The 65,650-nt window shown below is 33.6% G+C and overlaps 1 protein-coding gene and 1 long non-coding RNA gene across 2 annotated transcripts; both read right to left on the bottom strand.

The window, feature by feature from the left end:
• Positions 1-5,894: 5,894 nt before the first annotated feature.
• On the bottom strand, positions 5,895-10,658 carry LOC126885307 (uncharacterized). The gene is made up of 3 exons (XR_007698382.1): positions 10,517-10,658; positions 6,035-10,363; positions 5,895-5,990 (listed from the first exon to the last, which is right to left on the bottom strand). It is a non-coding gene; the product is annotated as an uncharacterized LOC126885307 (long non-coding RNA).
• A 6,017-nt stretch (positions 10,659-16,675) lies between these two features.
• LOC114332375 (keratin-associated protein 19-2) lies at positions 16,676-47,364 on the bottom strand. The gene is made up of 4 exons (XM_028282160.2): positions 47,305-47,364; positions 43,277-43,414; positions 34,808-35,156; positions 16,676-16,848 (listed from the first exon to the last, which is right to left on the bottom strand). Exons 2-4 carry the CDS (start codon positions 43,286-43,288, stop codon positions 16,838-16,840), a joined length of 372 nt encoding a protein of 123 aa, XP_028137961.1. The 5' UTR covers positions 43,289-43,414; positions 47,305-47,364; the 3' UTR covers positions 16,676-16,837.
• Between the last annotated feature and the right edge of the window lie 18,286 nt (positions 47,365-65,650).

Below are 65,650 nucleotides of genomic sequence, written 5' to 3'. Positions count from 1 at the left end.
TATTCAAAATTACAGCTGCAATCTTGGAACACATTTTCGCTACCTGTTGATCGATACTGTTTCCTCTTAAGATAGTTTTAATAGTTATTTATGATATAAGTATTAAAAGTACAATTTTAAGACGCGCATGTGAAAGTTAACTTGAAAAAATAATTTTATTAATGTTTTGACTTCCACATCAGATGTCATTGTCAAAATACAAAATATTCATTATTATTAGGTTTGTTCTAGCAAACAGTCAAAAACCATCAGCAAACAGTTGGTCAGTAAAAGAACATAATACAGTCACCAGTGCGATCCCCTCTACTTGCGCTGGTCCACTATTCGCTGATGGTTTCAAACTGTTGGAAACTGATGCTAGAACAAACCTATTATTATTATGCATATCATTATCTGTAAATAATATTTCTTCTGATTGTTAATTGTAAAGGATAGAAAAATTACCATTTATTTTATTTTTTTTAGAATCAGCTGAGAGAAGTGGTCTACAAAAAACCAGGAAGGAAACAGAATATGTGGCTACGAAAGGCAAAAGAAAGGTTTACAAAGCAAATGTGACACATTTTTTTGAAATATTTAGGAATATCAGTAAATTGCATTAAAAAAATGTATGAAAAGATTTTGTTCAATAAAAATGTTTATATTTATCAAGGATGTATTATTTGGTATGGCCACATATCGTCAGTGATGTAATAATACATCCTATCTGTTTTTTCATGAGTTTTGTAAGAGAGAATAAAAACTTGTCTTAGGGTCACCTCCTGTTTTCATATGATATTTTTTGACTTGTTTTGTAGTAAATGAAACTATCTATGAACTACAAAACAAGTCAAAACTTACATATGAACACAGGAGGTGACCTTAAAACATGTTTTTCCATCTCTCATACAAAACCCATGAAAAAACAGATAGGAGGTATTGACACATCAGCAAGGATGTACAGTGATGAGTGCCCTAATAACCGGCAAAATATGGGCAACATATTTAGTTGTGAGATAAAAAGAAATGAAACTAGTCGAGCTGGGAAATTTAGCGAAATTAACCTTTAAATTTACGTTATATTGATCCCACCTTTACACATATCGGAGGAGTATGTCAACTAAAACTGTCACTGTGACAGTGGTAGTTTCCAAACTCGTCTGATACGTCTGAAGGTGGTACACAATCAATACAATCTAAATGTATAAGTTAATATCGCTAAATTTCCCAGCTCGACTAGTTTCATGTCTTTTTATCTCACTACTTAATACATCTTTTGTGCTATTTTGCCGGTTATTAGAGCGCTCATCACTGTATTTCTGGTATATCCAGGGAATGTCTACAAAATATATTTTGAATGTCCAGAGAAAATTCGTGGACATTCATGGAATGTTCCAATAAGACATTCAGGTAATGTTTAAAATGCTGACACAGGATTTTCCTGAGATGTTCAGGGAACATGTTTTCGGGGATATTCCAGGAATTTTTCAATGTCTGTGTACCTTCTATGGACCTATATGGAATATTTTGGTGTTATTACCGCCGCACTCCACTTGCGATTTGTAATCAGGAAGATTGAACACATTGTTTCAAATACAAGTCAATCCATTTGTGACTAAATAATCATGGATTGACTTCTATTTGAAAGAATGTGTTCAATCTTCGCAAGTGGAGTCCGGCGCTTAGGGCTACTTCCTCTTCGGTATTATGTATTATACTACAGAAATCAGGAACTTTCCTTCTAAATATATGTATGCATCTTGGCCATCAAACATATTCTTCCAAACATTTTTTTAAGGGGTTAAAAAAGTGACTTTTTAAAAAAATTATATCTCGAAAACTAAAATTTTTTTTTATTTATAATTGGAACATGTAAAAGTATAGTACTTAAGGTAGTCTCAAAAAAAGTTTCAGCCAAAAATATTCATTTTTGTAGAGTTTAAGTTTTTTTGCGTTGGCAGCATAACTAAGTCCAGTCTCATCTGAAATCAAAAAGTTTCTTGTAGTTTATACCTCTGGCTAGAATATGAACGAAGGAATTAAAAAAAAATGAAATTTGAAGATTTTACATAAGTTTAAACACATTTTTGACCCCAATTTTTCTCATTTTTAAAGTAGTTTTTTTTATAAAACAAAAATGACCTCATCTAATAAAAAATCCTTTGTTCATTCACTAGCCAGAGGTATAAACTACAAGAAACTTTGATTTCAGATGAGACTGGACTTATTATGCTGCTCACCGCAAAAAAGGGCTCTTGTCGAAAAATTGCAGTCAACTCTACAAAAATGAATATTTTTGGCTGAAATTTTTTTGAGAGTACTATACTTTTACATGTTTCAATTATAAATAAAAATAATTTTTAGTTTCCAAGATATAATTTTTTTAAAAAGTCACTTTTTTTACCTGCAAGACAACAACTTAACAAATTGTTGATTTCAAATTGTAACAGTTGTTTTGCAAAGTATGCTGCCCTCTTGTATTTTCTGTGTTATCTTCATCATACAATTACTTCATCTAAAAACTTTCTGCGATATATTCGCAACAACAAAAACAAACAAAAAAAAAATAAAACAAAAGTTTAACCACCTTCACACCACAGAATCAAGCAATCAAGTTACACAAATTTTCAAACACCTCACCTGACACAGCGTCTCAAGTACGATTGCGCGAATTGGTAAATATATCTCCGCACGACCACGCAACTCGTAACACAAGTACGCAAACACGGTTGCGTGAAGCGTGGCTCGCAATCGTGAAATTTACGAGACTTGCTCGACCTGTAGATTCTTGTGTTGAGAAATGGTTTGCTAAGTTTAAACGAGGCGAAGTGAGCACCGAGGGCGATGCATGCAGTGGACGCCCCAAAGAGGCTGTTACCGATGAAATATCAAATAAGTCCACAAAATAATTTTGGATACTACCAAACTACCATACTTGGACGCCACCATAAAGTGAAGTTGTTTGAGAAAGCTAAGACTGTAAAGATATGAAAGGAATGTGTTGGATATATTGTGCATGAATATTTGGGTATGCGGAAGCTCTGTGCAAAGTGGATGCCGGTAGAGATGTCACATTCGATAAAAAACAACAACGAATTGGTGTTTCTGGGAAGTATTTGAAGCTATTCAATTGTAATAAAACCGAATTTTTGTGTCGATATATTACAATACATGAAATAATATTACTCCATCATTTCACACCTGAGTCCAATCGACAGTCTGCCGGGTCGCATATTTACAGATGCTAGCGTGTGTAGACACCAGGGTGTTGAAATCAGTTAGGGTTTGGAAAAACAGTACATTTACAGATGCTAGCGCATGTTGACACCACGGCACACCACGGTGTTGAAATCAGTTAGGGTTTGGAAAAACAGTACGTTTACAGATGCTAGCGTGTGTTGACACTATTAGGGTGTTGAAATCAATTAGGGTTTGGAAGAACAGTACATTTACAAATACTAACAAATTTTGACACCAGAGTGTTGAAAGCAGCTAGCTTTTTTAGTGGTTATACATGCATAAATGCTAACGGCTATTGACAATGATTTTATAAAATATACCTACTGCTGTGGAAAAATATTTAGGTGATTTAGGTATTAATAAATAATTAAACGTTGTTGGGATATAAACAATAATATATTAACACAAAAGAACAACATAAAAAATAATGTTGTTCTGAGGCTATTTCTTTGTGGCATTTTTATAATTAACTATTTAGATGGGAAACAAGCCACAATTAAATTGAAAAAAATAATTTTATTAACGTTTCGATGCCCAAATCGGGTGTCGTTGTCAAAATAGAAAATACTACTAAATTAAATAAAAATGTTGTTGCTTAGTAAAAAATTCTTGTAATAATTTATTTAATCTGACTCATTTATCTTGGCAATTCAGACATAATATATTATACATTTTAAAGTATTTTTTACTAAGCAACAACATTTTTTTTAATTTGGTAGGATTTTGTATTTTGACAACGACACCCGATTTAGGTGTCGAAACGTTAAAAAAATTATTTTTTTCAATTTAATTGTGGCTTATTTCCCATCTAAATAGTTAATTATAAAAATGCCACAAGGAAATAGCTTCAGAACAACATTATTTTTTATGATGTTCTTTTTTGTTAATATATTATTGTTTATATCCCAACAACGTTAAATTATTTATTAATACCTAAATCACTTAAATATTTTTCCACGCCAGTAGGTATATATATATATAAATTCAATGTCAATAGCCGTTAGCATCTATGCATGTATAACGACTAAAAAGCTAGCTGGTTTCAACACTCTGGTGTCCAAATCTGTTAGTATTTGCAAATGTACTGTTTTTCCAAACCCTAACTGATTTCAACACCATAGTGTCAACACACGCTAGCATCTGTAAACGCAGTTTTTCCAAACCCTAACTGGTTTCAACACCGTGGTGTCAACACGCGTTAGCATCTGTAAATGTACTGTTTTTCCAAACCCTAACTGATTTCAACACCCTGGTGTCTACACACGCTAGCATCTGTAAATATGCTGCCGGGTCGCATATTTACAGATGCTAGCGTGTGTAGACACCAGGGTGTTGAAATCAGTTAGGGTTTGGAAAAACAGTACATTTACAGATGCTAGCGTGGGCTGACACCAGGGTGTTGAAATCAGTTAGGGTTTGGAAAAACAGTACATTTACAAATACTAACAGATTAGGACACCAGAGTGTTGAAACCAGCTAGCTTTTGTGGGGCTATTGACACTGCTTTTAAATGCTACTGGCATGACGGCTGTCGCGTTGCTGGTTTGCGAAAAAATATTGGGAGAATATATTATATACAGTTTACATAAATGAGTATAAAGAATTAGTTAATAAACAAAATTAATTATATTCATCAATAAGCGCTATAAAATATTTAGACTTTTATCATTATTAATTAATTTTGTTATTATTAATAGTACCTATAATATTCAACGAGCATGTAATGATGGCTACTACTCACGATGATGAAGTTTGCGATAGGAGCCGAAGGCGAGTGTTGTAATTGATCAGAGTGAGTAATAGCCATTACATGAGAGTAAAATGCTATACTTTTTCTACGATCTGTTTTATTTTAATTAGTAAAAAAATAATATTATCAACTACTCGAGATTAAAATTATAATATACAAAAATAAATTAATGTTGCCCGATAAAATTAAAATAAACAGCAAATGCTACCTTACGTATTGTAAAAATACAGCTAGAAATAGTCAATTCAAGTTCTATTCGTTTCCGAAAATTTTAAGCACAAATTTGTACCTATTGTCGATGTAATAAATAGGAAATGGCTATTATTGGTGGACGTAGTTTATAAAGTTATATTGTACAAATTCAAATTTAACAGTATAATAATAATACACTAAGCATCAAAATTAACGCACCACCTTAAAAATGGGACATTTTTTATGTCTCTTATTTCCTAAACCTGTTGTCCGATTTTAGTGATTTTTTTACTATTTTATAGCTTCATTCTTCAATAATACCAATGCAATAATGTTATTGCTAAACAGGTAAGTGCCATTGCATACCGGGTGTAACAATGATAGTGCCTTTTCTCTTCAAGGTTTGGAACACCCTGTGGAATTTTCTAGCGCATATAAAATATTGAAATTAAAACTCAACCGTAGCCTTAGGCTTTCTTAACATTTTACTTTTTGATTCATTCGTTTATGTGGTATATTAAAAAAGTTAGGTACTTTAACAACTACCCTAATAGCACAAGGACGTCCAATGGACGTCCATTGGACGTCCTTGACGGACTTTAGGGACGTCCATTGGACGTCCGTTTTCGTCCGAGGAACGTCCTTTATACGTCCTATTTTGGTCCAAATGTCGCGCTACCGAACGTCCATTGGACGTCCATCTAAGGTCCGAGGGGACGTATATTGGACCTTAATCGGACGTCCTAGGGGACGTAAATTGGACCTTAATCGGACGTAAATTGGACCTTAATCGGACATAAATTGGACCTTAATCGGACGTAAATTGGACCTTAATCGGAAATAAATTGGATCTTAATCGGACGTAAATTGGACCTTAATCGGACGTAAATTGGACCTTAATAGGACGTAAATTGGACCTTAATGGGACGTAAATGGGACCTTAATCGGACGTAAATTGGACCTTAACCGGACGTAAATTGGACTTTAATAGGACGTAAATTGGACCTTAATCGGACGTAAATGGGACCTTAATCGGACGTAAATTGGACCTTAATCGGACGTAAATTGGACCTTAATCGGACGTAAATTGGACCTTAATAGGACGTAAATTGGACCTTAATCGGACGTAAATGGGACCTTAATCGGACGTAAATTGGACCTTAATCGGAAGTAAATTGGACCTTAACCGGACGTTCTAGGGGACGTGAATTGGACCTTAACAGGACGTCCAATTTTGGTCCAAATGCCACGTTGCCAAACGCCCAATGGAGGTCCACTTAACATCCGAAGGGACGTTCGGTGGACGTCAATTGGGCCTTCATAGGACGTCCCAGTTTGGTCCAATGTCTTGCTGCCGAACATCCATCTAATGTCGTGGGAAATAAAAAATATATTTTTTAAGGAACTTATATTACATCTTATATTAAATTACAATTATTGGATATTACATTATTTACATTAAATTACAATACACTTCTCCAAGAAATTAACGCACCACCTTAAATATGGGGTATTTTTGATGTCTCGTATTTCCTAAACCTGTTGTTTCATCTAAGTGATTTTTTTATAATATTATAGCCTAGGCTATAGGTTACCTCCTTAAGCTTGTCATGCACAGGGAGCTATGCTGTAATATATGTACATTATATCATATCGCTCTCTATAGTAATGAGTGAGCCTGCAGACAGAAAACAAATGGTTCCATATGTGCAGGCTCACTCATTACTATAGAGTGCGATGTGATATAATATATATTACAGTATAGCTCCCCGTGCATGACAAGCATAAGGAGGTACTTAACCTATAGCCTAGGGCCTAGGCTAGAATATTATAAAAAAATCACTTAGATGCAACAACAGGTTTAGGAAATTCGAGACATCAAAAATGCCCAATTTTTAAGGTGGTGCGTAATCGGCTGTATATACAGGGTGTAACAAAAATACACGTCATAAATTAAATCACATATTCTGGGACCAAAAATAGTTTGAATGAACCTAACTTACCTTAGTACAAATATGCACATAAAAAAGTTACAGCCCTTTGAAATTACAAAATGAAAATCGATTTTTTCGATTATATCGAAAACTATTAGCGATTTTTTATTGAAAATGGACATGTGGCAGTATTATGGCAGGAATATCTTAAAGAAAAATTATGGTGAAATTTGTGCACCCCATAAAAATTTTATGGGGGTTTTGATCCCTTAGATCCTCCCAAACTTTTGTGTATGTTCCAATTCAATTTTATTATTGTGGTACCATTAGTTAAATTCAATATTTTTGTTTCTTAGTATTTTTCAGATAAGGCAGTTTTTATCGAGTTGCGACTTCTTTTTTAACATGTCTACATAAAAATTTTATGGGGGTTTTGTTCCTTTAAACCCCCCAAATGTTTGTGTACGTTCCAATTAAACTATTACTGAGGTACCATTAGTTAAACAGAATGTTTTTAAAACTTTTTTGCCTCTTTGTATTTTTTCGATAAGGCACATTTTATCGAGATCTGGCTTCTTTTTTAATATGGTTCAAAATATCCCTAAAAATGTAAAGCATAAATAAGTCTGCATATTATTACCAAGTCTCCATAATCGTACTTAACCATATACAAATATGTGGTGGATTTGACAAATATTCAAAATATTTCGATAAAAATTGACTTTTCGAAAAAGCAATAAGAGGCAAAAAAGTTTTTAAAACGTTGTGTTTAAATGGTACTACAATAATAATTAAATTGAAACGTGCACAAAAGTTTGGGGGGGTTTAAAGGAACAAAACCCCCATAAAATTTTTATGGGGTGTCCAAATTTTACTATAGTTTTTTCGTAAGATACTGCTGCCATAATAATGCCACATGTCCATTTTCAATAAAAAATCTCTAATAGTTTTCGATATATTGGAAAAAATCACTTCATCTTGTAACTTCAAATGAATGATAAAGGCACAGAGACTTAGATGACGAGGTCACATTGAAAGGATGCCAAACACGAGGACTCCAAAAATGGTACTAAACTACACTACAGCTTCAAGAAAGAGAAGAGGAAGGCCGAAAAATAGATGGAAGCAAGAGGTCGAAAAAGATTTGGAAAGAATGGTGCTACAGGGTCAGAAAAGAAAAATGAATAACAGGAAGGAATGGAGAAAAATCACATATCAAGCCTGAGAAGATCTCAGTACATAAAGAAACGTGAAAATGAAGAAAAAAAACAAACTTTTCAAGCCATGGGCCTCTAAGACCCTTGGTGCTATTATATATATATAACTTCAAAGGGCTGTAACTTTTCTTGTGTGCACATTTGTACTAAGGTAAGTTAGGTCCAATCAAACTATTTTTGGTCCCAGAATATGTGATTAAATTTATGACCTGTATTTTTGTTACACCCTGTATATATCTACATACTTCGTCTAATTTACTAACTGTTGCGCGTCATCTGCGTCGTAGCCTGTGAGGTCGCATGATACCAACACGAAATATTTAGGCGGTAGGTGTGTTCTTTTTTAGAATCACTTTGCCGAGTACACTGGAATTACAGCCACTAGACATATTTTATTATATACGCGTAGAAATAATATTTGAAGATTTCTATTAATGTTAACCTAAAGAAATACACAATAATATGTTTCATTTAATTTGTATAAATGGATTATAAAGCGTTTTTATGAAGCAGATTTGTTCGGATCACACTGTAACTGTAATCGAACGAAGGTGACATTTTAGAATAAATTGGTAACATTTATTTGACAGTTACGGTGATGACACTTCATATTTGTTTATATTCTTTACTATAAGTATCTGTTTTATTTATTATATTTACTGTTTTTATTATTTACTTTACTATAAAAAGATCCTCTACTATAAAAATATAAATTTCACCTAATTTTATAACGACTTGGAATAATCGAGGTATCTGACAACTTTTTTAGTTGTTATTGTAGACATACTTATACAAAGAAACCTACCGGCTTTTTGCCAAGAGTTCGGAGCCGTTTTTTAATTATTAACAATGCAGTGCAAAAACTCTTGCACTGCAAATCTTAAAAGATTATAACTTAATTCTTGTTCTCTATTTCTTAAGTTTTTACTTATTTACATTGAATATTAATTTGTTTTGTTGTATAATCCACGTTTACAATAATTATGTGACCTATTTGATTTAAAATGGATTCAGGATCTTTTTATACTTTGGCAACTATGTCAACTTAGATCTCTGGCGTAGATAATGATGTGCAACAGTAAGTAAATTAGATGGACTGTAGGTTATATTTGGTTCTTGGGACATCAAAGTATATTTTTTAGACATTCTTAGTCACTGATGTGACATACCTCCGATTTGTTTTTTCATGAGTTTTGTAAGAGAGACTAAAAACTTTTTTTATAGTCACCTCCTGTTTTCATATATTTTTTGACATGTTTTGTAGTAAATTCAACTATCTATTTACTACAAAACATGTCAAAATTTACATGTGAAAGCAGATGATCCTAAAAATGGTTTTTCGTCTCCTACAAAATTCATGAAAAAGCAGATAGGAGAATTATTGTACATTACAATTCTCTGATGTTTGGGAAAAAGGGCTTAAGTCAGAATTGCACATCGATAATGTTTTGATGATTTCTACAGTACTGTAGTAGATTCTACTGTACATACAGTTTACATCTACAACAGTTTTTTTCTGGTCCAGAAATCATCAAAACATTATCAATGTGCAATTCTGACTTAAGTCCTTTTTGCCAAACATAAAAAAACAATCTGGGCATAACTGACCAATGAGCAATTTTAATTTAACCTAAATTACTACTGTTTCTTAAAATGAAGAGCTTACCCCATAGCGTCTCTTATCTAATCTAACAAGATCGTGCACTATTCTAACATACACAGGCACAGCACACAAGCACTATGCTCCGTTTTTCACTATCACCTATCACTCAAACTAGTTCAAAAGGATTTGTCCTCTTCAATCTTCTAGTTTGCCCAGTAGTATCGAGGAGCTGGATTTCCTCGATATTCTTGAACTTATGAAGTTGATGCTCGTGACCCTGCTATCTTCTTGATATTTGTTGATAAAGTAATAACTTATTATGCATGGACAATGTGGACTTTCTTCCAACTAGCCAATACACTTTTTATATCTCTGTTTTGCCTTTCATAGCCACAAGGCTATACATTTCCTTCTTGGTTTTTTTTTTGTAGGCCACTTTCAGCTGATTCTAAAAAAAATTAAAATGAACGGTAACTTTTCTATCCTTTACAATTAAAAATCAAAAGAAATAGGTACCTATTTACAGGTAATAATATGCATGTATAAATGATTCGTTTCATAAAGAATAAAGAAAATTGAAAACGGATTTTATAATACTTACAAAATTGTTTAAACAAGAGATCTAGCCAGAGCCCAGAGCAAAAACTAGCAGACAGTACAGCAAAAAAAGCCACTAATTTCCATTTCCCACACCCCCTTATCGATGCATTTTTTTCCAATCAAAATTTTCTTTACTAAATTTTTAGGTTATCGGTTATGTTATGAAAATGAAATGTGATGACCAATGACCACGAGACGCTACATAGATACTCGCGCGGCAAATTTGAAAATGAACGCAAATTGAACAGTACAATAAATGGCCTCTCTTAAAATCTTGTAATGGAAAATTTTACCCCTCCAGGAAGACATTGTACTATGTTCATAGAATATCTTGTGGTAACTTTCCACCCATAATTTAATCAGATAGATGCTCACGGAATAGAACGGTAGTACCTACATTCCTGGAATGTTTTGTGTTGTTAGGATTAAACTTTTATTTTATTTATTCTTGAATATTTCCTATTGTTAAACATTGTAACCAATAATTTACAAATAAGATTTTCATTACATTACATAAAATCAAAAACATTTTTTGGATATTAAACTATATAGTTTGTTTATCATTGTAATAATTGTATATACAATTTTGAATTAAGATTTAATCTTTTCGATTTAAACTACAGTAAAACCTGTGTTACCGGCCCCCTGCAAACACCGGCCACCTGTACTAACGGTCAGTTTAAAAATTCCCCAAACCAATTACAGTAAAACCTGTCAGTAACGGCCACTAAAAATGAAAAAGCTATTGGCCGATATAGAAAGGTGACCGGTATTGCCAGTTTTTGTAGTCTAGATATAATTGGTTTGGGGAATATTTAAACTGGCCGTTAGTACAGGTGGCCGATTTTATCAGGTGGCCAGTAACACAAGTTTTACTGTATATCTAGACTACAAAAACTGGCAATAACGGCCACCTTCCTATATCGGCCAATAGTTCTTTCATTTTAGTGGCCGTTACTGACAGGTTTGACTGTATTTCATTAACGTAAAGTTAACGCGTAAGTTAATATTTTATTGAATTATTTTGCTATTTGATCCCGTAATTGGTATAATGTGCCCAATATAATATTTAAGCGTTCATAAAACGTCCGTATTTCGTCCAGTATGGACGTCCAAAGAACGTTCAACGTCGGACGTCCAAAGGACGTCCATATTTATTCCGTCCGAAGGACGTCCAACGTCGGACGTCCAAAGGACGTCCATATTTATTCCTTCCGAAGGACGTCCAAAATGGGACGTCCAAAGGACGTCCGTTTATAGTCCATGGACGTAAGGACCAAAATTGGACCTATTTTGGACGTCCAAAGGACGTCGTGTGCTATTAGGGTAGCCATGTTATTCATCAATACAGGGTATTTCTAAATAAGTGCGACAAACTTTAGGGGTAATTCTGCATGAAAAAATAATGACTCTTTGCTTTATAAACATATGTCCACAAATGCTTCGTTTCCGAGATACGGGATGTTGAATTTTTTCTTACAAACTGACGATTTATTTAATGCTCTAAAACCGGTTGAGATATGAAAATGAAATTTGGTAGGTTTTAAGAGATAGTTATTGCGCATGTTTGATATACAATTAAGAACTTTATGTTCACCATTGGCGTGCATGCGGGATGTATCTAAAATATTTATACCCGTATGCACACCAATGGTGAATATAAAATTCCTAATTGTATGTCAAAAATGCGCAATAACTACTTCTTAAAACCTACCAAATTTCATTTGCATATCTCAACCAGTTTTAGAGCAATAAATAAATCGTCAGTTTGTAAGAAAAAATTCAACATCTCGTATTTCGGAAACAAAGCATTTGCGGACATATGTACATAAAACAAACGGTCATTATTTTTTCATGCAGAATTACCCCTAAAGTTTGTCGCACTTATTTAGAAACACCCTGTATTGATGAATAACATTGCTAGTTGTTAAAGCACCTATCTTTTTTATTATCCATCATAAGCAAATGAATCAAATAACAAAATGTTGAGAAACAGAAAGCCTAAGGCTACAGTTAAGTTTTGATTTCAATATTTTATATTCGCTAGAATATTCCACAGGGTGTTCCAAACTTTGAGGAAAAACACACTATCACTGTTACACCCGGTATACAATGACACTTACCTGTTTAGCAATAATATTATTACATCGATATTCTTGAAGAATAAAGCTATAACATATTAAAAAAATCACTCAAATCCTATTTCCTATTTATTACATTGACAATATTACAAATTTGTGCTTAAAATTTTCGAAAACGAATAGAACTTGAATTGACTATCTCTTGTTATATTTTTACAATAGGCATGCATAAGACAGCCATTGCTGTTTATTTTAATTTTATATGGCAACATTTCTTTTTGTATATTATGATTTTAATCTCGAGTAGTTGATAATATTATTTTTTATACTAATTAAAATAAAAGAGGTCGTAGAAAAAGTATAGTATTCTACTCTCATGTAATGGCTATTACTCTGATCAGTTACGACACTCGCCTTCGGCTCGTATTGCAAACTTCATCGTGAGTAGTAGCCATCATTACATGCTCGTTGAATAATATACTATTAATAATAACAAAATTAAGTAACAATGATAGAAGTCTAAATATTATATCTTGCTTATTGATTAATGTAATTCTGTTTATTAACTAATTCTTTATACTCATTTACGTAAACTGTATATATATTCTCCCAATATTTTTTCGCAAACCAGCAACGTGACAGCCGCCATGCCAGTAGCATTTAAAAGCAGTGTTAATAGCCCCACAAAAGCTAGCTGGTTTCAACACTCTGGTGTCCTAATCTGTTAGTATTTGTAAATGTACTGTTTTTCTGCTTTCAACACCCTGGTGTCAACACACGCTAGCATCTGTAAGTGTACTGTTTTTCCAAACCCTAATTGATTTCAACACCCTGGTGTCTACACACGCTAGCATCTGTAAATATGCTGCCGGGTCGACTGCACGTGATGAACCGACTCCGAAGCGTGGAAAGACGCAATAGTGGGCTGGCAAGGTTATGTCATCAGTATTTTGGGATGCATATTGTATAATATTTATCGACTATCTTGAAAAGGAAAAAACTATTACAGCTACTATTACATTGTGATATTGGGGCGTTTGAAGGACGAAATCGCGTAAAAATGGCACTATTTGAAGAAAAATAATGTGCTGTTTCATCAAGACAACGCACCGTGTAACAAATTAATGAAAATGATGGCAAAATTTCATGAATTGGGCTTCGAATTGCCTCTGCAGCCACCGTATTCACCAGATATGGCTCCCGGCGACTACTACCTGTTAGCTGACCTCAACATAATGCTCGCTGGAAAGAAATTTAGCACCAATGAAGAGTAAGTTGTCGAAACTGAGGCTTTATTTTGAGGCTTAAGACAAATTGTATTATAAAAATGGTACTGAAAACTTGTATGACCGCCATAATCGTTGTAGCACCCTCAAAGGTAACTATATTGAATGCTAAAGTATTATTATACATTTAGTTTAGATTTATAGGTATACAAATTTATACCGTCATGTCATCTCCTTCGCAATTATTTTCATGTGAGATCGGCTTCAATAATTATTATATTTATGCGCTAGTTGGGAAAATGTGATACGGGATTTCTATGCTATTTCCTTATTTCACGAACCTCTGGACAGTGCACGGACATCGGGACATCTGATATGTCCATCGGATTGTGGACTAGTCCACTGATGTGGTTTTGAAAAAGATGTTCTTTCATTTATTATTAAAAGGTTGTTTTACGTTCTCTTATCTTCAGTTGCTTTATGTTCTCTAAGAGGCTCTTCGGAATAACTCCGGTACTATGTAGAGAGAATAATAGGTATCAGCTGGGTACTTTCTATTTTCCATTATGTCCTTATTTTTATTTCCAGTTCTCTTTATTTGGCGATCTTTTCGTTTAATTTAATACACATATTATTATTGTTATTATCGCCACATCTATTAGTACTGTTTGCTTAGTAACTTTATTAACTAGTATGAAATAGGGTCTATTGTATACCACTGGTTGGTCTGTGAGCAAAGTGCGGTTCCAGTATACCTTGTAGTTGTGATTTTCGTTATGGTTATTATTATTAACATCGAAATATCTGTTGAGGAAATATGATTTGAGAAAATAAAACTCCTTTTAAAAGTTACCAATTACCGAATGGCTGTGTATGTCTAAGACTACTATAACACACATTTTTTATTCTCTCGTTTAATCTCAAATATTCATCATTCATATCTTCGTAATTAATCAATATAAAATCACACCCCGTATATCAAAGCAAAGTTATTGTTATTGTACACCACGAGTACGCTCCAGTAAAATTTGGTACATAAACAATACATTTGAAAAGGAGACAAAATCGTTGACTAAGTAAAACTAACTACCTTTGTTCGGTGCAGGGCCTCCGTAAGAGTTACAGCCGCCTGTGTGCAAAAAAATATTTTGGCGCCTCTTAAGTCATTTTATATCATGATTTTTTATTTATTTTTTTGATGGTAGGTAGGTAAATGCTTGAAATAAAGCAAAAGACTGAACTTTAGAAGTCATATTCATAGTACATTCACCCACGGTCGAATATTGCAAAACCTCCAAATTTTAAAGAACCGCTTGGATTGACATGAAATTTAGCATAAATACACATAACTAACATGTCAAAAAAGGGGTATTGTGCTGATGTGTGCTTTTGCCCTAGATGTGAGTTTCACCCCTTCTCGGGGGTGAAAAAACATACGTTTAAAAAAGTCCGAAATTGGATAGAATGACTAATTTTAAGTACATACCTAACTTTTGTTCTATAGAGTGAGTTTTTTCACTAAGTCAATACTTTTAGAGTTATGTGCGAGTAAATATGTTCATACAAAAAACAGGTTTTTAGACGGGTTTTCGAAAATAACTCAAAAAGTAAGTATTTTATTGAAAAAATATTCTTACTAAACATATAGCCCATAAAAAAAGTGAACAAAATGGTTTATATATTATGAAGTCTGTGAACCCAGTAGAAGCAGAGTTGTAGCTAATGAAAAGTAGGTTTTTATTCGTCAAATTCCAAATCGAATATTTCAACGTGAAATATCCAAAAAATCAAGTACTTTTTGGGGAAAACTCATTATAACTTTTTAAAGTTTTTAAAATATGCTTTATTTTTGTTTTTTTTTTAAGTTTCTAACATCGAAACTAAGTAAGTTACGCTCAAAATAGTGTTGGTCCCTTTTTTTTTGGTAAGAAAAATCGTGAAAATCCCCCCTAATTAGCATCCCAAATGAAATTAATCGTTACCGCTTCACCACAAGTTACTTTACTGATGTATTGTTTATATGATTATTGTTTATATGTTTATATGAAGTTTTATAGGCTTAAAGTGCCTATTTTTAAAAATGCTGTGGTTAAAAGAGCTTGAACGATTCACTAATCACGAGTGTATGCAAATTTTGAACAGCCATATCTTTAAAACAAATTTTTGTTTTACAGGAAAACAAAATATCCAAAATATTCAGAAAAGCAAAACGTACATTTTCTTACTGCTTGAGATTTTTGGTATCACTAATAATTAAGTTATCTTGAAAAAAGGATCTTGAAAACCGTCTAAAAACGGTTTTTTTTTTGTTGAGGAATGAACATATTCACTCGCAAATAACTCGTATAAATATACGCGCAAATAAAGTATTGACTTTGAAACTATGAACTAACTCTATAGAACCAAAGTTGCTTAGAGAAAGTCAGTTTATCAATTCCGGACATATTTTGAACGTATGTTTTTTCACCCCCGAGAAGGGGTGCAACTCACCCGCAGGGCAAAAAGCACACATTGGCACAATACACTTTTTTCTTTGACGTGTTAGCTATGTGTATGCCAAATTTTATATATGATAAGGCAAACTATCGATTTTCTTGGAAAAGTTTAAGATTTCTCCGATATTATGCCTTCAATTTTGGATCAACATATGGATTGTAATGAAGTGACACTTTTAAAAAGGCATTGAAGTAATTGTGTACTTCTTCGTCATATTGGTTGTTTAATGAAGATATTTTCGTAGTGTTTGGAGAAAACTTGGTCCAGTTCCATCAATTTGTGTAATTGTAGCTCTTATAGTTATGAGTACTCTGAACAAAATATACAATGGAATGTTCAATACAATACATATTAAAATATCGTATAATAAACTATTTATTTTTCATGTTAATTCTACATTATTTACAAAAAAAATAGAATGGGTATGGGTATGGGTATAGTATTGTAGGCGGCATTTATCTCTGTAGATTAGGCATTATTCATCGAAGGCTGGCGATTACTTGTGAAATTTTTAGTAGATTAATAATATCCTAAAACAAAAAGCAAAATTAGATTATATTACAAATTTCTAGGTTTCGGTTATATCAAATTCAAGTATTATTAATATTATTGTTGCGTATCATCGTTCCATCTTCCATCTCTTGTGCTTTTCAGTGAAATTGTGAATTTTTTAAGACACTTCGATTCCCTTTATGAGTTCGTATTCTACTCGGATGACTGATGAAGGCGAGAGGCAGAAACACGCATATATCATCCTATTGAATACCAATTCATAACCAAAAGGAAAACGATGTGTGCTGTGTACCATTTATTACCAACATTTATATATCAACATATCCTGGATATCCTGAATAAAGAATTAAGGATAGGAATAAGTGTGCTGATAGCTTAGTTAAATTATATATCAATGAGGAATTTTTAATTGCAAATATTATGTTTAAACTTCTCTTGAGTAATCAATTCCTTGATTTCTTAATTTTTATCTCATTATTTATCTCAATTTTTAATCTTCTAACTTTGGCTTATCACACCAACTTTTCTGACGTTTCTCTTTATGGGAAAGAGAAATAGTTCTGTAGTCGTCGAATTCATGAAAGCTGTGTTTCATAGCGGTGTATATTCAAGAATACGGTCTAACAATGAACATCAAGAAGACAAAATTTATGAGAATATCTAGAATGCAAAGAAATAACGTGAATCTCTTCATAAACGAAACCAATGTCGAACGAGCAGACTAATATGCCTTTCTTGGAACAATGATCATTTCCACAAATGATTACTTTCAGGAAATTAAAATCCGAATAAAAAAGGCTACGGTTGGCTAGGTGCTACGTTTTCTCGACTTTGTTTTACGGAATAGAAGCTTGGACCTTGAATGCGGCATCAATAAAAAACTGGAATCATTCGAGCTGTAAGTGTATAGAAAAAATCTGAAAATATCATGGACAGAACATGTCATAAACAAAGAGGTTCTGAGAAAGATTAATAAAGAAATGGAAGTCTTAAATACAATCAATACCAGAAAATTGGAATATTTCGAACATATTACACGTGGAGATAGATACAACTTCCTCCAACTCATTATGCAGGAAAAGATCCAAGGAAAAACAAGCATAGGAAGACATAGAATATCATGGCTGCGTAACCTGAGAGAATGGTACGGATGTACACAAATAAACTTTTCCGAGCAGCCGTCTCTAAAGTCTGAATAGCTGTGATTATTGCCGACCTCTGTCGTGAAGATGGCACTTGAACAATAAGAAGTGTTTCATGTGTATAGTTAGCCCTGTAACTCCAAACTAACTATACACATAAAACACTTCTTATTGTTCAAGTGCCATCTCCACGAGAGAGGGCGGCAATAATCACAGCTATTCAGACTTTAGGGACGGCTGCTCTACGAGCAGCCTGATCAAGATGAAACGGAGATTAGCCCTGTAACTCCAAAAGAAGTATATTTGGAAATAAAAGAAAATATAAATCCAAAGAAAGCTCCTGGATTTGATCTGATTACGGGGAATTGTTAAAGCAACTTCCAAGGAAAGCTCTGATAAAATTAACACATCTTATAAATGCTTCCTTTAGGCTGAGGTACGTACCAAAGATATGGAAGGTGGCAGAAATTATAATGTCACTAAAACCAGGAAAACCTCCACAAGAAGCTTCTTCATATAGGCCTATTTCACTGTTACCTTTCATGTTTAAATTATATGAAAAGCTACTCTTGAAGAGACTAAAACCTATTATAGAGGAAAAAAATCGAATTCCTAATCATCAGTTTGGGTTTAGAGAAAGCCACTCAACGATAGATCAGATGCATAGAATAACAGATATAGTAGAAAAAGCTATAGAAGAAGGAAAAGTCTGTTCTGCAATTTCCCTCGATGTAGCGCAGGCTTTTGACAAAGTGTGGCATAACGGATTATATCATAAAATGAGATGCTACTTACCAAAACAATATTCTGAACTACTAGAATCATATACAGGGTGTCCCGGAAAATAGTGCGTTCCTTAAAGGTATAGGTAGAAGGCACCATGTAGAACAAAAAACTCTTATAACATTTTTTTCTAAATGCAACCGTTTGACCAAAAAGTTAAAATGTATTTTGGTATCCAAATTTAAATCTGACAACTATGTGCGGTACGCAAATTTAAGCATAGACAGTCCCATGTAAATAGATAGAAGATGATAGTAAACAGATAGTTTTAAAGAATCCTGTTTAGTGTCAATGCCGAAAATGTTTTCGAATAGTGAGTGTATTACCTATTATGTTATTACCTATGAATGGTGTTTGTGAAAGGTTACTTGAAACATCTATTCGGTATATTAATTATTTTCAAGTAAGTACAACTTAGTTATTTCAGTTCACAAGTAAACAAATTACTGAGACATTATCTGGTGTATTTAAGTTCCACTGTAAACTATTAAAACTATGTAATTCAGTTAAAGCCCTCAGCAATACTCAGCATTCAACCCATTTAAACCTTACTAAATACATAATAGTAGTTTAGTTAAAAGATGTGTTTTTATGTTAAAAGATGTGTAATTCGTTTAAAATTATGCAATAGGTATTTCAATACATTTCAAAAGAAAATAATTTTAGTAAACAAATAGTAAATACATAAGTATTACCTACTATTAGGTTGGATTATTTTAAATACTGTTAATCACAATCACAAACGAGTTCTTATTATGTTATTATGCCGTAGTGCGTACGATGTTGCCAGTTTATTAAAATTTCCAAACATTAAAATACAGGTATATGGAAAACAATGTTAACTTTTTTTTGGAAACGGTTAACTTTAGAAAAAAATGGTATAGGACTTTTTTGTTTCAAATTGTGTATTCTCTCCATACCTTAAAGGAACGCACTATTTTCCGGGACACCCTGTATATATCCGACAGATACTTTCGAGTTAAAAATGAGGAAGCATATTCAGAATTAAGAGAAATTAAATCTGGAGTTCCACAAGGAAGTGTCCTGGGGCCAGTGCTATACCTGCTCTATACCAGTGATATTCCATCATTAGAACCTAACACAATTGCGACATTTGCAGACGACACAGGCATTGTAGCAGTCGTACAAAACCACGAGGAAGCAGCAACCATGCTACAGAATTCTGTTGAACAAATTAACATCTGGACCAGGCGATGGCTTATCAAATTAAATGAAACAAACTCTGTTCATGTCAATTTTACTAACAAAAGAGAACAACATATCCCAGTTAGTATAAATATAAACCAAATACCTTATGCAAATACGGCAAAATATTTAGGTATGACATTAGATTCCAAGCTACGTTGGAAAGCGCATATTAAGAAAAAAAAAGGAAGAATTAGAAATTAAGTTCAGAAAGATGTACTGGTTGATGGGAAAAAATCCACTCTGTCTACTTATAACAAATTGTTATTGTATAAGCAAGTCCTCAAACCGATATGGACATATGGGATACAGCTATGGGGCTGTACAAAAGAAAGTAACATCCAAATTATACAACGATATCAGAATAAAGTATTGAGAAACATCGTCAAAGCTCCATGGTACTTCAGAAACTGTGATCTTCATCGAGACCTCCAGATGGATACGGCTATCCAGACAATAAGTAAGTTTGCCGAGAGTCATGAACAAAGGCTCTCAATCATGTGAATGTCGAGGCCATCAATCTGCTAGACAACGCCAACCAGATAAGAAGACTTAAGAGAACGAAGCCGTTCGAGTTAGTGCAATAAGTTCAAGTGCGTGAAAGTGAAAAAGCAGAGCAAAGTGCGGCTAAAGTGTACACGTTAGCTAGTAGTACTGTAATGTATTAGAGCCTAAGGAATATTGTTGAATATGACCTTAGATAAGTTTTTTATAATATTTTGTATATACAGAGTCGGTATTTTCTTATCGATGGTATGGGCTTTTAATAAGAGCAACAAAGAGACATGCATTTATTATACATTTAAAACGGGTTAGAAGATATTGGGCGGCCGAAGTAGGAAGAGCCACCAAAAAATTTCGCGTTGTAGGTATGGCTTTGTCAGACAGCGTTGCCGAATTTGGAAATTATCAAAAGAAAATATTAAAGTAGAAAAAATAATATAGTTAACTTTTTGTAAACAGATATAATAAACAACTTATTTAAAAATAACAAAATATTGTTTTCACCCATTTTAAAAAAATGTGAAAACGTTGAATTATAATTCAACGTTTATTTTTTTACTTATATTTTTCTTTTAAATAATTTGTTTAGTAGATGTACTTATTTGTTCACAAAAAATAATATAGGTACAGTAATGAGTGCGCTATTAAGAACCGGCAAAATAACGCAAAAGATGGAAAGCGTAATACGTTGTGAAATAAAAAGAGATGAAACTAATAGAGATGTAAAATTATCGATAGGAACCTATAAATTTACATAACATTACATAGTTTCGCACCTTTAGACATATCTGAGGAGTATAACAAATCTAACCGTGACAGGAGAATTTTATAAAATTCTAAATGTTTTCTGTCACAGACGTCTAAAGGAGGGAAACTATGTAGGTACCTGATGTAATGTAAACTTATAGGTTCTTATCGATAATTTTACACATCTACTAGTTTCATCTCTTTTTATTTCACAACGTTATAAGTTTTCCATCTTTTGCGTTATTTTGCCGGTTATTAGCGCGCTCATCACTGTATTATTTTTTTTTTTCTACTTTGATGGATAATTACGCATGTCTGTCTCTCTCAGAGACTTTGTAAACACAACTTTTCCGTCATTAGATAAGACAGGACAAATGAGCTGTCGAATGAAAGTTCATTACCCAACGATCTTATTAAGGTGAGAAATTTGACCTTGCACTTCCAGTTTTAGAGTTGAAACTTGAAGTACTATTTTAAAGTCGCCCAATAAATACTTATTATAAACGACTTATTATTGGACGCGCTTTAGCAAGACGAAAACCATTATATTTTTCCGGCTTTGTGCAAGTCTGTCCGTCCGTCTGTCTATCGAATATAACTCCTACGTTATTAAAACACTCAACTCCGGTAGCAAGATAATATAGCAGGAGACCTGAAAGCTACGGGCGTGGAGAACTGGACAGAGATTGTTTAAGACAGAGAAGAGTGAAGGCATGCTGTCGAGTGGGCTAAAACCCACGAAGGGTTGTAACGCCACGTAGTACGTAGTAAGTATGAGGTGTCGAATTAAGGATGGTATTAAAGCTGAGAAATTGGACTTCACACTTCCGGTTGCAGAGTTGAAACTGGAAGTAGTGTTTTAAACCCGCCGAAATAGTACAAGCGACATATTATTCGATGCGCTTTAGCAATACGAAGACAAGGTATCAAATTAGATCTTATAACCCAAAGATGGTATCAGTTGCAACCGGAAGTACTGTTTTAAAATCACCGAAATAGTACAATACAATTGTTTTCGTCTTGCTAAAGCGTGTTAAATAATACATTGCTTGTATTAATTCGGCGTCATTAAAACCGTACTCCCGGTTGTAACTCTATAAACGGAAGTCCGAGGTCAAATGTCTTACTTCTAATGCCATCTTTGGGTTATAAGCTCTCATTCGACACATCATTTGTCATTCTATTTTTTTGTCGGACTTGACTAATACCGGAAGCATCTTGCTACGGCGCGTCGAATAATATGTCGCTTGTACTATTTCGGCGACTTTAAAATAGTACTTGTGCGATCAAGTTTCTCACTTTAATAACATCCTTGGGTTAAGAGCTTTCACTCTTACACCTCATTTGTCCTTCTGTCTGATCTTATGACGGAAAAGTTGTGTTTACAAAGTCTCTGGGACAGAGAAACTTGCATAATTAAAGTAGAAAACATATTATATTAATTTTTGTTAACAAATAGTGTAGGTACTAACCAAATTATTTAAAAGAAAAAATTAATAAAAAAATAAACGTTGAAATATAATTCAACGTTTTCACATTTTTGAAAATTGGCGAAAACAATATTTTTTTACTTAAGTTTTTTTCTTTTAAATAATTTGTTTATTATCTGTTTACAAAAAGTTAAATATATTATTTTTTCTATTTTAATATTTTCTTTTGATAATTTCCAACTTTGGCAACACTGTCTGACAGAGGCATTACTTACGACCCGAAATTTTTTGGTGACCCTTCCCAGTTCCGCCACGTTCGACCGTCCCACATCTTCTAACCCGTTTTAAATGTATAATAAATACATGTCTCTTTGTTGCTCTTATTAAATGCGCATACCATCGATAACAAAATACCGACTCTGTAGACTAACTAACTACCTTGCTTACTTGCTTATTCATCTTAGTAATGATCAGATAGCAATAATCATAAGATTCCTGTTGGAATTTTATTAAATAAAAAAAGTGTATAGTTGCGATTGTAGAGTGTATACAGGCATTCAGTGACCAATTGTTTTAAATAATGTCACATTTGATTTCAAAAAAGCAATTTTTTTTTATTTACCCAAAGGTTATTAGCGACATTCCTGTAACATTTGTAATAATATTAAATTTAACATTTGTAACAATCAATCATTGTATGTAACAATTAATTACAATTTGTGAACAATTGAACATGTGTTACAATTAATTAAGTTAAATTTTGTGTAACATATTTATACATTTTAAGTAACCTAATAAATTGCCCGGAAATAAATTTTTGTTGAGGAGTGCTTGCAGGTTATTTGGCAAATTGTAAAACTGTCTTTGATTTACATATTTATGACAGTCTATCAAGATGTGCTTTATACTGTCTACTGTATCATGATATAAGGAAGCGTAAGATATGACATCACCGCGCACTAAACTCGTACATCTCGCGCATGACGTCACCTTGTGCTAAATTTTCAAAATTTCTCGTGCTTGCGGATGAAATAAACTGCAGAAATTCAAATATAATTTAGTAGATGTTTTATTTAATAGGTTAATTTAAGCTTAGGTATGCGAAATAATATATTGTGCAACCATTGTAATATAACACCTATATCAAATATTCAGAAAATTCTACAAAAGCATAAAAGAAAGCACAGAGAACTAGTAACTGAAAATCAAAAAATTATAATGAGATAAAAAGAATATTTTGAAGAAAACCTAAAGACAGACAATTAATGATCAAAACAAGATTATAGGCCAATTACATTGGTAAATGTAATATGCAACAATCTTTCTGGTATACGTTAAAATAGATTATTAAAATACTCCGAAAATATAATTGGTGATTATCAAAATGGATTCAGAACAAATAGCCACTACAGATAATATATTCATACTAAGCAGGATACAAGAAAAAGCTTATGAATACGACATAGAACTATTAATATATATGGAATTTAAACAAGCTTTTAATAGTGTGAAAAGAAAAAAATGCTGGAAGACCTTTCGTATGTATACGTAAGAAATATCAGCCTTATAAAAATGACGTTGCAGGGTTCAAAAGTCGCAGTCAGAGTAGATGGAGAACTGACTCCCCTGTTTGACATCAACATGGGAGTGAGATAGGGAGACGCTCTATCAATCAAGTTCTTGAGACAGTCATGAGAAAAACCCGGTGCAAGAGGAAGAGGGCATATGGAGAATCAGGAGAAACGACGAGGTTAATCAAGTGAATGAAGGTTGCGATATTGTTAATTTGTGAAAAGTCAAAGACAGTCAGTAGAAGAAGAATTTCCTAGCTGAGAAACTTAAGAGAGTGGTATAGTTGCAGCTCAGTAGATATTTTCAGAGCAGCCGCCAATAAAGTACAAATAGCTGTGATGATAGCCAACCTCCGATAAGAGAAGGGACTACAAGAAGAAGAAGAAGAAATAGAGTCACGGTTGGGACATGTTCAGAGAAAAGACAATGCAAAAACAACGAAGAAAATATTACCACAGATTAACCCAACACAGATGCGAAACACTGGCGATAACTCTGGTACCGAGTTTTGGTAAACTCCTCCCACTTTGAGTTACCAAAAGGGTAGTCGCTTAGTAGCTCGCTTAGTATGTAGGCTTAAAAGCTTATTTTCAGTTCCTGAATAACCTCGACAGTACGTGCGCTTATTGTAGTGTTAAATTGACGGGCTGATTATTGGGAATTTTTTCTATTTATCAAGTGTGTTTAAATAGTTTTGTTATATTTTTAAAATTTGTTGGATATACGTGTATTTGTGAAGGGTGTTCATCTAAGACGGGTCAAAGAATATCATTTTTTAGAATGCTAAAGGATGAAGTAAGGTATGTAGTGTCATTAATAAATTGATTTACTTTCTAAATTCTGATTAAGTGGCATATTACTTATATCATATTAATTATATTAATCTCGAAACTTACATAAAGTGGTTACTCAAGCTATGTGTGTAAGAAATAGTTCCAATAGTATTTTTTCAAGAAATATTTTGATCCTGTGAAAAAAATCCTGCCTTGAAATCAGTAAATTTTAATTACTATGTAGTAAGAATGAATAACGCCCTGTTATTGAAGATAGTCAAAATAATCTTAAAAAATAAAAGATATATTAACAAGACATTAAATTTTTATTAAAAAACATCTTATGTTATACGAGTGAGCTATGGTTAAAAGCTACTAAAAGACAAGATTTGTTAGAGGAGGATTTAACTAGATACAGAATTTGCGAAAATCATTTTGAAAATAAATGTTTATGCACATCTTCACGACAAAAACTTTTGTATGACAATGCTTTGCCGTCAATTTTTACCGAATCTAAAGATATCTGCGCGAATACGTCTGAGGAGCCGCCGAAAAAAGTTCAAATATTGTCAGGTAAAAAATTAGGTAAATATCAATAATTTTAATAATAAAAAGATATGATTTTTCAGACAATAGAATAACGCCTGCGGCGGAAAATTTACAGGTAATATCCTCTCAACAAGTTTCTATCAGCCCCAGTAAGGGATAAGATGGACACAGTTCTACAAGAATTACAAAAGATATTTCCCAGTTATCACCTTCAGTATCATTACAAACACTAACATCTTTTATGTATAACTTGCCACGTGAATCTAAACTGAAATGTAAAATCAGGTTTTTAAAAAGAAAACATTTGAATAGAAAAATATGTAAAAAACAAAACGGTACAAAACAAGACTTAGAGCAGTTTAAATAATTATGTGGCAAATTTCTTAATAAATCATTGGCCGAAATTGTAAAAACTCAGGCACTGTTGCAGAAAAAAGTCCCAAAGGCCAGAAGATATTCTCAGGAATACAAACAATTCGCTCTCACATTATACTTTTTTGGACCCAAAACTTATCACTTTTTGAAAAAAATTCTTTATTTACCAACTAAACGTTGTTTCCATAATTAAATTTGATTAAATAATTAAATAACGTGGAACTTGAAAATTATTATATTAACAACATTTTATCTGGTTTTGTTCTGGAAGGCCATACCTAGAATTCCCAAATTACTGTCACCAAACGACTGTCACTTTTCTAATACCTAGTTTACTTTCTCTTGTTTTGATAAGTACAAGACTTTCTTTTGTTTTGTTGCTAGTTTACTTTCTCTTGTTTCGTACCTACCTAGAATTCCCAAATTACCCTATTATAATTATATCCTGTTCACTTCCAAGTAACTTTTTATTGTTTTTCAATATACACAGCAATTTAATAAATGGTCATTTATATATAAATCTTTAACGATTGTCACTTTTCTAACAGTTAGTTAACTTTCTCTTGCTTTGTTAAGGACATACATAGAATTCCCAAATTACCTATTTTATTTTTATTTCCTTTTTGGTTTAACACATAAATTTATTAAATGACCAATGTTTTGTTAAGTTTTTTTTGTCTTAATTTTTAGTGTAAATATAGTAAATATTAAATCAGGTGTAAAAGTAAGTATTATAGACCAAATGAACTATTTTGTAAGTTATCAATTGTATTGGTGCAAACACCGGCACAACAACTGTGCTCCTTAGAATTGCAAGCTGTAAAGCGCCCTTAAAGGGCGCTTTACAGCTTGCAATTCTACCTGCAAGACGCAAGAAAGTTGCCTAAAGGCATGCGCAGTATGTCGTCAGTTGATTATTGCATGCAACTTCTTGCAATTGCGCGATAATCGGTTTGGTGCCATTTTTTCTGCAAGTTTTCATGCAAGTCTAGGGGAATTTGATTTTTCCACAATAGCAAATGTCATTGACGACACGGATTCACGAATACATGCCGATCAGCTGTTTTCTGTTTGTGAAATATATCAACGATGGAAATGAATGAATAATGAAATGGCACTTTCTGAGATTCTATAATTATTGTAAATTGTAATAAGTTACGGAAGCTCTCTCTCCTCTAGCTAAGTACCTTAGGATAATAATTAATTTGTGTTTCGCAGAAATAGTATTTCGAAATATAGATTTCTTTGTAATTGTTCAATTTTTCCCAAGGGTTTATTAAAATGTACATCCATTCCTAGAAAATTACAGTCATTTTCATCATCTACTTGGATAAATTCTTTTGTTGGAGATACATTATTACCCCTCTTCTTGTTCAACTAAGACCTTACTCGCCTCGCCATCTCCGATCTCGGCGTTCTAAATTAGTGACTAAAAGGCTGGCTGCAACAATAATAATACTTAAAGTTGCTGCTACCGCCTTTTTCCTTTTATATTTGGTTATTTCTGATAGTCTTGGCATTTCGAAATTTACCAAGTTAAATAAACAGCAATAAAGTAATTAATAAAAAACAAAAGTTTATAAGTTAGGTTAAGGGTAAAACTTTCAAATTGCATGCAAGCCGGGTTGCAAGCTGTAAAAGACCATGCAATAGACTTTCATGAAAGTCTTGCATGCAAGAAATTGCAGCAAATTTTCTTGCAAGCTGTAAAGCGGTCTTTAGTTTCAAGGTTACCAATTATTGTACCGGCATCATAGCATAGCTTTCGCATCTGTGTTGGGTTAATCTGTGATATTACCAAAGAATACACCTTCCAACAAAATGTTGGATGGAGTATTCTTTGATATTACGATGAAACCCAATAGGAATGCGAAAAAAAGAAACACCCAGAAGGATATAGTTGGATGAGGACCTGAAAACCATGAATATAAGACAATGGATAAGAAGGGCACAAGAGAGATCTGAATGAAGGCACACAGCCAGATAGGCAAAGACCCATCCAGGGTTATGAAGGCAAAAGAAGAATTAATTAAAATGTATAGTTTTGCAAAGAATTCAACAATAGAACTACTTTCATTCTGAAGATTGTACCATATTATATTGTTAGTAGTGATCAATCGGTCGGTAGGTTTTGGGTAAAATAAAAGAATCAATTTACTTCTTGCACATCTTTAATGTACAATTTTTTTCATTTTTTTTTTCTAGAAACAGTAGAATTCGTCGGTATACTGCGAAAACCAGGTAAATGACAAATTTTAAAATATTGAGTTAATTATACCAAAATTCTCAGCTTTTTACGCTCTACATAAAGGTAAAACCCAGTAAATGATACGACTTACCATTCAGCAGATAATTTGTGTGATAAACAAATAAGTTACACATAACACATAACCAACTTTTCATTTTAAAGTAAAACAATATATCGCTACTTACTTCCACAAAATTAAAGGTCTGTTGCATGTAAAACCAAGTAAGCGCACATATATTATTTTGCCGGACAACAATATATTTCTACTGCTCTGTACCATATTCAGTAATTTTTTTTTTTTTTTTGAAAAATGGCTTTGGCAGAGCCAATTAGCCAGACTTGTTTGTGATTGATTGCAGATTCATAGTCATAAATTTCTTATAAACATAAGTACATTCTACAATATTATTTTTATAGATACATTGGTACATTGTGTACTTTTTTTATTTTGTTTTTTTTTTAATTATTTTACTGTTTTTTAAATATAAAATATATTTTAATTTGTGCGAAACACTTCTTTTTTTTATGTTTGTTTCTATTTTTTTTTCTTTTTTTGTTTGTTTCTATTTTTTTTTCTTTTTTTTTTATTTATTATTTTTTTTGTTATTATTTTATTATGTGTTTTTTTTATATATATATTTTTTTTTATTTTTTCAAACCACATTAACAAATTATGCCTATTATATTAAGTTTACAACTTGTATTTACATAATTTAACATGTTTATAAATGAGATGAAGAATTTCCATATCATTTGTAAATATTAAAGTATTAAGGTTTATTGGGAAAAAACATTTTAAATCTTTTAATTCTTTATAAAGGTCGTTTATGTTATTTATGTTTAAATGACATTCTAATATGACATGTGTTAGATCTCCGATTTTGCCACAAGTACAATTGGGAGTATCTGACAAGCCGATTCTATGCATGTAATATGGCGTAAGAGCATGATTGGCTCTCAGCCGATTAATGGTCTTTATAAAATGTCTGTTATATTCTGTATAAAACCATCGTTTTGAGAATATCCTAGGGTTACAATGAGCAAAATTTGAGCCAGTATTACATTCTCTGTAATGCAATTGCCAATTATTTTTAAGTTTTTGTCTGCTAAAAGTATCAATATCTGAAGCTGGAATTAAATTTTTGTTTATTTTTTCTCCGATTACATAAGCTGATTTAGCAAAATTGTCAACTATTTCATTGCCTTTTATTCCCGAATGACCCTTAATCCAAGCAATTGTTACATTTACTCCTAATTGTGTAATTTCAAACAGAGTTTTAAGTATATTCAATTCAATGTGGTTTGTGTGTTTGACTGTTTGAATGTTACTTAATCTGTCCACCACGCTTTTACTGTCAGTAAATATAACATAATTGCTAGTTGGATTCAGTAGTACATACTGAACAGCAAACATTACTGCTATCATTTCTGCTGTGTATATTGAGCATTCAATAGGTAGGCTATATTGATGATGGTAATTTGTATTTTCGTGGAATACTGCACAGCCCGTTCCATTTGCGTCTTTTGACCCATCGGTAAATATTCAGTAAAAAGGTGATAAATGTCTTTAATACATTTTACATGTATATTTTATTAAAATTTGTCATTCATATCGACTGGTAAAATCGATAGTATCGACTAGGTTTCTTTAAATGGTCAAGAGGTACAGGTATATGAGAAGTTTTTTTGTAAGACACTTTGTATTTTTTTTTGTATATCAGCGTCGTTAATGCAAGATTTTGTAAGAAAAATTGATATTCTATGTTGTTATGCAGATACGGACAAAAGAGGCAAGCATATACTGCCAAATAAAATAAGCAATGAAAACCGAAAAATTGTGAAGGCTCATATTGAGTCTTTTCCAACCATGGTCCCACATTATATTCGCCAAAGTTCGAAGCGTAGATATTTGGACAAAAATTTGAGTATAAGGAAAATGTATCAACTCTCTTTATATAAATGATTGCCAGCTGAAGAAACCGGAAGGTATTAGCGAAATTACATACCGAAGAATATTTTCTAACGACTATAATTTAAGCTTTTTTGTCCTAAATAAGACCAGTGTTTAGTTTTGTAATAAATAATATTTATTAGCCCTATCATATTATGATATGACTAATCCAACTAAGAAACCGGATTTAGAAAACCGTTACAGACAACATCAGAAAAAAAAAGAGGTATGGAATCTCGAAAAACGAAATGATAAGAAAAGCTCTAATCAACAACGGAATTTTGTTTCAATCACCTTTGATCTACAGGCTATACTACAGATTCCAGATTAACTGGACAATTCATATATTCTTCCCGAAAATTATTGGTCTACAATGTGTGTGTAAATGAAGCCGCATTACCAAATGTAGCTTACCGTTTTGCCTGGCCAGAAATTAACGGTAGACGAGGAAGTTCTTACAAATAATGTGATAACTCTCATATTATTATTAATTAATTAATCAATAACAATAAAAGAGTTATCGCATTATTAGTAATAAATGAAAAGGGTGTTGGGTATCTGTAATTTGAGAAAAAAATTTAATTAAAAGGATGTAATATATTGATGCTTGATATATTAAAACATAGTTTTTAATTAATTCCAAACAACTTTTCATAATAATAATTTTCGATATTGTAAAATATAAGGTACTCATGATCGAAATTCATATTTTTGATACTCATAAGATTGACACAATTTTATATTTGGTTGCATTTTAGTTTTTAGTCTATGCAAAGCATTTTATGAAGAATAATTTTTTTCCGTAAAATTAATAATAAAAAAGTTTCCCATATGGTTCCAAGTTACGCAGACACAATGTCTTAATTATTTTCTTTTTTTTTTCAAAATAAATTGTAAATTGTGGATTTTATTAGAGGAAACACTATTATAACTATTTAAAATGAATTATGGGCAGGCGTAGCTAAAATTAATTTAATTTTCACACCACTTAAAATAACAACTAATAAAAAAGATTGTACAATATTTTTTGCACGAAAACAAAAGTTTAAAATCAGGGCAGAACAGACCCAACGGATATTGCAATAATAGTCGTAGGTAATTATTAACACCAATATAAAATAAAATTTTAAACCTTTCACTGCAGGAAACCACCCGTTCACTAGTAACAGTAAATAATGTTTGTGCCTAATACACGCATAGACGAGAAGCGAAAAGTCAAATACATAATCATAGTTCATAGAGTATTTGTTTACTTAAGGGTAATTATCATAAATTTGAGTAAAAGATTCACTTTATTACGAGTAAAACTGCTTGATCCAGCAAGTTGTGTTTTTGTTGGAGTAAAACTGTTAAAAAGTTGCGTTTTATGGGTGTTAATTTATGTTTCTACTCGTTAAGGAGTGTGATTTGATGTTTATTTCACTATTTTGAGTCAGTGGCGTGCTGGAACTTTTCAAGCGGCCCGGTGATTTTATAGAAAAGCGGCCTCCAATCCTTATTTTATCTTCTATTATCAGAATTTTTATTTCTTATTTATAAGACAAAAATACTTATTCTTCTTCTATTTGTATAAACATGACTCTGTCTGTTTTTCAATGTGCCTCTAGTAAGTTGTCGTTCCAACGTTTTCGTGGTCTTCCCACTGATCGTCTTCCTATTGGGGAACCGTCTCTCGCTGTCCTTACTACTCTATTTGTTGTCATTTGGCGTATGTGGTCATTCCATTCTATTCTTCTGTTTCTTATCCAGTTATTAATATTGCCCACCTTGAATTTCCGCTGTATATTTGTACTTCTAGCTCTGTGTCTCATAGAGTCTTACCATCGATTTTTCGAACGATTTTTTGTCCTCTCTGTGTCGGGTCGTGTTTCTGCCGCGTATGTCATTATTGGTCTTATGACTGTTTTGTAAATTCTGCCTTTCATTTCTTTTCCGATATTTTTATTTCTCCATATTGTGTCATTCAGACAACCTGCTGCTCTGTTTGTTCTATTCACTTCTGTTTAGACCCTTTCGTAGCTAGATTGTGTGATATCTAGTTATTAAAACTCCATCACTTGTTCTATTAGCACTCCAGCTCCAATTTACATATTATTGAATTTGCTGTTATAACCATGCATTTTGTCTTTTTTGGGGAAATTAACATGTTAAATTTTCTGGCGGTTATGTTAAATTGGTGCAGCATACGTTGTAAGAAATGTTTGATCTCCTGCGAAGAGTTGAGTACGAAAGCAGTAAAGTTGGTCTGATAATCAATAAAGCTAAGAGAAAAATAGTGGTGGTCGACAGATTCGACACATTCAACTGACTAACATGTTACAGGAATACCAAATAGTGAACACCTTTTTCTCTCTCGGGTCTAGTACAACTAACGATGGTAACTGTGAAGCAAAAGTTAGGAGACGTATTGCAAAAAATGCGATGAGTCGCCTAACTAAAGTTTGTAAAGACAGATCTATCTCTCAAAATATCAAGATGAGACTGGTGAATGCCCTTGTATTCTCAATATTTCTATACGGGGCAGAGACTTGGACTCTTTGAGTCCAAGTGTGGTGCTTTTGAGAGCGGATGCCTTTGAGATGTGGTGCTGGAGAAGAATGCTGCGCACAATTTGGACAGCTCATAGGACAAACGTTTCCATTCTAAACCAACTCGAAATTAAAAAAAAAGTATGTCCACAATATGTCTGTAACGAATTCTGCAATTCTTCGGTCACATTGTTCACAGAGGTGACGATAGTTTAGAGATATTAATTGTTTCTGGAAACGTTCCGGGCCGAAGATCAAGAGGACGACCACCAACTAGATGGTCCGACCAAATTAAGAATTCAGCTAGAGAAGCTGAAGATAGAGACCAATGGAATAAAATTGTTAGGAATATTGGAAGAAATCACGATCCTCAGTAATGGGGAAACGACAAGAGAGAGATACGTTGTAAATCATCTTCACTTTGAGACATTAGTATTGCATCGCCTGCATAGCAGATTGTTTTAAGTTGTTTTTCCATTTATAAAAAATATTATAAAATCTATATTAAACATATATTTCTAATGGATCTATCCTCGCTAATTTCAAGATAACCGCAATACATCGGCTGATTCTGTCCAGTCAGCAAAACCGAAAACATCCAAAAATACTTAACGAACTTTTCCCAGAAACACATATCTAAAGAAATATATACAATTGCTGAATTGTATTTTGTGTAAAAGTCTGTGTTTATATTATCAGCCGAATAATACCTATTCATGGCTCAATTGAACGTCTTAATTTTAACCGTTTTGAAATACAGGGTGTGTATAAAACAGACAACTGGAATTAATGCAATATTATTCAAATGGCTCGAACACTATGTATGGAAATAAAATATTTTTGAAATGTTTTGTTAATATCATTCGATTAGAAATTAAAAAATTGTTACATCCAAAATTTTTTGTGAAAAAAACTTATTTGACCGGCCTCAATAGGCCGCGGCCTCTCGGTGATTGCACCGATTCATTTATATGGCCAGCACGCCACTGATTTTGAGTGTCGCTTTAGTTTACAACATAAAATCGATTGGATGGTATGCCAAGCGTAATTCAATCTACTTCGAAGAAAAAAATTAGGAAGGAACAAAAAAATGTAATATATTTTTGACGGAGTAAGTTCAACATTTCAGGACGGTAATAATTATTTTTTCAGTAATACCACAATATTTGACTTTTGAGATTTCTCTAGCTGTTCAGGAAATAATTAAAATTGTATGTAAAAAATGATTATCTCATTGAAAATCAATATTTCTTATTTACCAAACCTTCGGTTTGGCGCCCCTTTGGGGTTACGAACGCGTACGCCGCACGCGTTGCACGCCCGGTTACGGGGGCCCTGAGAATGGTGTTCATTTAAGCAGAGAAGAACAAGTTGAGGGAACTGAGTTTATAGATAATTTAGCAACTTTAAAATATGGTGATGACTCGCCTGAAATAATGGCAGATTTGACACTTTATCGGTCGAAGGAGGGATTTTTTGGAAAACCATACGTTCTAAAATCAATTGAAAAACTAGACCCAATCGTATGGTGGAAAGGTACAAGTTTCGTAAGAAAATGAACTAAAATAGAAGTTGATATTTAAGCATGCCTTCATCCAGTGCAGCGACTGAACGAAGTTTCAGTTCTTATGGTTATTTTATCCACTCCTCTAAAAGAAACCGGCTTACTGCTGACCTCTGTATGAGATAGTTGGCGACTCGTGAAAAACAAAATCCCACAACTTCTCATCAGTACGTTGAAGTGCAAAATGTATATGACCAGGATGAGCTAATGATAGAAATAGATTCTGAATCTAAGGCCTCATCTTTTTCACATTAGATCACCACATCCATTATTTGATGTTAAGAAAAATGTTTCATTTTTTTATCAAATAAATTTTGTGTTTTCTGTTGTTTTTGTATTTTTTTATATATAAAGAATACTTTTGTTTCATCTCATAATTTTGTACTTATATAATTTCGTGATTTGTATTACCCTATTACATCTTTAACAACAACCCTAAGCGCGTCATAGGGTTCATTCTCAGAAAATTCTCCATATAATATTCTTGAGAATACTCTCCGATTTTTCATTCTCGAGAATTTTCCAACACTAATACCAGCAACAATTTCATCATTTGAAGTTACTATCAATGCAATTTATTAGATTACCATTTTATAAAACTTACCATCATATCCATTAAAATCATCGTATATTCCACCGTATCCGCCGTATCCACCGTTTCCGCCGTATCCACCGTATCCATCGTATCCGCCGTATCCACCGTATCCACCGTATCCATCGTATCCGCCGTATCCACCGTAGTTAAATGGAGAGCGGTACCTGTAGAATCTATTGTAACCATAGGGATAGCCACCATATCTGCCATACCGGCCATATCTGCCATAACCAAGACCCCTAGAAGATCCTAGGCCACCAAGGATTGAGTTGAAACCGTTATCCCACCTTGATGCAGATGGATTTGGAGATGGAGATGGAGCTCCAACGGCGCATGCAATGAGCACAGCGATAACAACCTGTAGAAATAAAATTAATTTAAATGTGAAATATCCACTATTTTCAGATCTTATATTTTTACGGCCTTCTCCAACTGATTCTTCAAGGGAAGGTAAATGGTAAAAGATGACCGGGAAGAAAACTCATTTCTTGGCTTCAAAATTTACCAAAGTGGTATAACTCGCCTACCACTGAACTGTTCCGCGCTGCCGTAAACAAAGTCAAGATAGCCATGATGATCGCCAACATCCGGAACGGATAGGCAGTTTAAGAAGAAGAAGATATTTTTAAATGACAATAAAATTATCTGGGGTAATAAAACAAGTGTTTCTGTTAAACTCCAATGAGGGGATCATCATCATCATCATTCAATCTTCGTTTGTCCACTGCTGGACATAGATCTCCCTCTTAATTTTTCATCTGTCTCGACAGCAATCTTGTGCCTCTTGCATCCAATTCCTATTACAACGTTTTAGCTTTTAGATCATCCGTTCAACGTATTGGTTGACTTCCTTTGCTTCTGTAGGTATCATCTCTTGGCCTCCATTCCAGTATCCGTTTTGTCCATCTGTTATCGGTTATTCGAGCCAGATGACCTGCCTAGTTCCATTTCAGTGTTGGTATTCTCCCCACTACATCAGCCACTCCTGATCTTTGTCGTAGATGGCGGTTTGAGATCTTGTCTCGTAGTGAAACGCCCAACATAGTACGCTCCATCGCCCTTTGAGACATCGGATCTTTTGCACTGTTCTCCTTGTCATGATCAACGTCTCCGCTCGGTAAGTCTTCTTCTTCTTCATGTACCATGTCATTTCAGAACGTTGGTTACCATCATAGCTATCTTAATTTTATTCACTGCCACCCTAAATAGCATGCTTGTATCAACACCATACCAATCTCGCAAGTTCTTCAACCATGAGGTTCTTCTTCGTCCTGGACTGCGTTTGCCTGCTATTTTTCCTTGCATGATATTTTGTAGCAACCTATATTTAGGACCTCTCATTACATGTCCGAAATACTTCAGCTTTCTCTGCTTGATGCTTTTTATGATCTCAGTAGTCATGCTGAGACATTCTAGTATTGTGGAGTTTCGAATCTTCTTCACCCAGGAAATTTTTAAAATTCTTCTATAGCACCATATTTGGAAAGCCTCAAGGCGATTTAGATCGATTTTATTCTCAGTCCAGGACTCGACACCATAAATTAAGACCGAGAACACGTAGCAGCGAAGTAGGCGGATCCTCAATGTCAATTTTAGGTCTCTGTTACATAACACCTTGGACATCCTTCTAAAAGCGGCTCTAGCCTGCTCTATCCTAGATCTAATTTCGCCGTGACTTTCTGCGTTACAATTTAATTGCTGTCCAAGGTAAACGATTTTATCAACTTGCTCAAGTTTGGTATTATTTACATATATAGACGGTTTTATATGCTGTTATTTACTTATTACGAGTAGTTTGGTTTTCGGTATGTTCAGATCAAGACCTGCCTCCCTACAACTCTCAACGACACTATCAAGTAGTGTTTGCAGATCTTCTTGACTAGAAGCTAGGAGTACTGTATCGTCCGCATATCGCAAATTATTGATGACTTCACCGTTCACAAGTATTCCTTCTTGTTTTTTAGAAAGTGCTTTTCTGAAAATTCTTCGGAGTAAACGTTGAAAAGCAGGTGTGGCAAGAGGCATCCCTGCCGTACTCCACTTTAAATATTAAGAGCCTGTGATCCCACACCATCTACTAAAACTGATGTTGTTTGATTCCAATATAAATTTGCAATTATTCGAATATCTCTGCCGTCCAAGCCAATGTCTTTTAGAGCTTCGATCAATATAGTGTGCTTAACATGATCAAATGCCTTTTGGAAGTCAATAAAACAACAGTATATGTCTACAGATATATCTCGACATCTTTGAGCAAGTACGTTCATTCCATACAGTGCCTCTCTCGTTCCAAACCCGTTACGGAAACCAAACTGTGTGTCATCCAGGTATTCCTCGCATTTATTGTAGATACGACCATTTATTACCTTCAGAAAAATTTTCAATAAGTGATTTAACAAACTGATGTTTCTATAATCAGCACAGGTTTTTGCTGTTGTCTTCTTAGGTAGAGCTATAAACAGTGAATTAGACCAACCATTAGGTAGTTGTCCGGTGATATAAATGGTATTGAAAAACGAAGTTATAGCCTCTAAAACATTGCTATCAATACCTATCAATCTCCGTAAGTCAATACTGGCAAAACACACTAAAAAGTAATGAGGATAACTCTGATGAGATGAATGAGAGGATAACTGTATCGTATTTCTATAGGTTGCTCGTAAATGACGAGTAATTGTATAACTATGTAGGAGTAATTGTATAACTATGTTCTTGACCTAAAGTTCTTGATGCAATAATAGTTCAGAGTAATAAGGATTTTCTCGGGGCACTGAAAGATCCAGGCAGCTGACTACTTTTTAGTTATTGTAAACCTATTGGAACAAAACCTACCTGTTTCCTGCCTAGAGTCCGCGTCCGTTTTTTAATTATTAACAATTTAGTGCAAAAATCGCGACTTTTTTATTTTTTGCACTCCATTAAAAAGCTAAAAAGTTGACATAAAATTACAAAATTCAGTTTTTTTAGAACATTGAAAAACCTTAAAATGCCGATTTTTGAAAGTTAAAAAGTTAATTTGTTGCTACGCAAACTGCAAAATAAGTGAAAATCGTTATTTTTGTTAATAACTTTTACTAAAACAACCTTATAACTTTAGTGTTTCACCCAAAGTTGGGTATTGGCGTACTTAACAAACATTCAAAATTTGAGACCGATACATTAATTAGTTTAAGAGTTCTTCTATTTGTTTCTCCCAGAGACCTTTATTTCGCAATAAGATAAGACAGAAAATAATGAAGATAGGGCAATTCTCAATATGCCAAATGAAAGTAGAAGAGTGATAGTATCAAAATGTATTAAAAAAGGATAAAAAATACTTAATATAGTCAAAAATCCTAATGCAAAGTTTTTGAAATTTTGTAGTTTATAAACATTTAGAATAACTTTGAAAATTCTGTCCGTAGAAAAAATCTTTTTATATATTCGAAAAGATAGTATTTTAACACGAATTTTCAAATAAAAAAATTTAGCCTGGGTTCATTTGGGACAAAGTTAGCCATATGTTTTTTGTAATTCACAGCTAACTTGTTTATAATAATTAAGGAATCTCATTAATGCTTTTTTAAAGAATGGGATTTGTATTTTTTCTTAAAAAATTTACACAAACGTTGTACTTTCACAGCACCCTCTACGATTTTTCAAAAATGTAGTTCAAACGATTACTAGGGGGAACCTACAAATCCACCGAGTTAAAATACCGAAAAAGCAATTTCGAACGAATGTAATTTTCTGTATCTCTGGATCAACTCAATGGATTTTGATCTTTCATGTTTTAATTTGTATGTAATTTCTACGTACATTACAAATACGCAATTTGTTTATAAATTTATTAATTAATAAACAGTCTAATTTGTTGAAACAATTTTTGAAAAAATATTTTTTACAAAAATATATTTTTTAATCATAATATCATTAATGATCATAGGAAAAGTTAAAGTACACTTTAATAAATAAATGATTTTTATTAGATAATTATTTCTTACTTATAAAAGAAAACTTATTCCTTTTGCTAGCAGTTGCCGTTAGGGCATCTATGCCATTTCGTTCGTTGCAATCCGGGACTGCACGCTGGGGTTTGTTTTGGTTGGATCAGAGAGGGCAGCATATGTGCCTCCTGATGAGAGACTAATAAGTTTCGAAACCGGTAGAGGTGCTTGCTGCACTTTCTGATTGGACTGGAATATGGTTCGGTTGTATTTTCGTTTTGCAACGAAATTGAAAATCGTTATTCATTTTTTATTTACATTTACTCTGATTGGAGTATGAAGGGAACCATTCTCGTTGGAACTTTACCGCGCTGAGCAGATGGGACGTGAATTGTAAATTGTAGAATTCCCTCATCTTCCTTAGTCTCAGCATCCGTATGGCTTGCAAATTGTAGAAGCCTCGGAGGTGTAACCAGAGAAGGCTCCCATTGTTTTCATTCTGGTGGGGTGTAGAATAGCATTATGTTGTTTTATATGCCATTAGAGTGAAAACTTATTCTTTTTGCTAGCAGTTGCCGCTAGGGCATCTATGCCATTTCGTTCGTTGCAATCCAGGTCTGCACGCTGGGGTTTGTTTTGGTTGGATCAGAGAGGGCAGCATATGTGCCTCCTGATGAGAGACTAATAAGTTTCGAAACCGGTAGAGGTACTTGCTGCACTTTCTGATTGGACTGGAATATGGTTCGGTTGTATTTTCATTTTGCAACGAAATTGAAAATGGTTATTCATTTTTAGGTAATTATTTATTGAAGATAATTTATTTATTAAAGTATACCTTAACTTTTTCTATGATTAATAACGATAGTATGATTAAAATCATAGATTTTTGTGAAAAAATTATTTTTTCAAAAATTGTTTAAACAAGTTAGACTGTTTATTATCTCTAGACAAATTGCATATTTGTAATGTACATAAAAATTACATACATATTAAAAAAAGAACGATCAAAATATATTCAGTAGATCCCGAGATATAGAAAATGATAGTAGTTTTAAGTTGCCTTTTTTAGTTTTTGAACTCGTGCATTTGTCGGCTCCCATCTCCCCCTTCACTTACCACGATTAGTCACCAATTAAACTACATTTTTAAAAATTCGTGTAAAATACCAGCTTTTCTAATATGTAAAATGATTGTTTCTACGGATAATATTTTTAAAGTTATTCTAGTTGTGTATAAACTACAAAATTTCACAAATTTGGCATTAGGATTTTTGACTATATTAGATATTTTTTTTATCTTTTTTTAGTACATTTTGATAGCATCAGTTTTCTACTTTCATTTGGCATACGCAGAATTGCCCTATCTTCATTCTTTTCTGTCTTATGTTATTGCAAAATACAGGTCTCTGGGATAAGCAATTAGAATAACTCTTAAACTAATTAATACATCTATCTCAAATTTTGAGAGTTTGTTAAGCACCCCAATACCCCGGACTGGGACGTTTCGCCGTCGCCGTTTCGCCGTCGAGCCACTTCGCCGTCGGCCGTTTCGCCGTCGAGCCAGTTCGCCGTCGGCCGTTTCGCCGTCGCCATCCCGGCATTGGTTAAGTTTACAAGAACGTTCTATTATTTCTAGGAAATTAAGGACAATAAACAAGAGTATAATAATTAGAATACATCATTAAATAGATAAATATGACTTTTATCAGATTCCCGGAAATAAACAATATTGAGAGAAGGGATTTCAATTTCAATTGTTTTTACCGTATCAAAAATAAAAACTTTCATTATGCAAAACGTTCGAAAACCATTCAAAACTTATATACAAGTAATGATCATCCAGAAATTATAAGTACGAATGCTAACAACGGCGAAATGGCGACGGCGAAATGGCTCGACGGCGAAACAGCGACGGCGAAATGGCTCGACGGCGAAACGGCGACGGCGAAATGTCCTAGACCCCCAATACCCAACTTTGGGTGAAACACTAAATTTCTCAGGTAGTTTTATTAAAAAAAGAGTTATTAACAAATAACGCTTTTCACTTATTTTGCAATTTGCCTAGCAACAAATTAACTTTTTAATTTAAAAAAATCGGCATTTTGAAGGTTTTTTAATGTTCTAAAAAATTAAATTTTATAATTTTATGTCAACTATTTAGCTTTTGAATTGGGTCCAAAAAAAAACAAAAAAATCGCGATTTTTGCACTAAATTGTTAATAATTAAAAAACGGACGCGAACTCTAGGCAGGAAACAGGTAGGTTTTCTTCCTATAGGTATACAATAACTAAAAAAGTAGTCAGCTACCTGGATCTTTGAGTGTCCTGAACACGGTCTATTTCTAGCTTATTACCCTGGAGTATAAAATCAGACGAATCAAGAAATAAACTGGACCAGACAAAATTTCCAGAATTTGGAAAGTGGACAAGACAGAAGAATAAGGAGTAATTGAGAAAGAGACCAAGATGAAACCCAGCTTGGATTTAGGAATGCGCTAGGTGCCTTTGAGCCACTTCTTGGCGTAAATGTACTCCTTCAAAAATTCCGCGACCAACGTAAAATATTTACATGGCTTTCATTGAGTACGAAAATGCTTTTGATAGGGTACAACATGGGAAACTTTTGAATGTATTAACAACCAAAAGTATTGATGGTAGAGACCTAAGTATATTATAAAACTTGTAAAATATTGAATGGGTTGCATATGTGAGTCCATATTAAATGTAGTAATGAAACACAGACTTACTCACAATCATTTAATTGTACTTTGACGACCGGTTTCGATCTCTGCATTATACAGATCATCTTCAGGTCGGCGTTACAAGTAGTTAAATGCTACAATAAAGAAAACCAGAGTTAGAACATTATCTGGTTGCACAAGTGTTAACAGAAAGCCAAATTCGAAAAATTTTTTTGCAATAAAGGTTTTCAACTGTTGACATTTCAGAATATTGATACCTACAAATGCACACCTATGAGTTAAAATGCTCATAAGCATATATGAGCAAATGGGTGCATGTAGTTTGTGAGTATGTGTTGAAATTTAAATTATTAACAATTAAAAACAAATTAAACCATTAAGCAAACTTAAATATGCATCCAAACTCAAAATAACAATAACAAATAGATAGTAATATTGTTCAAACCTACTTACATGCCGTTACAAGAGATGCGTTGCCACTTAGTTGTTATCATATTAATTCGTCCAACTTATGCTGATTGGTTTGCTGGTAGGGTTATACGGCAAACAGACATGTTACGCAGGTCGAAACAAAGTAAATTTTTGAATTTGGAAAGGATCCTGAAAAAAAAAATTTACTTTGTTTTGACCTGCGTAACATGTCTGTTTGCCGTATAACCCTACCAGCAAACCAATCAGCATAAGTTGGAGGAATTAATATGATAACAACTAAGTGGCAACGCATCCCTTGTAACGGCATGTAAGTAGGTTTGAACAATATTACTATCTATTTGTTATTGCTATTTTGAGTTTGGATGCATATTTAAGTTTGCTTAATGGTTTAATTTGTTTTTAATTGTTAATAATTTAAATTTCAACACATACTCACAAACTACATGCACCCATTTGCTCATATATGCTTATGAGCATTTTAACTCATAGGTGTGCATTTGTAGGTATCAATATTCTGAAATGTCAACAGTTGAAAACCTTTATTGCAAAAAATTTTTTCGAATTTGGCTTTCTGTTAACACTTGTGCAACCAGATAATGTTCTAACTCTGGTTTTCTTTATTGTAGCATTTAACTACTTGTAACGCCGACCTGAAGATCATCTGTATAATGTAGAGATCGAAACCGGTCGTCAAAGTATAATTAAATGATTGTGAGTAAGTCTGTGTTTCATTACTACATTTTATAAAACTTGTATTGGAAGCAGAAAGCAGCCGTACGAGTCGATGAGAGATTAACCGAGGAATGTAACATTAAGAGATGCGTCAGACAAAGAGTTCATATCTGCCGTTAGTTAATATCTACTCGGATATAATTTTTAAACAGGCTTTGCAAGATAAAGACTTTAAAGTGAAAATCAATACTGAACCGATGTTAGATACGTTGATGACACTGTTATTGTATGCGACAGATTCCACAGCCTTGTACTAAAGGAAAAAAAAACTTAAGAAAACTATACTCCTTTCCTCGAAAATAGGATTGCGAAACTCATATCCACCTATGGGTTCCGCACTTAATATATAAATAAAAATAAATAAATAAACAAGTTAATAAATAAAAACCTATCCGTGTCTGCCATAACTGCACCACCGAAATTACTTTTAAACATTTTATTTTAGAATGCCAAAGATCCACATCAACCAAATAAGAAAAAGCGACATGACTAAATGACTATGTAGCAACAGGAAAGATCTAATAAGCTGCCAGCTCAATCAATATTTGATGAAATATTCTAATTTGTGTTGTACCATTCGCTAATACCTTTCAGAGTTGATGCACAGTTATTTTTGTTTAAATAAAAAAAATCTGAAAATCCTAATAAACAATTATAGTAGGTATGTATAATGTAAAAAATACTTACAAATTTCAGCATGATGAAGGCGTGGACAAAAACACAAGCAACAATGGTAATTTGGAGTGGAAATACTTTTATATAAAAAGGAAAATTAATTTTTAAGTACCTTCTAATTGAATTTCTTCAACTAATCTCCTAATTTATCTAAAACCATTAACATAACACATTATCACATATCTAAAATCATTATTATCACAGAATTTTTTATATTTTATTTTGATATACAATATTTTACATCGATACTACATCGGGATGTATGGGATGTATTATAGGGGTAGTACCTTTCTATCGGAACGGCCACATCGAGCGTCATGGACGGGAGATGGTTCTTGATAACTGGTCCCCATAAGACATCCAACTCTCATTTATGGCTCCTCGTGCCACATCCCGGGCAACTGCATTGGCCTGCAGGCTAAACTAAGTGAGGGTAACCAGATATGGTGAAATCTACCGAATGATTGCCGGTATAAGCAATCCCACCACTTACTGGCCAACGGCTTCGGGCGGATGAGCTAGTATGTGGAAGGGCACTCTTTTGTCCTGAGATCGAGAAATCGGTCTCGAAGGCGGATGAACCAAGGATGGTCAACGGTGGAAGGATGCAGAAGGCAACGGGGAACCACTGCATTAAAGACTCATAGAGTACCCCTAGTTAAGTCATTACGGCGTACACCAAAAATAGTGGAAACTCTACTGATCATGGGAATCGGATACCAAGATCCGGCAGAGAGAGAAAAGCACAAGACTACAAGGCTCACTCGGTCGTAAACCTGCAAAATCCTTGTACAAAAATGCAGAAACCAACAACTTTAACAGTTGCAACGTGGAATGTGAGAAGTTTGTTCTCTGCAGGAAAGCTGGATAATGTTGAACAAGAAATGAATAGACTAAACATCTATGTTTTAGGAATCAGCGATACACAATGGCCAGGATCTGGGAAATGTTCAACACGAAATGATGGCGTATTTTATTACTCCGGAATCGACAACAACACCCATCGGTACGGAGTTGGAATCATCATTTCAAAGAAATGGAAAAATTCTCTGATTACCTGTACTTCTTACTCAGAACGCTTAATATTAATACAAATTAAAGAAAGACATAACTTAATAAATTTAATCTTATTCAAGTCTATGCACCAACAGCAGATAAAGATGACGATGAAATAGAACAATTCTACAACGACTTAGAAGAAATGCTGAAAGCAATAAAAAAGCAACACATTAACATAATAATGGGCGATCTTAATGCCAAGGTCGGTCAAGGTAAGGTAGGAGAACATGTAGGAAACTATGGACTTGGAAACAGAAACGACAGAGGAGATCGATTGATTCAATTTTGCCAGAGCGAAGACTTCGTAATAACAAACACCCTTTTCAAATTAACTTCTCGGCGATTATATACATGGACATCTCCACAAAATACCAAAGAAAAAATAGTGAGAAATCAAATAGACTACATTCTGATAGCAAGGAGGTATCGTAATGCTGTTAAATGTACTAAGACGTACCCAGGAGCTGATATAGGCTCAGATCATAATCCGGTAGTTACTGTGATAGAGGCGAGACCAAAAAAGATTAGCAGACCACACAGAAGGACACTAGATTTAGATAAACTTAGAAACAAAAATATACGACAAGAAACAGGAGAAGAAATAAATGAAAACCTCAGTTCAGTGCAACAACAAATTAACGATACAGATAACGTTAACCAAAAATTAAAGTACATAAATACAGCTAGACAAACAGCAGGAAAGAAACATCTGACAAAAACGACAACAAAGAACAAGGGGTGGATGACACAGGACATACTAGACTTGATGGAACAAAGAAGAAAGATGAAGAATTACCTAGACAAATACAAAGAAATAAACAAACAAATAAAAAAGAGAATAAAAGAAGCCAAAGAGGCGTGGATTAAAGAACAGTGTGAAGAAATGGAAACCTGTGAGAAAAAGTACGATGCGTTCAATATGCACAAAAAAGTAAAAGAGATAACAGGAAGCATAAAGAAATGCCAAATAGGTAAACTTAAAGACAAAGATGGAAATCTTATTGTAGATCTAGAGAATAAAATAAAAAGGTGGACAGAATACCTGAATGAATTATTTGAAGACGATAAAAACAACTTAACTCAGATAATCAATGCAACTGGGCCAGACATATTGAAAGAAGAAGTAGAATACGCAATAAGAAATGCTAAAAATGGAAAAGCAAACGGACCTGATGAAATCCCTACAGAACTGCTGAAGCTTTTGAATGATAAATCCGTAACCATAATATTGCATATATTCAATACAATATACAGTACTGGTATAATACCGCAAGAATGGTTGCTGTCTACGTTTGTCACCATACCGAAGAAAACTAAGGCAATGCAATGTTCAGATCATCGAACAATCTCCTTGATGAGTCACCTGCTTAAAATATTTCTTAGAGTCATCCACAACCGAATCTATCAAAAACTAGACATCGATATTAACGATACACAGATGGGATTCAGAAAAGGATTAGGTACAAGGGATGCTCTCTTTGCCTTGAACGTTCTAACACAGAGATGCCTAGATGTTAACCAAGAGGTACACGCCTGCTTTATAGACTTTGAAAAGGCCTTTGACAAAGTTCGCCACAGTAAACTCAAAGAAATCCTGGAGAGTAAGAACATTGACACCAGAGACATACAAATAATATTAAATGTGTACTGGAATCAGCGAGCTAATATAAAAATAGAAGACCAAACATCGGACGAAATAGAAATACGTAGAGGGGTACGACAGGGTTGTATATTGTCACCGCTCTTGTTTAATATCTAAAGCGAACAAATATGCCAAGAAGCTCTCTCATATGCAAACGAAGGGATAATAGTCAATGGAGAAGTTATCAATAACATTCGATATGCTGACGATACTGTGATAATGGCAAGAACAGCGCAAGATCTACAACATCTAGTTGAAAGTATGAATGAGATATGTAATAACTACGGCATAAGGATGAACGTCAAAAAAACCAAATATATTACCTTCAGTTAGAATCCAATAAATGATACTAGTATCACAATAAACGGTACCCAACTTGAAAAAGTAAACGAATACAAATACTTGGGAACCCTTATCAATGAAACAGGTGACCAAAATCACGAGATAAAAAGACGTATTGAAATTGCCAGATCTACTTTTATAAAAATGAAAAAATTATTTTGTAATCGTGATATTAGTATTCATCTACGAACTAGAATGTTAAAATGCTATGTATTCAGTACTTTGCTCTACGGTGTTGAGTCATGGACTCTTAAACAGAGGAATATTAAAAATCTTGAAAGCTTTGAGATGTGGTGCTACCGCAGTATACTAAGAATAAGTTGGGTGGATAAAATTACAAATGAAGAAGTAATACGCAGAATAAATAACGAGCCAGAAGTTCTACTGAATATAAAAAAGAGAAAACTTAAATACTTAGGCAACCTGATGAGGGGACAAAAGTACACATTCCTACAAAATATAATGCAAGGAAAAATCCATTGACGAAGAAATCCAGACCGTAGAATAATGTCCTGGATGAGAAATTTGAGAGAGTGGTTTTGCTGTACCACTAACGATTTGTTCAAAACAGCAGTAAATAAAATTAGAATCGACCTAATGATATCCAATCTCCGATAGGAGAGGCACTCAAAGAAGAAGAAGACATGGATACTAAACCAAATGTAAATATGCAGAAGTCTACTGAACTCCTTGAAAACTGCCTTGAAAAGGCAGAATTTACAAAACAGTCATCAGACCAATAATGACATACGCGGCAGAAACACGACCTGATACAGAAAGGACAAAAAGAATGCTAGAAACAGCAGAGATTAAAATATTGCGAAAAATCGATGGTAAGACGCTGTCGGATAGAGCTAGAAGTGCAGATATACGAAGGAGATGCAAGGTGGACAACATTAATAACTGGGTGAAAAGCAGAAGAGTAGAATGGAACGACCACATAAGCTGAATGACAACAAATTAGTTGAGTTATCCCTCAATTAAACACATCATTTACCAGATAAGGTAAAGCAACTTCCAGGGGGGACTTTTTATAAAAACTTATCTTTATACGAAGATATACGATGTAGTACTATATGTATACAGTTGCGCCAAAAAATGATACAGTGGCAGGCTGTTCTGTTACAATTCACATATTCTTATCACGTCGTCCCTTATCCGATCCTTTTGCAGCGTTCGTATTGCCGAATCATTCAGCATGCTTTAAGCTATCAAATAAATTTCGTCAACAAATTAGCAAGTTGCTGTATGCACAGACCCTCTAGCCTCAATCTAATCTAAAATTTATTCACTGATCATCCTATCCGTCGAAAGATCCATGATAATTACCAACTTATCTTTTTCCAAAATATATCAGTTACTCCAATCTGGTTACGATTCCATCTTCGTATAATAGGCAAAAAACTTTTAAAACCACCACGCAAAACTTGCCTCAACATCATTATGATCCTGCTGGTAACATCCAAATTAGTTATGACTTTTACAGCAAGAGTTACGGCAATTATAAAAAACTACCAATGTTTAACATAAATTATATGCAATTAATTAAAAAACATAGAGTCATAATACCGAAGTATACAGAGTCCAAACAAATCAACAAAGCAATACTAAATTCCGTACTAGAAGATTTTGTAGACAAAGACATAACTACTATTTACACTGATGGATCTAGGACGATAAATGGCGTCGGTTGTGCCGTTTTTATTCAAACCGCCAACCAATCATTATTGTATCAGCTCCCAAAGCATAGCAGTATATACACTGCAGAATTATTTGCTATTCAAAAAGCCATAAGTTTGTTAATATCAAGAAATATTGAAAAAGCAGTTATTATGTCAGATTATCAATCTTCATTGATGTCTATTCAAAGTACCAAATTCGAGACGCTAAAATGTCCAATATTATGCGACATTAAAAGATACCTTCAAAATATTGATGTAACTTTTGTTTGGGTAAAAGGACATATAGGGATAATGGGTAATGAAAAAGCTGATCAATTGGCTAAACTTGCAATTACAGAGGGAGAATTCTGTAATATAATTACTGAAAGAGATAACAAAAATATTATACAATTTAACATCCAGTCGCAATGGGAAAATCAATATATTAATCTAGCAAATTCATCATTCAACCCATACTTTAGTATTCATCCAAAATTGCCAGGTTCTTCTTATTTTAAATTAATGCACACACACTCTAAATTATTTTCCGCCTGCTTATTTCGTATTAAAACAAACCATGGCAAATTTCCTGCTCACTTATCCAAATTAGGTATAACACAAAATGCATTATGTAGCTGTGGGTCTTTCGGAGACTTAAATCATATATTTTTTAATTGCAATAATTATAACTTAAATACAAAAATTCTAATACAATCACTTATTCAAAAGAATTATTTACCACCTTACCATATCCATAATGTTGTCTGTACCGCTGATATGAACATATTAAATCTGCTAGTTAGTTTTCTCAAAAGTAATAATATATATTTATAAATGTTTATAATATGAATTTATTTTATTATCGTACATAATTATCTTGATAATTATGACATAAAAAAAATCTGTGGCAAATGGACTTGCATCCAAGCCAAAAACAAGCACACACACACACACACACACACACACACACACACACACACACACACACACACACACACACACACACACACACACACACACACACACACACACACACACACACACACACACACACACACACACACACACACACACACACAGTTATGACTTAAAATCTTGTATTAAAAGAAAACCAAGAACAATATGGCAACAATACTGGGATGCCAACTACTCATCATCATCATCACGTAGCGCTACAACCCTGGGTGGGTCCTGGTTGACTGTACAACTTTCTTCCAATTTGTTCGGTCTTCCATGAACCTAGGGTCAAATGGGATGTTCGTTTTTCGGAGATCTGCTTGGATGTTATCTCTCCATCGCATTCTGGGACGTCCGAGTGGTCTTTTGCCTGTAGGAATCTCCTCCCATACCAGTCTTACAAGTCTCTCGTTATGAAGTCTGTGCACGTGGCCTGCACATCTTAGTCACTGTGATTTAATTTCTTGGACAATATCGGTGTCATTGTAGATTTCTTTTAATTCAAAGTTGGTTCTGATCCTATACTGGTTTGTGTTAATTTCGTGGTGAGGTCCGAAAATTTTTCTAAGTATTTTTCGTTTAAAACGTCTGAGCTTTTCTTCGTTTGATTTGGTCATGGTCCACGTTTCGCAACCATATGTTCGTACAGGTCTGACGATGGATTTATAGATTTTGATCTTGGAACTTCTTGTAAGATTTTTTGATTTTCCATCCAGTGCGAATAGACAGCGATTTTCTGATTGGATTCTGTCTTTTATTTTTTCAGTAACATCGTTGTCAGCTGTGATTACGGCCCCCAGATACTTAAAACGTTGTACTCTTTCGAAATAGAAGGTGTTGACCGTCACATTTTGTCCTATCTTGTCTCTTCGTGTCGTTCTATTTATACACATATATTTCGTCTTCTCTTCATTAATCCTCAGACCTACTTCGCTTGTTGCTCCTTTCACCTTGTTGAAAATGGCTTTTGTGGATAGGATGGAGTCTCCAACGAGATCAATGTCATCTGCGTATGCTAGTAATAACTTGGGACCTTGAACCGAAAGCAGTTCTGTTTTTATTTCGGCCGACCTCATGGCTTTCTCTAATACAAGGTTAAAAAGGAGTGGAGATAACGCATGACCCTGTTTGAGTCCACTGTCGACTTCGAAGCTGCCAGACAATTTATTATTTACACGTTCTTTTGATATTCCACCCTCCATACAGACTTTAGTCATCAGAGTACCAACTACTCAGCTTACATCAAATCCAATATTTAATCTACCTCCTATTTTTGGCTCTACAAGCTTATACAAATGAGCTCGACAAGTCTTATCGTGGCAAGGAGACTCATGGGAGAAGACGATACAACTTTTAACTTTATAGAATAAGTATACCAAGAAACAGATTTCATAAAATAAATTAAGATAAGACGCCTGAGGTGTAATACCGATGGAACAAACTGACCCAGCTATAAAAACGCTCCTTGCTATAACCATTGATCAAAGAAGAATAAGAGGAAGACCCACCCAGGTTCTTCGACAACATTGATGAAGACATGAGAAAAATGTTTATACGTGTTTGGCAGAAGAAGGCAATGGATAGAGACGACTGGAGAAGAATTCTTGAGGAGGCTAGAGGCTTCACCCACACATGGTTATAAAACCAGAATAATGATGACATACAATATACCTGGTATTATAAAAGCATAGTTAAAATATTACCCCTTACTGCTCAGAAGTTTAGCATGTAACGAAGGCTATCAAAAATAAAAAAAAATGGAAAATACTGTATGACTTGTACACACTTCTAAATATAGGTCAAACTGGTAAACAGCACATCCTTGGAATATTCTTCCCATATACTAAAAATATGTGCGATAATACATTCTAAGTATATACATAGAAGGTATATAGCACTTCCTTGGAATATTCTTCCCATATACTAAAAATATGTGCGATAGTACATTCTAAGTATATAACTAGATGGTATATAGCACTTCCTTGGAATATTCTTCCCATATACTAAAAATATGTGCGATAGTACATTCTAAGTATATAAATAGAAGGTTTATAGCACCTCCTTAGAATCTTCTAAAAAGTATGTTCTTGCTATATACTGAAAAGAAGTGCGGTAGTACATTCTAAGTATATACATAGAACGTTTAAGTACTGTAATGTAGTATATACTCAGTATATGCTCTGCACATTCGCAATGGTAATTACGCATATTCTAAGTATATACTTTTTCTGAAAAGTATGTTCTATGAATCTACTAAGAACATGAAATTGTTATGTGGGTATAACCAATGTGTTTTGGCTCTGCAAAATTGTGGAGCAGAGACTTTAACTCTGACGCAAAAATCCGCGAATAAACTCAGAGTTACACAACGAGCCGTGAAACGTGCAATGCTGAACGTGAGCCTTCGAGATCACATAAACCAACAAATCAGGCTACGATCAGGAGTTTAAGTCGTCATCGAAGGAGCTGCGTTGCTTAAGTGGAACTGGGCAGGACACTTAGCTAGAACACAAGATGGACAGTGGACAAGACGAATCATGAAATGGAGGCCCAGAAACTGCAAAAGAAGCCGAGGACGACCACCGACTAAATGGAGCGACGATATAAAAAGAGCAGCTGGAAACTGGCTACAAGCGGCCCAGTGTAGAGAACACTGGAAAGAACTGAGGGAGGCCTATGTCCAGCAGTGAACGCGATTGACTGATTGATGATGTCTACAATTACTTTTCTATGAAGCATTTAAGTCCTATATGACAAAGCTCTGATGATGGCATGTACTTTGACATGGCAAGCTGAATTTAATGGATAACTTTACATATCGTCGCCTCAAAGCAACAGTAGGATATGTAAAATAATGTAGTTTCGAGAAAAACGCAATTGAAAATTTTACGAAACTTCAGTAATTAATAACTTTCTTATATTTGAATGGATTTACATGGAATTTTGTTTGAGTACCTAACTTTACATGCGTCACATAACAATTTATATTAATTCATAAAAAAGTGAAAAATAATTGGAAAAAAAGTTAGTTGTCCTACTGTTGCCCTCAAAGATAATCTGTTTTTAACGATATCCGTAAATTTCTGTTATAAAAATAAAAGATTGCACTAAAGTTTTGTTTAAAATTTTACACATTTCAATACAAAAAACAAAACAATTTTGTTGTTCAAACATGTTATTACATAAATTATAACATGAACATATTTGTTTTCCAATAATTTAAAAATTTGACAAGATAATAAACAAAATAAAATGAAAAAAAAATCATCAGAATCAGTTTTGGTAATAGCGGATGCTGAAAGTTGTGAAAGTAAAAACTTATTGCATTTTCTTAAATCAGCCCGAAATTTCTAAAAGAGGAACTTATCATGAATTTAACTTACCTTTTTCCTGTGCTTGATAAATTCCAGATAACAACTCAGAATCAGTATTATTTTTGTTCGCTAAATACACTAAATACTGATTTCTTCTAAATACCCATAATTTTTACAATTTAAATTGGCTGAATTATTGATTTTTATTCTTAAATACCTTTTAACATCAATGTAATAGAACTATTGTTTAAGATTATTGAAGATAAAATTATGAACGCAAGCTGGATAATATAAACAAAGACATAATCGCAACTCAGCAATAACTACATGTCAACAGTAGGATATGTGCGTAAGATAACTTAGTGTTGCATTAATATTGATGATCAAAATGGGTAAACGACAAAATATAATGATATGATTTAGTGTTGCATCATAGAATTTGGGCTAAAAGGAATTAAGCTACACAAGGATATGTAATATTATGAAAAAAGTATATCACTTTTTATTTATCTTAGTGTTACACTTAACATAACGATTTATTTCGAACCATTTGACATGGATATCACAAAAGTCATTTTTTTACATATCCTACTGTTGCTTTGAGGCGACGATATGTACAATCAATTTTTTTATATAGAGGATATACGCCTGTTTGCCAGTTTGACCTAACAAAAAATTCTTTTAGCAACCGAAATGGATTTTATTAGTAGGAGTTTTAGAAGATTAAAATTAGAGAAATTTCGAAACGAGCATACGAGAAATATGCATATGGGCAGAAATATACAAGAAGATATTAAAAGAAGACAAATAACTTAATGTTAATTGTCTTCCATGGGAAGATGGTCATATTAAGGGAATGCCAGGATAGATGGTCCTGGAAAATATTGGAATAGGTACCTACAGAACGAGGATTTTTTATCTTATATATAAAAATCAATTGCTGGTCGTTAGTCTCGCTAAAACTCAAGGATGGCTGGACTGATTTGGCGAATTTTGATGTTGATTTATTTGTGGAAGTTCAAGGAAGGTTTTACATCTTTATGTATAAAATACTCTTTTTATAGTGTTTGTTGCCATACTCCTCCGAAACGACTTGACCGATTTTTATGAAATTTAGCAGGTATATTCGACCGGTCTGGGAGTATTTCATTATCTATATTTCATATCGGTAGGTCATAAGGGGGGTTGCCCCCTGATATTTTTTTCTATCTTTCTTCGGACTTTCTTCGGAAAAACTCTTTTTTTAAATTATATATGATGTGGAACGTAAAGATACATACAACCATTTTTCACTTTTCTATCACTAAGAGTTATTTTTTAATAGCCATTTAAATATTTTACATCTATTTAAACAAAAGAAAGTCGTGTTAGTTACCAACACATAACTCGAGAACGACTAAATAGATTTTTATGAAATTTTCCACGTATCGGTGTCCGAAATACAATATCTTAATCCGTAAAAATATTCTGAGGACAGAAGAAGAACGAGCAACAAATTTCATCGAAGAAAAGGGCAACTGTTTAACTTTTGGACTTAAATTGGGCAAAATATGAATTTTTTAATTTTTCGAAATTTTCAAAAAATATCTCTATACCGAACTTTATGACGAACGGCAAGCAGGAGAAAAGTTCTGAGCACACGAAAAGAACAAGCAGCAAATTATAAAATTTTATTTAATTTTAATTAATTTTGTTTAATTTTATTTAATTTTATAATTTTATTTATTTTTTTTATTTTATTCCATTTTATTAAATTTTATTTATTTTTATTAGATTCTTTTTACTTTTATTTAAGTTTAATTTAATTTTATTTTGATTAATCAACACCTATATAGTTGGACAACCCCGAACCCAATTATAAATACAGGGTTGTTTTGAATGTAGACAAAATAAAGCTGTTATATTCATTATAAGATAAACAAATTTAAGATTGTAACTGTTGTACGGTTGTACTACAAAATTTATTTTGTTACTTCTAACTAAACTTTATTAGTTCAAACATCACGTGTACTTAATTAAAAATAATAATAAAACCTCATTCACATCCAGCATTTTTTGTTTATTAATTGCGAATTCCTTTTGTTTATTTTAAGTTTATTGTATAAGTACAAAAGTTTATTTTTATCTATTGAGGCAGTACAAAGTCTGCTGGGTCAGCTAGTTTTTAATAAAAAGGGCATTTTAATACATCCTTATACAAACAACATGGTTTATCCTAATTACAAATTCAGCGTAGCTCTTCACGCGCCTTCGGTTTTAAGCGTGTCTTTATTGTTAATTATTCGTAGTAAATAGTAGTAATATATAACAAAGGGTAGATTCGTGCAATCACTGTTTTCTAAACAGTTCCACGTGGTAATAATATTGCCGTGTAGTTAAACTATCTCAACGCCGGAATTCGTGATGAATTACATTGATATGCAGTTTGTAACATACCCTCGAGGGATCCATGAACACGTGCACTTGCAGCTAATATACATCCTGGCGTGTAATCCTTACAGGAATTAATTTAAACTTCTATGTAATTTGTATACAAATGTATACAAGTATGTACAAGGTGTTAAAATTCAAAAATTAGTTGGGCAGTTTCAAAAAACTGTAACGTTATAAACGTCATATCTTTGTTAATCTATATTTAGATAATTATTTTATTCCAATATATTTATTAATTTATTAATATCTTAACCTATTGTATCGGTTTTACTATTTTTTCTTTAAAAAATAATTGGCTCAATCTCTGTTTCTTTTCTGTAGGCTAAATATTCTGTATTTTAAGAGAACAGCTAATTCAATCATAGGCATATTATGTTCTGTTCTTCGGTGTCACACTTCCTTTCGGTGACAACCTTTTCCAATAATTGAAGAGCTCGGGGCAATAAGGGACCTAAGCCACATTTTTTGAAATTTGAAGATTTTAGTAAAACTGGCTCTGTAACAATGGTCTCAAGCCACCAGCGAAGTTTTACGGCTATTGGGCAATAGATGTGGCCACCAGGCTATAACGACCTTGTTGCCGACTTGCAAAATCATGGAAAATTTTTAAGCAAGAACGTCATAAGCCACAGTAAAATCAACATGGCGACACGTGATCGAAGAGTGTTGAAAGAAAAACAATTATTTTATAAGGAAAAATACAGTAGTTCAGGTTCGGATTTTGGCTCTGACCATTCTGTAAAGGATCGAGAATATTCTCCACACACGAGTTCCAGTGAAAGTGATGAATCTTCTCCGAAAAAGGTACCTAAGTAAACATTTTAGTAGCTTGAGACCTTCTTGCTGCAGGATATGTGGCTTGTGTCTTAATAAGTTAAAATAACATTAAATTTACTTTTTTAGTAAAACGTAGCCATAAATAACCTGTTTTAAATTGTTTTATTGATAAAGAGCCATTAAGACTAATATTATATTTAAATTCGTTTGTCAATAACAGGTTTTAAGACCAAAAAAGTATTTCGCTACGATCGTGGCGAGCCGGTATTACTTTTTGGCGAATTTCCCTTGCTTTATTTTTGAGCTTTCTTAGTCCTGTTACCTAGCATAGGTTTTGGACAGAACGCCGTGTGTTACGCCTGCAGAGCCATGACCCTCTGAGAACATTACTTTCTCCACAAAACCAATAATCTTTCCCCGTTATAAGCTCTATAACCCCACATGAGGCACATTTTCGTTTATGAACGCAAAAGTTAGTTTATTTATTTTCGTTCAATTTGCAACTCAAGCAAATAACCTATACAGTACCGTGCTGTAGTATCTGATTGTCTTATATATTTGTTTATTTTCAATAAAAACCTTTATTCGTCGCAACAATGACAAGTTTTTTCAAAATAAATAAATATTGCTTTGAAATACATGGTTATTCCATATAAATTTTTTTTGTGTGTATTTGGTAATCTCTTAATTTATTTACTATTTCTTGTTTTCTGTTGTTCAATGCTTTTTAGTTCCAGATCGGTATTCTTACATTGTTCCTTTTTGTTCTTTTTTATTCCTAATCTTTTTCCTTGTTCCCGCTTGCGTCATTAGCGGATCTTAATCGGACAAATTTTGTTGGTCCTTTGAACAAATTACCTTATCTTGCTAGCTTGCTGGCCTTACCAAGAGTCCCTTCTCCTTTATTTTAATTTTAAAAGGTTGAAAATGGTGTCAGAAGAGATTATTAAGCTACTTAATTCACCTATTTGTCACCCTCTTCATTACTGGCGGATTACCTTAGTCATTAGTAGTTGATGCGGGCTATTTTTATAGTACATACTATTTAGCAATAGGTAGAGTTAAAAATATAATCGTATTTGAAATCAAGCATCGGCATTTTTTTTACATTAATACGTGTAAAGTAATAAAGACCTAATAAAGTGATAACAATGGTATCCTTGAGAATAATTATTGTCATACAAAAAGTAATTTTAAGAGCTATAGAGGCAAAGAAAAATAATACTATTGGCAAATAGTTGTATTAAACAACAATTTATCCGTATTTCTACTAAATTGTTTTTTATCGACATATTTTTACTGAATATTTTTACTAATAACAGAATGATTCAACCTTAATTTTAATTTGAGTTTAACGATGATTTAAACACGCATTGTACTAATCGGTGCCAATCTAACTAATCTAACTTTTGGTGTTTTTCCTAGTACCTAACGCAATTAGAAAACTTTTTCTTTTGTAATACAAATCTAACATTGTTGTAATGTATCTTAAAATCATAAATAATATACGTAAAATTATTTTTCTACAACCGTGTTAAAAATGCAATTTTTAGCACTCCATACGAGCGTTAAAAATGCTACTTTAAGGCACTAGTGCTTTAAAAAAATTTTATGGCACTGCAATTCGTATTGACTGTATAGACAATTTTGATGTAATGTCAAAAAAATATAAAAATGGAATGTCAGTCAAGTTCATGTAAAAGTTTTTGTAGATATTGTCCTGTAATTACGTTTGTAGAAAACATGTTGTATGATATGCTTGTTAAAAAGTACATTTTTAAGGCACTCATGTGAATTGCAGAACTCGCTATCGCTCATTCTGCAAACTTTCACATGCGTGCCTTAAACGTGTACTTTAAACACTTATATCATAAATAACTATTAACTAAACTGAAACATAACTTCAATTTAAACTTAAACGTAACTTTTATAATATTGTAAATAAGAACACCGACTTTTATTGGGGACATAGAGTTTGCCTTTGTCTTTTAGCGGAGCATAGCAACCATATTATGCAGACGAAGATCGACAAGCTTGCAAAATACTCCAATGTAATAGGATTTCAGATAAATACAAAAAAAGGACCCTTAAAAACAACATGCAAAAAACTAAAATTAAAATAAATAGAAGACAAGTAGACGAAGTAGCTAACTTTACATATCTCGGATCAATTATGGAAAAAAGACGGTAGTAGATCAGATGTATTAAAAAGAATAATAGAGGCACAATATGCATAAACTCCGTATGGTAGGAGCCCAAGCGGGGATTTTTGCAGTTACTCGAGCGCGTCAGATTATCATATGGGGAGAAACTTGGTACCCTGCAGATGTACCTCTGCGATATATTGGCTATTAATACAGGGAAGTTCGTTAAGGGAGTTAATATCACTCAATACGGAAAATTAGATGCAGCTATTAAGGAACGAAATATGCAGGGAAGGAAAGGCATATCCTTACTGAACAGCGTACTTTGGGATAAAAATATTTTTAAGGAAAATGAAAGATTATATAACACTATAATAAAAAGCATCACAACATACGGATGCGAAGTTTGACCCGTACAGGACAGAGAAAATGCTTAGAGCAACCGAAATGGACTTCTGGCGCCTTTCGGCGGGAATATCTAGACGCGACAGAATAACAAACGAGAGAGTCCGAGAAATCATGAAGGTTACACACACACATATATATATATATATATAGATATATATATATATATATATATATCCATTTCCAGAATTCTTAGAACAACGGGCTTTTCACTTCTTCGAAATTCAATTCATTCCACCCGCCGCAACTTAGACACAACAAATTCCCGACTTTTCAAAACCTACAATGATATCCACTCTCACAATATACATCCATTATTATGGGACACTTTCGATCGCCTTTCTCATCAAAAAGCTCAACACATTTTTGACACCAAAACCCAAACCCAGAAACGCAAACTAGCCACACTCATCGCTCATCAAAATCCACAGCCACCTTCAAATCAACAACCTTCTACTGTTGTACGCAATTTCTCAGATGTTAACATATCCGATTCAGCTACCAAAGCTCTGTCTAAAGGCTTCAATTTTTCTGTCACTCCTCTTTCAATCCCAACGGAGAAAATTATTTGTCAAACTGAAGAAGCTATTTCTCATCTTCCTTCCGACCAAGCCGAAATTGCCAGACAAGATGTCGCCAGAATTCTCCGTACTTCCAAACCCCCACCGACAAATATCAGTCTTTCAGAAAGACGTGCCCTTAAAGAACTCTACAACAACCCTGACATCGTCATCCTTCCGGCAGACAAAGGTAATGCCACCGTCATTCTCAACACTTCTAATTATTTCGACAAAATGTCCGAACTTCTTAATTCTACAGAATACAAACGAGTCCCAAACGATCCCACTACCTATCTAGAAAAAACGACCAAATCTATCATAAATAAGTCCACTCTACCTCCAGACATCAAAAAATCTCTTACACCCAGAGAAAAATCGTCCCGAATTCCAAGAATATACGGACTTCCAAAAATTCATAAGCCCAACGTTCCTCTAAGACCCATCGTCAGTGCATACAATTGCCCCACTCAGAAATTGGCAAAACATCTCGCCTCATCCCTACAACCACTAGCCGAAAACGCCTTGTCATTCGTCAAAAATTCTTTCCATTTCATTGATCTTCTGAAAAATATTTCTATCTCATCCTCAGATATTCTAGTCAGTTTTGACATTGTTTCTTTATTCACCAACATTCCTATTGATGAAACCATTTCCATCTTGGACTCCAAACATCAAATCCCCCAAGACACATTATCTCTTATAAAACATTGCATGTCTAACACATACTTTTCATTCCAAAATCAATTCTACCGTCAAATCAAAGGTGCCCCAATGGGATCCCCTCTCTCTCCCGTAATAGCTGATATCTACATGGAGCATTTCGAAACAATAGCCCTGTCATCATCAAATCTCAAACCCACTTGCTGGTTACGGTACGTTGATGACACTTTTGTCATTTGGCCCCATGGTAAAGATACGTTAGATCTCTTCCTCTCCCACCTGAATGGAATACACCCCAGTATTCAATTCACGATGGAAGTTGAGTCTGAGGAGTCTTTACCATTTCTTGATGTACTTATTCAAAAACAGCCACCTCACAGTTTTTCCTATTCCGTGTACCGAAAACCCACCCATACAAATCGGTATCTCAATGCCCAGTCACATCATCACCCCGCCCAACTCAGTTCAGTTGTCAACACTCTTGTTTCTCGCTCTATAAGGCTTAGTGACGACAATCACAGACCATCTGAAATAAATTCAATAAGGCAAACACTCTTACAAAACGGCTACCATAAATCCCAAATCAATAGGAGCATTCAGAAACATCTAAATCCCATTCCATCTAATAAAGAAAACTTGCCGCCCGATCAACCCAAAATCTTTCTACCTTTTATCAAAGGTGTCACTGACAAGATTAGTAGAATTCTTACCCCTCTAAATATCAAAACCGTCTTCACTACTCACTCCAAGTTGTGCAATCTTGTCAGATCCGTAAAAGACCAAATCCCCAATGAAGACCATGGTGTCTACGAGATACCTTGTTCCAGTTGCCCACGGACATACATAGGACAGACAAACCGACGAATCCAAAACCGTATCTACGAACATTCCATATCTGTAAAACATTCCGACACTACTTCAGCCCTTGCCCAACATCATATTCAGACAGGTCACCAAATAGATTTCGAGAAAGCAAAAACCATCGCCCCTGTCCGCTCCTTAAAATCGAGAATCATCCGTGAAGCCATCGAAATTGAAAAACGCCCTCACAGCCTAAACACACGCGATGACGCCAAAAGACTGCCGACACCATGGCGACCGCTGCTTCGGCGAATCCCCACGTCAGTCGATCCCACTCAGGCCTCTCCCGCGCATACAGTTCCCGCGCGCACTGAGAGTATAAAAGGAGCTACACAGGCGAAGACAGGTCGTCACTCGACACTGAGGAGTAGGCAGATTGAGACCTCAGTGCCGCTTGACCGTTCTCCTAGAGAACAAGACACTACTGGTACGTCACGAGTGAGGGGAGTAGGCAGATTGAGACCCCGAACTCGAACGGAACCATACCCCTCTTGATAATGGCTCCAAAAAGGGTGCCGAAACGTCGAGTTATAAATTCTCAACGCGGTTCTTCCCGAGAACTTAGTAATTTTCATATATATATATATATATATATATATATATATATATATATATATATATATATATAAATCAAACAGATGAAATAGAGAATGTGGAAAAATCCCCTTACGAACAATTCACACATCCACCATTTCGGGTTGGGAAAAATTTTTCGAATAGAATCAAAGATCCAAACACCAGTTCTTAGAAATGTGTTTCGCCCTCTTCAACCTCTCTGGGCTTATCAATAAAGATGAGAGGTTGAATATCTTTAGACACATTCCAATCAAAAACAACATTCGAGACCTAGACATAGAAGGTGCGTAAATCTACGGCAAGTCCGACAATGACAGTCTCAAGTTTTAATTCCCTAATTACTTAAAGTAAGTAAAATATATGTTTAAAAACATGAGATGTAGATCCTTGAAACACACTCAGTGATCAAAAGATCCAAGCTTAATGGTTTGACGACCACTCGTACGAAATCAAACAGATGAAATAGAGAATGTGGAAAAATCCCCTTACGAACAATTCACACATCCACCATTTCGGGTTAGGAAAATTTTTTTGAATAGAATCAAAGATCCAAACACCAGTTCTTAGAAATGTGTTTCGCCCTCTTCAACCTCTCTGGGCTTATCAATAAAGATGAGAGGTTGAATATCTTTAGACACATTCCAATCAAAAAACAACATTCGAGACCTAGACATAGAAGGTGCGTAAATCTACGGCAAGTCCGACAATGACAGTCTCAAGTTTTAATTCCCTAATTACTTAAAGTAAGTAAAATATATGTTTAAAAACATGAGATGTAGATCCTTGAAACACACTCAGTGATCAAAAGATCCAAGCTTAATGGTTTGACGACCACTCGTACGAAATCAAACAGATGAAATAGAGAATGTGGAAAAATCCCCTTACGAACAATTCACACATCCACCATTTCGGGTTGGGAAAAATTTTTCGAATAGAATCAAAGATCCAAACACCAGTTCTTAGAAATGTGTTTCGCCCTCTTCAACCTCTCTGGGCTTATCAATAAAGATGAGAGGTTGAATATCTTTAGACACATTCCAATCAAAAAACAACATTCGAGACCTAGACATAGAAGGTGCGTAAATCTACGGCAAGTCCGACAATGACAGTCTCAAGTTTTAATTCCCTAATTACTTAAAGTAAGTAAAATATATGTTTAAAAACATGAGATGTAGATCCTTGAAACACACTCAGTGATCAAAAGATCCAAGCTTAATGGTTTGACGACCACTCGTACGAAATTTACCTGACCGCGGAAATCTTTCCGAACATATATATATATATATATATATATATATATATATATATATATATATATATATATATATATATATATATATATATATATATATATATATATTATATATATATATATATAAGTTCGCTAAGGGGGGCCCGAAAAAAAAATCTATCCTTAAAAATACTCGAAATTGTCAGATTAAAATAAGGTACGTTAAATACATGCAAGAAAGTGTATATTTAAAAAATTTGAAGATTTGAGCGGGGCGTACGGAAATGGGTGAGTCACAAAGTTTCACAAGAAAAAAGCGAATATTTCGCGAAATGAACGTCAGATCAAAAAACTAAAAGATACGTGTTCAATAGTTTTTAAAAATTTATCGAATGATACTAAACATGACCCCCACGGAGAGGGGTGGGGGGTAAATTTAAAATTTTAAATATAAACGCCGCGATATTTCGCAAAATATACATCAGATCGAAAAACTGCAAAATAGACTTTCAAAAACATTTTGAAATATCATCGAATGGCACCAAACACGATCCCTCATGGAGGTGGGGTGGGGTTACTTTAAAATCTTAAATGGGATCCCAAAATTTGTATTGCAGATTTATATTCTTTACGTTAAAATAAGCAACTTTTATTCGAGACATTTTTTCGAATTATGGATAGATGGCGTTATAATCGGAAAAAAAGATTGTTGGAAATGGAAAATTAAATTAAGAAATGGAAAGTCCCCACTAAAATGGAAAATTTTACTTAACTTTTTTTGGTTTTAGGACCTAATAATCACAACCCAATATATCCCCATAACGCTCGAGTGACTGCAAATTTAGCATACTTTGCTCCCCTACCATTAAAGAAAATCTGGAACACACGCGATATATCAGAATTAATCAAAATCGAAATATTTAATAGCTACATACATTTTATTGTATGGCTCAGAATCTTGGAGACAGGAAAAAACAACTACCAAATAAAAAAAATATGAAAAAAATATTTTTAAGAAACGCTTTTCTTTAGTTACCAGTGACTAAAATTAAACATAAAAAAATCAACTAAAAAGCAAAAAATTAAAAAAACTTTAAAAATCTTACACATTCGTCAAAGAAAAGCGTGGCGCGTCTTCATCGAATAAACGGTTTTCGCACCACGCTTTTCTTTAACGAATGTGTTAGATTTTCGGTGTGTTTCACGTCTTCACTGTAAAAAATCAAGAGAATTTAAGCATTTTCCGTTAAAATCGTTTTTTATTTAAACAATTAATAAACAAAAAAAATTTTTATTGACTATTCGTGTATTGTTCCCGCGAATGCTTCTTCTTCTTAAGGTGCCGAGACCGCTTGTCGATCGTTGGCTCTCATGTTGCGCAGCATATTAACAATCATTGTCTTATACGAAATAGTTCAGTGCTAGTTTTCCCAAACCATTGGCGTAGGTTTTTAAGCCAAGAAGTTGTACGGCGGACCACACTTCTTTTTCCCATTATTTTACCTTGCATGACAAGGTGAAGTATGTCATATTTTTCTGGGTGACGCATTATATGACCAAAGTATTCCAATTTGCGCCTTTTAACCGTGTTCACTACTTCGCAACTTTTATTCAAACGTTGCAAAACCCTTTCGTTTGTGACTCTTTCTACCCAGCTGATCTTCAGAATACGGCGGTAGACCCACATTTCAAATGCTTCTAGGTTTTTTAAAAGCGATTCTGTCAGTGTCCATGCTTCAACCCCGTAAAGTAGTACTGCGAATGCATATGTCTGCAAATTTTTAGTCATTTGCATTGAAGCAAAGGCAGTCAAATTAACGTCCAAAGATTTGACCCAAACTATTGAACTAAAGAAAAGCGTTTAATTAATTAATACGACAAAACGAATTCTAATGTTAATTGTAGCACAAAACGTCTCTACCGGTGGTTTTTCTAAGACTACGATAAAAACACGATTCTTTTTTATTTGAGTTTTGGTTAAAGTTCTGTTTCGTATCGTATTGAAATTTGACACGAATAAACGCCGATTTATATATATAAACAAATATATGAGCGTTCAAAATTTAAAACTTTATTGTTTATTTATGAAGCCTAACGTAAACAATTAACGTAAAAAGTGAAATTATGTATAGTTCATATCATTAGCTACAATCCGTAAAAGTTTCAAATTTCTACATTGTAAAAAAACATTTAAGCATTTTCAATTAAATTCGTTTTTTTATTTAAACAATTAATCAACATAAAATTTTTTTATTGACTATTCGTGTATTGTTCCCGCGAATGCATATGTCTGCAAATTTTCATTCATTTGCATTGAAGAAAAGTCAGTCGAATTAACGTCTAAAGATTTGATGCAAACTATCGATAATTTTTTCTGATTTAGTACAAAAAAATAACTTTTTCTACAATCACTATTCAAAGTGCACTTTTCTGCACGGTTTTATGTTAGCAAACTTGATATTTTCTCACAGTATAAATATTTGACATTAGTGTGCAGAAAAGTGACGTTTCTGTGCCGCAAAAATTAGGAAATGGTTGAATGCTCGAATAAATGAATTTTAAAGTCAAAAGGCAGATATCGTGCACTGAATCTAATTAAATCTTGCCCAAGTATACTTTCGCTCACAAGAGCATCCTCAGGGGCATTTCGTCAATAAAAAGAAGGTATCCTCGAATGTCATTTAATTATTATAGATCAATATGGAGGCAGAACGAAGAATGAATGTTGACTACCTCATTCTGAGTAACGTTATATTCTGTTTACATCCGTGGAATACCGCATTCTGAGTAACGTTATATTCTGTTTACATCCGTGGTTAAATTTTAGACAAATATATAACCTATAAGACAATTATTATATTTAACTATAGCATAGAAACTAAATTATGGATGTTACAACTAATTTATTTTACAATTTTATTCTTATTAAACATTTTATAATTATAAAATAACCAATAAGGATTTAGCAACCTGTGCAAGAGACGTCGAATGAAGTAGGTTTTGTGTAAATCCGTGACTGCATAAATATAACGTCAATAATGTGTAATAATTGTTTAAATTTAAACAAATTAAGGCAGTGCATTAATTTTTTAACTGATTTCTGTGCAATTTATTTAGGTATAAGGAATTTAAATTGATTAGTAGGTATTAATTAAATACAGTTTAAAATTTATCACATTATAATTAATCGTCGTTTGGAAATTGTGATTTTTATTTTTAGGAAAAACTGTGCTTGTAGAAAAAGTATAGTGTGAAACACGTGCAGAAAGGTAATTTCTCACTCGTTTGAATTGCGGCACTCGCTTGCGCTCGTACCGCAACTTTTCAAACTCGTGAGAAATTAGTACCTTTCTGCACTTGTTGCACAATATACTATTATACATTGGCGTGTTTCCGCCATGTATTATTTCCCTTTGGGTCTTTGTCGACGAAAAATCCATTCGATCAAATGTTCGTCTACGAATTGTACATTCGATGAATTGTGCATTCGACCAACTGTTTGTCGACCAAATGTTGTCGACTAATTTTCCGTCGACGAACTGTTCTCGATCAATTTTCCGGTAAAATGTCGTTGTTTTAGTTAGACTCATTGCTATTCTGCAGACTATTAACGTTTGCCATGTGTAGCCAATAAAAGAGATAAAAGACAATACGAATATCTATGCATGAGTAGTTTGTTAATCGTAATGACACAATATATTTGCAATACCAATACCGGAGACTGCTAATCTCATTAGCGTACCTACATAAATTATGTCACGCTA

Source organism: Diabrotica virgifera, chromosome 5, assembly GCF_917563875.1.
Source record: "Diabrotica virgifera virgifera chromosome 5, PGI_DIABVI_V3a".
Lineage (NCBI taxonomy): Eukaryota > Metazoa > Arthropoda > Insecta > Coleoptera > Chrysomelidae > Diabrotica > Diabrotica virgifera.
The sequence above is the reverse complement of the archived record's forward strand: the minus strand, read 5'-3'. Positions and strand labels throughout refer to the sequence as shown.